This window comes from Salvelinus namaycush, chromosome 15 (assembly GCF_016432855.1).
Source record: "Salvelinus namaycush isolate Seneca chromosome 15, SaNama_1.0, whole genome shotgun sequence".
Taxonomy (NCBI): Eukaryota; Metazoa; Chordata; class Actinopteri; order Salmoniformes; family Salmonidae; genus Salvelinus; species Salvelinus namaycush.
Genome location: NC_052321.1, coordinates 7,373,347 through 7,440,846, shown reverse-complemented (window position 1 = coordinate 7,440,846; position 67,500 = coordinate 7,373,347). Strand labels below are relative to the sequence as shown.

General features: G+C 45.2%; 4 protein-coding genes across 6 annotated transcripts in view; 2 read left to right on the top strand and 2 right to left on the bottom strand.

The window, feature by feature from the left end:
• gckr (glucokinase (hexokinase 4) regulator) overlaps nucleotides 1-457 on the bottom strand; it is a 28,297-nt gene extending 27,840 nt beyond the window's left edge. The window contains exon 1 of the transcript XR_005478196.1: nucleotides 292-457. The gene's annotated coding sequence lies outside the window, so the exon portion shown is untranslated. The remainder of the gene's footprint in view (nucleotides 1-291) is intronic.
• Nucleotides 458-15,491: 15,034 nt separating this feature from the next.
• Nucleotides 15,492-47,492, top strand: susd6 (sushi domain containing 6). 2 transcript variants are annotated; one of them, XR_005478195.1, is made up of 7 exons: nucleotides 15,492-15,646; nucleotides 37,055-37,249; nucleotides 41,433-41,627; nucleotides 42,661-42,799; nucleotides 43,955-44,421; nucleotides 44,555-46,080; nucleotides 46,165-47,492. XR_005478195.1 is itself a non-coding variant. In XM_039009278.1 (6 exons), exons 1-6 carry the CDS (start codon nucleotides 15,526-15,528, stop codon nucleotides 44,578-44,580), a joined length of 1,143 nt encoding a protein of 380 aa, XP_038865206.1. In that variant the 5' UTR covers nucleotides 15,492-15,525; the 3' UTR covers nucleotides 44,581-47,492. The 2 variants fall into 2 exon arrangements, 1 of the variants encoding a protein (XP_038865206.1); XM_039009278.1 differs by having other exon boundaries at nucleotides 44,555-47,492.
• Nucleotides 47,493-49,635: 2,143 nt separating this feature from the next.
• LOC120060157 (serine/arginine-rich splicing factor 5-like) lies at nucleotides 49,636-55,726 on the top strand. 2 transcript variants are annotated; one of them, XM_039009276.1, is made up of 9 exons: nucleotides 49,636-49,748; nucleotides 50,248-50,389; nucleotides 50,650-50,720; nucleotides 50,861-50,989; nucleotides 51,347-51,376; nucleotides 51,877-51,949; nucleotides 53,777-53,850; nucleotides 53,987-54,094; nucleotides 54,230-55,726. In XM_039009276.1, the coding sequence occupies exons 2-9, from the start codon at nucleotides 50,264-50,266 to the stop codon at nucleotides 54,594-54,596; spliced, it is 978 nt and encodes a 325-aa protein (XP_038865204.1). In that variant the 5' UTR covers nucleotides 49,636-49,748; nucleotides 50,248-50,263; the 3' UTR covers nucleotides 54,597-55,726. The 2 variants fall into 2 exon arrangements, with proteins under 2 accessions (XP_038865204.1, XP_038865205.1); XM_039009277.1 differs by lacking the exon at nucleotides 51,347-51,376.
• A 2,675-nt stretch (nucleotides 55,727-58,401) lies between these two features.
• LOC120059746 (sodium/bile acid cotransporter-like) lies at nucleotides 58,402-66,740 on the bottom strand. The gene is made up of 7 exons (XM_039008801.1): nucleotides 66,561-66,740; nucleotides 66,294-66,380; nucleotides 65,088-65,200; nucleotides 62,776-62,980; nucleotides 62,259-62,443; nucleotides 61,750-61,952; nucleotides 58,402-58,466 (listed from the first exon to the last, which is right to left on the bottom strand). Exons 1-7 carry the CDS (start codon nucleotides 66,738-66,740, stop codon nucleotides 58,402-58,404), a joined length of 1,038 nt encoding a protein of 345 aa, XP_038864729.1.
• Between the last annotated feature and the right edge of the window lie 760 nt (nucleotides 66,741-67,500).

Below are 67,500 nucleotides of genomic sequence, written 5' to 3'. Positions count from 1 at the left end.
ACACACACACACACACACACACACACACACACACACACACACACACACACACACACACACACACACACACACACACACACACAATCACACACGTCGATGATTGGTATATTATATTTTTCTCATGTGATCTGAGAAAATAGGCCATCCCAAAACCATACAGATATATTTATATATGGCTCTGGGTCCATCATCCACACGCCTGCTCACTCTCTGCAGAGCAATCAGGTCTGATTTATGAGAGAAAGTGAGAGAGAGAGAGATTTACCGTTGTGTATGCAAGATTTAACAAACCGGGCAGTAGATGAAAGAAATATTCGCGTGCCAGCGTGTCTCCTGGGACTCGCGGAAGAACACGCTTGTCAGTAGGATGCCCCGGATCCTCTCGTGCTATGCAGGCTGAACGGTAAACTGCCAAACCCTGGAGACAGACGACAAGATATCTCCTCCTCCTCCTCCTCCTCCTCCTCCTCCTCCCTTCCTCTTCTTTATCCCTTTACCTCTCCCCTCCTTTCTGTCTGTGAACTGGTGAAAGTGTACGGCTAGTGGGCGCCGACCGTGGTTCTGAAACGCCCAACGGGAGCAACAGCTGTCTCCTCCTCTCTCTCTTCTTCCCACTCTCCTCCTTTCCTTCCGTTTACATTCTCTCAAAAATACACAACAGCTGTTTCAACCCGGCTTAGAAGCAACATCACGGATGTTAACATCATTCACCGTCGGATATCGAGCTGTGCTGTTGTCCATAGCGGACCACTGACCGGAATCGATTCATAACCGTGAGTCCTTCAAGTGCGGGTGGACCGACATTCCCGTAACAGCAACGTTTTTCCCCCTCCAGGAAAACCAATCACACTAACGCTATTTCTTTTTTCTTTTTTCTTTCAAAAAGATCAACAGCTGTGGGTGAGGGAATTGTTTGCAATGTGATCTAGTGGCGAAGGAGGAGGAGAGAGAGAGAGACAGAGGGGGGGGGGAAACATGCCTGCTGATGGTGCTGTCTCATTGAGCCTCGTTACCCTCCTGCTGACCAGCTGGAACATGGTGGCAGCGAGTAAGTATCCTCGTTATAGTTAAACAACCCCTAGTGTTGGTAACTGACTTGTCTGGGTACTTTCACCTTTCTCAAGGTCTTCACTCTTTGTGTCATGCTGGTGCTGTGTGTGTGTGTGTGTGTGTGTGTGTTTGTGTGTGTGTGTGTGTGTGTGTGTGTGTGTGTGTGTGTGTGTGTGTGTGTGTGTGTGTGTGTGTGTGTGTGTGTGTGTGTGTGTGTGTGTGTGTGTGTGTGTGTGTGTGTGTGTGTGTGTGTGGGGCAGTATTTACAAGGTTTGATAAATTACTTTCTAAATGTAATCTGATTATTCAAACTCAGGTAATCGGTTTACTTTTACTTTTTGATTACTTTCCCCTTAAGAGGGATTAGAAGAAGACACAAAGGATCCATCAAAGTATTTGGTGTGCCATCATAGTGGTCTCTGATTGGTGGTCATCATTTGGTGTGTCATCCTAGTGGTCTCTGATTGGTGGTCATCATTTGTTGTGTCATCCTAGTGTTCTCTGATTGGTGGTCATCATTTGGTGTGTCATCCTAGTGGTCTGTGATTGGTGGTCATCATTTGGTGTGTCATCATAGAGGTCTCTGATTGGTGGTCATAATTTGGTGTGTCATCAGAGTAGTCTCTGATTGGTGGTCATAATTTGGTGTGGTCTCTGATTGGTGGTCATCATTTGGTGTGGTCTCTGATTGGTGGTCATCATTTGGTGTGTCATCAGAGTGGTCTCTGATTGGTGGTCAGACTCAGGTAGAACAAACTTAAACTCGCACCTTTTTTCAAAGCTGAATTGAATGTCATAGAGAAAACAGAATGGTGTCAAAATGAGAGAGAGAACGAGAGAGAGAGAGAGAGAGAGAGAGAGAGAGAGAGAGAGAGAGAGAGAGAGAGAGAGAGAGAGAGAGAGAGTGAGACTTTAAAACTCTATAAACGTACACTCAGAACCAAAAAAGCACAGTACAACAGCAAGCAGCTGACACTAACTGAGGAGTCCATAAACACACACAACTTCTGGCAAAATTGGAAAAAACTAAAAAAATCTAAACAAGAGGAATTAGCGATACAAAATGGTGACATATGGACAACCCATTTTAAAACACTCTACAACACCGTTCAAATTGACACAAACGCAGAACAGTGCCAAATGCATGAGAAGTTGAATGGATTAGAAAAAGCTATAAAGGACAATCAAAATCCACTGGACTCCCCAATTACTGACCAGGAGCTCTATAAGAAACTTCAGGCTCTCAAATTTAAAAAGGCATGCGGACCTGATGGCATCCTAAATGAGATGCTCAAACTCACTAGTGCAAAATTTCAATTGGCTATATTAAAACTGTTTAATTTGATCCTGAGTGTAGGTTATTTCCCTGACATCTGGAATCAAGGACTCATAACGCCAATCTTTAAGAACGGCGAGAAAGTTGACCCTAACAATTACAGAGGCATTTGTGTGAACAGTAACCTGGGGAAGGTTTTCTGTAGTATTTTCAATGTAAGAGTTCTAAACTTCCTTAATAAGCATGATGTCTTGAGTAAAAGCCAAATTGGATTTATACCAAAACATCGCACAACTGATCATATTTACACCCTACACACCCTGATAGATAAACATGTCCACCAAAATAATACAAAAATATACGCTTGCTTTATCGACTTCCAAAAAGCATTTGATTCTATTTGGCATACAGGACTGTTCTACAAAGTTATTGAAAGTGGTGTAGGGGGTAAAACATATGACATAATTAAATAAATGTATACTGGCAATACGTGCAGCATTAAAAATGGTAAGAAAATAACAGAATTCTTTAACCAGGGGCGGGGCCTTCGCCAGGGTTGCAATCTGAGCCCTGCACTCTTCAATATTTACATTAATTGGCCACTATTCTAGAAAAATCCTCAGCCCCTGGTGTTAGTCTCCACAATGCAGAAGTTAAATGCCTACTCTTCGCAGATGACCTATGCCTGCTGTCACCCACAGCACATGGCCTACAGCAGAGCCTGGACCTGCTAGAGCAGTACTGCCAGACCTGGGCCCTGGCAGTAAAACCCAAAAAGACTAAAATAATGATTTTCCAGAGAAGATCCAGATCTCAGGGAATTAGACCAAAGTTCTCAATTGGTACAAAATATATAGAGTACTTTACACACTACAATTACTTAGGTTTAAAAATAAGCTCAACTGGACACCTTAATGAGGCAGTGAATGAACTGAGAGAGAAAGCACGCAGGGCATTCTACGCCATTAAAAAGCAAATCCAAATTGAAATACCTATTAAAATTTGGCTAAAACTAATTGAATATGTCATTGAACCAATTGCACTTTATGGCAGCGAGGTGTGGGGTCCACTTGCAAAACAAGATTTCATCAAATGGGAAAAACACCCCATTGAAACCCTACATGCAGAGTTCTGTAAGATTCTCCTACATGTCCAGAGGAAAACTACAAACAATGCATGCAGGGCAGAATTAGGCCAATATCCACTAATAATAAAAACTCAAAAAAGAGCAATTAAGTTTTGGAAACATCTAAAATACAGTGACCCCCTCTCATATTACTACCAAGCCCTGCAATGCCAAGAGCTGAGCAAAGAAAAGAGTCCCCTCATCCAGCTGGTCCTGGGGCTGAGTTCACAAACCTGTTCTACTAACACACTGAAGCCTCAGTCCCCTCATCCAGCTGGTCCTGGGGCTGAGTTCACAAACCTGTTCTACTAACACACTGAAGCCTCAGTCCCCTCATCCAGCTGGTCCTGGGGCTGAGTTCACAAACCTGTTCTACTAACACACTGAAGCCTCAGGACCAGAACATCCAATCAATCAGAATAAACAAAATTACAACACAGTCAAAACAAAACTACATTGCTTATTGGGAAACACAAGCACAAACACAAAGCAAAATGCAGTGCTGTCTGGCCCTAAATCGACAGTACACCGTGGCTAAATATTTGACCACGGTTACTGATCAAAACCTTAGAAAAACGTTGACAAAGTACAGGCTCAGTGAGCACAGTCTTGCCATTGAGAAGGGTAGACACAGGAAAACCTGGCTCCTTGTAGAGAAAAGGCTGTGCAACCACTGCACAACAGCAGAACCTGAGACGGAGCTGCATTTCCTGACAAAATGTCAAAAATATAAAACAATTAGAGAGTGTCATTTCCCCAAATTTGAAACCCTTATTCAAGGTTTCAAAGACCTCTCTGATGAGGATAGGCTACCCGTCCTGTTAGGGGAGGACGCAGAGAGCTGTGGGTTGGCAGCGCACTACATTGCTGCCTGCCATAAGTTGAGGGACAGTGTCTGACAGACCAATCAACCTGCACATGTACTCTACTGTATGCTTATTGTTATTGTTGAATGTATGGTTATTTTGACACTTGGTTATTGTTGTTACTGTTGTCCCATTGACAATTTGGATTCTCATTTGTATTTATTTTTATATTGTAAATATCAAAAATAAGCTTTGGCAATATGTACATTGTTACGTCATGCCAATAAAGCGAATTGAATTGAAAATTGAAAATTGAGAGAGAGAGAGAGAGAGAGAGAGAGAGAATTTTAAATGTAATCCAAGAAGTAATCATCTAGTTTTTCCAAAAGTATCTGTAATCTGATTAAAATATTTTAGCTGGTAATGTGACTGATTACAGGTACAGTTATTATGTAGTAGGATACCCTGACTCCTGAGTATTTAACATTTACATAGTATGTTAGAACCTACATGGACACACACACACAGGGCACCCTTCACAGTGACCAGTGGATGCATTAGGTAGATTAGTCTGTCTGTCAACAACATCACCCCCGTCAAGACGCACCTGCTCACACTCACCAGCATCACTCTCCGCCACAAGGCCTCAAACTGCACCATTTTGTTTCTCTCCGTCGCCCACACACTTTCAATTCTTAGATAATAAAGCATCTGACCTTCCCATTGTGTTAACGATGGAGGATTGGTGGATTTCCAGTTCTTAAGTAAATGTTTTTTTCAAGATTAACGAAGGGAGGGGAGAATAGAGGAGAGGAGGAGGAGAGGAGAGGAGGAGAGGGGGAGGGGAGAAGGGGAGAGTAGAGGAGAAGAGGAGGAGAGGAGAGGGGGGAGGAGGAAAGGAGAGAACAGTGTGAGTCATATTTATTGATCAGTGATGTGACCAATGTTATTGATTAGATGGATCTCTTCTGTTAATTAATAACTTACAGGAATCATTGGATCATCCCCCAACAGAGGAAATTAGTATCGTATATGAGTGTGTGTGTGGGTGTGTGTGTGTGTGTGTGTGTGTGTGTGTGTGTGTGTGTGTGTGTGTGTGTGTGTGAGCATGAACAGTTACCACGGAGATCATACAGCCATATAGATAGCATCAGAGTTATCCTCAGTTACCACGGAGATCATACTGACCCTTAGGCATAGTCTTGTGCCATTTGACTTTCTTTTTAAAATATTTCTCAAGGTCTTCACTCTTTGTGTCATGCTGGTGCTGTGTGTGTGTGTGTGTGTGTGTGTGTGTGTGTGTGTGTGTGTGTGTGTGTGTGTGTGTGTGTGTGTGTGTGTGTGTGTGTGTGTGTGTGTGTGTGTGTGTGTGTGTGTGTGTGTGTGTGTGTGTGTGTGTGAGCATGCTTACGTGTTCATGGATAATGCTTCTGTTAACAGGACAGTGATATATTCTGACACATGCAATCAATTCAATTCAATTCAATTCAATTTGCTTTATTGGCATGACGTAACAATGTACATATTGCCAAAGCTTGTTTACAATGTAAAAATGAGAATCAAAATTGTCAACGGGACAACAGTAACAACAATAACCAAGGGTCAAAATAACCATACATTCAACAATAACAATAAATATACAGTAAAGGACATGTGCAGGTTGATTGGTCTGTCAGACACTGTCCCTCAACTTATGGCAGGCAGCAATGTAGTGCGCTGCCAACCCACAGCTCTCTGCGTCCTCCCCCAACAGGACGGGTAGCCTATCCTCATCAGAGAGGTCTTTGAAACCTTGAATAAGAGTTTCAAATTTGGGGAAATGACACTCTCTAATTGTTTTATATTTTTGACATTTTGTCAGGAAATGCAGCTCCGTCTCAGGTTCTGCTATTGTGCAGTGGTTGCACAGCCTTTCCTCTACAGGGAGCCAGGTTTTCCTGTGTCTACCCTTCTCAATGGCAAGGCTGTGCTCACTGAGCCTGTACTTTGTCAAGGTTTTTCTAAAGTTTTGATCAGTAACCATGGTCAAATATTTAGCCACGGTGTACTGTCGATTTAGGGCCAGATAGCACTGCATTTTGCTCTGTGCTTGTGCTTGTGTTTCCCAATAAGCAATATAGTTTTGTTTTGACTGTGTTGTAATTTGGTTTATCCTGATTGATTGGATGTTCTGGTCCTGAGGCTTCAGTGTGTTAGTAGAACAGGTTTGTGAACTCAGCCCCAGGACCAGCTGGATGAGGGGACTCTTTTCTTTGTTCAGCTCTTGGTATTGCAGGGATTGGTAATGATATGAGAGGGGGTCACTGTATTTTAGATGTTTCCAAAACTTAATTGCTCTTTTTTGAGTTTTTATTATTAGTGGATATTTGCCTAATTCTGCCCTGCATGCATTGTTTGTAGTTTTCCTCTGGACATGTAGGAGAATCTTACAGAACTCTGCATGCAGGGTTTCAATGGGATGTTTGTCCCATTTGATGAAATCTTGTTTTGCAAGTGGACCCCACACCTCGCTGCCATAAAGTGCAATTGGTTCAATGACATATTCAATTAGTTTTAGCCAAATTTTAATAGGTATTTCAATTTGAATTTGCTTTTTAATTGCGTAGAATGCCCTGCGTGCTTTCTCTCTCAGTTCATTCACTGCTTCATTAAGGTGTCCAGTTGAGCTTATTTTTAAACCTAAGTAATTGTAGTGTGTGCAGTGCTCTATATATTTTGTACCAATTGAGAACTTTGGTCTAATTCCCTGAGATCTGGATCTTCTCTGGAAAATCATTATTTTAGTCTTTTTGGGGTTTACTGCCAGGGCCCAGGTCTGGCAGTACTGCTCTAGCAGGTCCAGGCTCTGCTGTAGGCCATGTGCTGTGGGTGACAGCAGGCATAGGTCATCGGCGAAGAGTAGGCATTTAACCTCTGAATTATGGAGACTAACACCAGGGGCTGAGGATTTTTCTAGAATAGTGGCCAATTCGTTGATGTAAATATTGAAGAGTGCTGGGCTCAGATTACAACCCTGACGAAGGCCCCGCCCCTGGTTAAAGAATTCTGTTCTTTTCTTGCCAATTTTAATGCTGCACGTATTGCCAGTATACATTGATTTAATTATGTCATATGTTTTACCCCCTACACCACTTTCAATAACTTTGTAGAACAGTCCTGTGTGCCAAATAGAATCAAATGCTTTTTGGAAGTCGATAAAGCAAGCGTATATTTTGGTATTATTTTGGTGGACATGTTTATCTATCAGGGTGTGTAGGGTGTAAATATGATCGGTCGTGCGATGTTTTGGTATAAATCCAATTTGGCTTTTACTCAAGACATTGTGCTTATTAAGGAAGTTTAGAACTCTTACATTTATAATACTACAGAAAACCTTCCCCAGGTTACTGTTCACACAAATGCCTCTGTAATTGTTAGGGTCAAATTTGTCTCCGTTTTTAAAGATTGGGGTTATGAGTCCTTGATTCCAGATGTCAGGGAAATAACCTACACTCAGGATCAAATTAAACAGTTTTAATATAGCCAATTGAAATTTTGCACTAGTGAGTTTGAGCATCTCATTTAGGATGCCATCAGGTCCGCATGCCTTTTTAAATTTGAGAGCCTGAAGTTTCTTATAGAGCTCCTGGTCAGTAATTGGGGAGTCCAGTGGATTTTCATTGTCCTTTATAGCTTTTTCTAATCCGTTCAACTTCTCATGAATTTGGCGTTGTTCTGCGTTTGTGTCAATTTGAACGGTGTTGTAGAGCGTTTTAAAATGGGTTGTCCAAATGTCACCATTTTGTATCGCTAATTCCTCTTGTTTAGATTTTTTAATTTTTTTCCAATTTTGCCAGAAGTTGTTTGTGTTTATGGACTCCTCAATTAGTGTCAGCTGCTTGCTGTTGTACTGTGCTTTTTTGGTTCTGAGTGTACGTTTATAGAGTTTTAAAGTCTCACAGTAATGAAGGCGTAATTCACCATTATTTGGGTCTCTGTGCTTTTGGTTGGATAGTGTTCTAAGTTTTTTCCTTATAATTTTACAATCTGCATCAAACCAGTTGTCATCTGTGATCTTTTTTGTTTTGTTTTTTATCAATTTCAATTGTGCTTCTTTTGCCGTTTGCCTGAATATATAGTTGATGTTTTGTACTGCTAGATTGATGCCTTCTTTACTGTGAGTGAATGTGGTATCCAGAAAGTTATCTAAGAGTGTTTGGATATTTTGGTTCCAGGTTGCTTTCTGGTATTCTTCTGTGCTGTTTTGGGCCCATCTGTATGAATGTCTGATGTTGTACAGCTTACTGGGCTGTGAATGTGTGGTTGTTTCCATGTCTGTTCTTTTGAGGAACAATGTAATTTGGCTGTGATCAGACAGAGGTGTTAGTGGCTTGACAGTGAATGAGCTGAGAGAGAAAGGGGTCAATGTCTGTGATCATATAGTCTACTGTACTGTGGCCAAGAGGTGAGCAGTAGGTGAATCTCCCCAAAGAGTCCCCCCGTAACCTACCATTGACAAAGTACAGACCCAAGCTTCTACAGAGCTGCAACAGATCCCTTCCGTTTTTGTTGACGGTGCTGTCACTGTTGTTTCTATTGGGGAGATTAAGACAGTTAGAAACATTATGGCCTGTAATAAAGCTGTCCCCTCGTGTGCTCGTTAGATCAGGTAGTGTTCCTGTGCGCGCATTTGTGTCCCCACAGATGAGCACATTTCCCTGGGCCTGGAAATGGCACGTCTCTTCCTCAAGGGTGGGGAAGATCTCCTCTGAGTAATATGGGGATTCTGAGGGGGGGATATAAATTGCGCAAAGGAACACATCTTTTTCTGTCAGTACAAGTTCTTTTTTCAGTTTTAACCAAATGTGATATTTGCCAATTTTGAGGGGATCAATTAGATGTTGTAGGTCGGATTTGTACCAAATGATCAGTCCTCCAGAGTCTCTGCCTCTATTGACAGAGGCTGTGTTTCTGTGACGGCACAATTACCTCTCTGTAACCTGTGGGACAGTGAGTGACAATGTCAGCCTTACACCATGTCTCCTGCAGAATGATGACGTCAACATCTTTAAGATTTTTGTTGAACTCCAGTGCTAAACTCTTCAGTCCAAAGGTTGATGAGTTTAGGCCCTGAATGTTCCACATGCTAACTGATAGCGATTTCATGTTACAAAAGAAAGAATAGCAGTCAGAAATACAGTGACTACTAACTAATAAGTTGTTAAGAGTGAGATAAACAGGATAACAGCTAACATTCTTTCTGTTATATATATAAACATTCCTATTCATTGAACAAGTACATTTGAGTACAATAGGTGTGTGTGTGTGTGTGTGTGTGTGTGTGTGTGTGTGTGTGTGTGTGTGTGTGTGTGTGTGTATGTGTGTATGTGTGTATGTGTGTGTGTGTGTGTGTGTATGTGTGTGTGTGTGTGTGTGTGTATGTGTATGTGTGTGTGTGTGTGTGTGTGTGTGTGTGTGTGCATGCGTCCGTGTGTGTTTAGTGCAGTTTAGTGCAGATGTATTGGAGGAGCTGTTTAATCTCACTTAATCCTACAGGGTTCTCCTGTCCTCTGACGACCTCTGCGTAGCTGCGCTGGTCCTGCTGTTGGGCCCTGTGGAGTGGAGGGGGGCCAGGTCTGGGCCGTGTGGCTTCCTCTCTGGTCTGGTAGGGGTGGTGGTCTGGTGCGGGGTAGTAGGCTGGGCCCGGTCCGGTCTGGCTAAGCCGATGGAAGTGGTGATGGTCTGGTGGTGGGTGGGGCCTGTGGGGTGCGCTGGGTCTGGTGTGGCGTTGAAGGGGCCTGGGGCTCCTTGTTGGTGCAGTGGTCTGGTAGGGGTCTCTGGGTGGTCCTCTGTCCAAGTACGGCATGGGGTGTTTGTCTACCAAGTGCCACGTCCTTTAGAGACTTGGCAAACATCCCTACTGTATGCTTCCTCAGATGGGAGTAGGTCGTGCAGATGCTCTGGGGTGATTGTTGGGTGGTGAGCAACGTGTACGTTCGGGAGTAGGCCACACCCTCTGGTGATGTCAGCGTTGACTTTCTGAATGGTACGGGGATGAAAGTCTTTGCGGGGCAGCAGAGTAGAGATGGTGATGTGGGAGTTGGGGAACCACTCAGAGGCTCTCTCTGCTACTCTTTTGACCAGGCTGCCTACTCTCTCCTGCTCCTCTCGCAGGTTGTTGGTGCCGGTGTGAATAATAATGTGGCCTGGTGTGCCAAAGTCAGGCTGGGACAGGATGTGGAGTGCATCCTGTGTTTTTGGGCACCATATTTTGCACACCTTGTGTTGTGGGAAGAGTTTATCTTCTTGGAGGAATTTCCCATTTGAGTCAATGAGGATGGCCACCTCAGCGGGTTTTACCAGATTAGTGCGTTTAGGGTCTGGGGCTGGAGTACACAGGGCCTGTGTACATGGAGGGGCGTGTGGGGGTGTGTCAGGGGGGGCCAGAGAGCTTCTCTCTGTAGTAGGTGTTTCCATGTGAGCCTCCTTGTTGACTGGGGGTGTGGGTAAAGTGTTGTCGGTATGGGGGGGGGTTGTGGGTAAAGGTGGGTCAGTGGGGGTGTTAGGGGTGGTGGGGGGCTGCAGCTTCTCTCTAGGAGTCTCTACAGTCTGCTCTCTGTGCTGCAGCACCCTCTTGATGCCAGACAACTCCTTTGCCATCTCCTCCTTTACCTGCACCAGCTCTCTCCTCATGGTGGCCTTTACCTCCTCAAGCGCTGTGGTAAGGCTCTCTCTCAGCTCCTGGACAGAGTTCTTCAGCTGGGTCCTGCACTGGTTGATCTGGTCCTGTAGAAGCTCTGTGTCTGGGCTGGTGGTGGTGTAGCTGGGGGGCTGCTCCTTCAGCTCAGTAACCCATACCTCTATCACAGCCAGCCTGTCTCTCAACAGGCTGATGGTAGTGTGGTCTTGGCTCTGGTGGTTGTAGGCAGGCAGGGGGGAGGATGGTCCTGCTGTTGGGGTGCCTGAGGTGAGGGGAGATGTCGGGGTGCTGTCCTTTTCTTTGTTGCTTTCCGCTGTCTTCGTTAGGGTGGGGAAGTCCTGCACAACAGAGCTGAGTGCAGCCTCACTGCCCTGGACCATGACAGTACCGTTCTGATACATATTTACCGTCAGAAACCTGCTTTCCTGGTCCTTATCGCTGTCCTCAAAAATGTGGATTTGCCTTCCCTTGCAGATGCCTTTCTTCGTGGTATAGCTGAAATGCCTGGTTACAGCTGCATGCCAGGCAGTAGTGTGGTCTGTGTAAAATAACAGGTTTGTAACAGTCCTGTTTTGTGAGCAGTCGGCAAACAAAGTTTCTGGGTTCTCCCTCAGAATTCTGTGTTTAAAATTGATTCTTCCTTTCTCTGATTTGATTTCTGCTGGGTATTCAAAAAAAAGTGGGGAAAGTCTCTCAGTTTCTGTCGCTGCTAACGCTGCTAGCGCTGCCTCAGTGGCCATGTTGCTATGGTTACCACCAGTAAACAGTTAGAGCTAGACGGTAAGCTAGCTGACCGATTTGAATTTGGCTAGCTACCACGATGAAGATTGGTCTTTTAACTCACTCTCTGTCAATCTTTTCCTCCTGTGTTGATCTTCAGTTGTACAATTTGATTACCTATACATTTTTTGCTAATTGAATCGTGTCAATCTCGCTCTTAACAACCAAAAGTTATAACAAGTCAGGAGCTGTTCTTCTGCATGACTTTCTCTCTCTCTCTCTCTCCCGCTGTGTGTCTCTCTCTCTCTGTCCCGCTGTGTGTCTCTTTCTCTCTGTCCCGCTGTGTCTCTCTCTTTCTCTGTCCCGCTGTCTCTCTCTCTCGCTGTCTCTCTCTCTCTCTCTCGCTGTCTCTCTCTCTCGCTGTCCCGCTGTGTGTCTCTCTCTCTCTGTCCCGCTGTGTCTCTCTCTTTCTCTGTCCCGCTGTGTCTCTCTCTTTCTCTGTCCCGCTGTGTCTCTCTTTCTCTCTGTCCCGCTGTGTGTCTCTTTCTCTCTGTCCCGCTGTGTCTCTCTCTTTCTCTGTCCCGCTGTGTCTCTCTCTTTCTCTGTCCCGCTGTGTCTCTCTCTCTCTCTCTCTCTCTCTCTCTCTCTCTCTCTCTCTCTGTCCTGCTGTCTCTCTCTCACTCTGTCCCGCTGTCTCTCTCTCTCGCTGTCTCTCTCTCGCTGTCCCGCTGTGTGTCTCTCTCTCTTTGTCCCGCTGTGTCTCTCTCTTTCTCTGTCCCGCTGTGTCTCTCTCTTTCTCTGTCCCGCTGTGTCTCTCTTTCTCTGTCCCGCTGTGTCTCTCTCTCTCTCTCTGTCCTGCTCTCTCTCTCTCTCTCTCTCTCTCTCTCTCTCTGTCCGGGGGTGTCTCTCTCTCTCTCTCTGTCCCGCTGTCTCTCTCTGTCTTCCCCCCCTGTGACCTCAGCTCCAATGTCTGTGTTATTGTTTTACTGTCGATTCTCTCACTCTCTTTTCCCCTCTTTTTTTTCTTTCTTCTTGACATATTTCTCGTCCATCCCAGTAGATTAGCTAGCATATTAATATAGCTGGCATATTATATTTCCCGGTGTAGTCCTCCACAGTTCAGAATGTCTGTTTTGTTTTTAGTGTGACAATAGCAGTGTGAGCAGACCACAGCAGAGATCAGAGGAAGTTTTCAAGCTGATGGTGATGAAACTGATGTGTTCTGTAATGGGAGAGCTAATGTAACGATACGTAGGCCTCTGTCTGAACCCTCTGTCTGTCTCTGATACTGTCAGAGTGTAAACAGTACTATCTCTCTCTGTCTGTCTCTGATACTGTCAGAGTGTAAACAGGACAATCTCTCGCTCTCTCTGACTCTCTCAATTCAGTTGACTTTATTGACATTGACAATGGAAGTGTTTTACTTTCAAAGTAAACATATAAGAACGATGGTCAAAGACAGGAATATACCAGACTGTTTGTAATGAAGCAATAACAGTGATAACGGTACTCCTATTAACAGCAATTACAACACAGAATATGCTAATATGAATAATCACACTTTCACCAACTATGTATCTTAAAGTTTATTATCATTTAGGCTTTATAATTCTTTAATGTTTTCATTTTGAGGAGCATTTTCTGTCAAATACATCTCTTCCTGGGGGCATAATGACCACAGGGTTGCCTGTAAAGACCAGTCTCTATAGCCAGACTGTGCTCAGGGAGTCTGTACATAGAAAACCACTATCGGTCATAGTGGTCAGATAGTCTAGCTCCTTGTACACTCTGTTTAGAGCCAAATAGCATGTCTTTTTATTTGTCATGGTTTCATTCTAATAGGTGATATATTTTAGATTTTTTGCTTTGTGATAATTTGTTTGGGCCAGATTTTTTTTCTGAGTTGTCCTGAGGCTTTGGTCGTGTCTACACTTGACACTCACATGTGGTTTCTGCTATCAGAATACGGAGATTGCATTGAAAAGAAGGGTGTAGACACACAAACCAGCCCATCAAATTGTCAGAGACTCCAGTCACCCAAGTCATAGACTGTTTTCTCTGCTACCACACGGCAAGCGGTACCGGAGCACCAAGTCTTGGACCAAAAGGCTCCTTAACAGCTTCTACCCCCAAGTTATAAGACTACTGAACAATTCATCAAAATGGCCACCGGACTATTTACATTGACCCCCCCCATTTGTTTTGTACACTGCTGCTACTCTCTGTTTATTATCTATGCGTAGTCACTTCACCCCTACCTACACGTACACATTACCTCAACTAACCTGTACCCCCGCACACTGACTTGGTACCGGTACCCCCTGTATAAAGCCTCGTTATTCTTATTGTGTTACTTTTTATTTCATTTTATTTGGTAAATATTTTCTTAACTCTTCTTGAACTGCACTGTTGGTTAAGGGCTTGTAAGTAAGCATTTCCCGCTAAGGTCTACACTTGTATTTGGCGAGTGTGACAAATAAAGTTAGATTTGAATTTGACAAGTGGTTTCGTGGTGTGATTTGTGTTCAGATGCGTTGTGTTTTCCTCCGTCTGGGCGCTTTCTGGCTACCGGAAGCACAGCGGGCGACGTCATCAGCACTCCTCCCACAAGTCTCCAGAAAATGTGTGTTTTGGGACTGAGAGACACCTTTTTCATTATAACGGTAGAGGAAATACATTCCTAGCATGGGTGGAACGTGTTTGCTGGCCTCAAATTCTAGCCAGCAAGTTAATATTTCGAATAATATTTTTTTTGGGGGGGGAATAGTTATGCAATCCCTTTAGCGTCGTTTGCTGGCTAGTTTCGTTACAGTAGTTAGCTACTGCCATCAGTTGTTGTGTTATCATATTTAGCCTATTGGACCGTCTTAGAATGCATACTGGCATTTGAATATAGTGCTGGAAAAGGGATTCTGGACACTGTAGACACGGTAGGCCACTCAGGGCCTCCTGTATGTTGCAGCGGTCTTAGGCACTGCATTTTAGTGCTTGAGGCGTCACTACAGAAACCCTGGTTCGAATCCAGGCTGTATCACAACCGGCCGTGATTGGGAGTCCCATAGGGCGGCGCACAATTGGCCCAGCGTCATCCAGGTTTGGCCGGGGTAGGCCGTCATTGTAAATAAGAATTTGTTCTTAACTGACTTACCTAGATAAATAAAATCTATTTTTACATGTAGGTGTAGATACATGACGCGTTCGGAGCCCTATGTCCGGAGCCCTATGTCCGGAGCCCTATGTCCGGAGCCCTATGTCCGGAGCCCTATGTCCGGAGCCCTATGTCCGGAGCCCTATGTCCGGAGCCCTATGTCCGGAGCCCTATGTCCGGAGCCCTATGTCCGGAGCCCTATGTCCGGAGCCCTATGTCCGGAGCCCTATGTCCGGAGCCCTACGTCCGGAGCCCTACGTCCGGAGCCCTACGTCCGGAGCCCTACGTCCGGAGCCCTACGTCCGGAGCCCTATGTCCGGAGCCCTATGTCCAGACTACTAAAGCTGCATGAACTGTCAAATCTAGACACAGCCTTGGTTGGGCGGTAGAAGTTAGTGAATTGAGCCTCGGGACCAGCTGGCTGAGGGGACTCGTCTCTATGGTCACCTCTTGGCATCTCTCTCTCTCTCTCCTCCTGAGCAGATCCGCGCGCTACACACACTGTCAATCTGCCATCCACTTGATTAGTAATCTAACTGAAATGTGCTGCGGAGAGTTCAGACTGCAGAGTAAACCCTCTGCCTCTCTCACGTTCTCTCTCTGTTATGTAATCATTGCTGTATGTAGATACTGTACTAATCTGCCCCCCCCCCCCCCCCCCCCCCCTGCGCCACCCTGCAGGTTAAGCCTTAGAGGACTGTAGAGTTTCCAGGGGAAAAGATGAGTGATGGAATGGTATTGTGTGAGACGAGAGCCCTGGCCTCCTCTTCCTCTCCAGTCCACAGGCTGGCTGCAATCCTCTTCCTCCTCCTCTCCCTGCTCCACCACGGGCACGCATCAGGTAAGAGACAGCGCCATCCAAAGAAATACCCACACTGACGCAGCACAGACACACTGACGCAGCACTGACGCAGCACAGACACACTGGCGCAGCACTGACGCAGCACTGACGCAGCACTGACGCAGCACTGACGCAGCACTGACGCAGCACTGACACGCTGCCGCAGCACTGACACGCTGCCGCAGCACAGACACGCTGACGATGCACAGACACGCTGCCGCAGCACTGACACGCTGACGCAGCACAGACACGCTGACGCAGCACTGACACGCTGACGCAGCACTGACACGCTGACGCAGCACAGACACGCTGACGCAGCACAGACACGCTGACGCAGCACAGACACGCTGCCGCAGCACAGACACGCTGCCGCAGCACAGACACGCTGCCGCAGCACAGACACGCTGCCGCAGCACAGACACGCTGCCGCAGCACAGACACGCTGCCGCAGCACAGACACGCTGCCGCAGCACAGACACGCTGACGATGCACAGACACGCTGACGCAGCACAGACACGCTGACGCAGCACAGACACGCTGCCGCAGCACAGACACGCTGCCGCAGCACAGACACGCTGCCGCAGCACAGACACGCTGCCGCAGCACAGACACGCTGCCGCAGCACAGACACGCTGCCGCAGCACAGACACGCTGCCGCAGCACAGACACGCTGACGATGCACAGACACGCTGACGATGCACAGACACGCTGATGCAGCACAGACACGCTGATGCAGCACAGACACGCTGCCGCAGCACAGACACGCTGCCGCAGCACAGACACGCTGACGATGCACAGACACGCTGACGATGCACAGACACACTGACGCAGCACTGACGCAGCACAGACACGCTGACGCAGCACAGACACGCTGACGATGCACAGACACACTGACGCAGCACTGACGCAGCACAGACACGCTGACGATGCACAGACACGCTGACGATGCACAGACACACTGACGCAGCACTGGCGCAGCACAGACACGCTGACGCAGCACAGACACGCTGACGCAGCACAGACACGCTGACGCAGCACAGACACGCTGACGATGCACACACACTGACGCAGCACTGGCGCAGCACAGACACGCTGACGCAGCACTGACACGCTGACGCAGCACTGACACGCTGCCGCAGCACAGACACGCTGACGATGCACAGACACACTGACGCAGCACTGACGCAGCACAGACACGCTGACGCAGCACTGACACGCTGACGCAGCACTGACACGCTGCCGCAGCACAGACACGCCGACGCAGCACAGACACGCCGACGCAGCACAGACACGCTGACGCAGCACAGACACACTGACGCAGCACAGACACGCTGACGCAGCACAGACACACTGACGCAGCATACCCATTAATGTGTGGAGTCTTTGTTACCCCTCCCTCGGTTTTTCCTTTCTCTTCTCGTCTTCGTTGCTCCAGAAGGTCGTTGCTTCGTTGCTCCTCCCCCTGCATCCCCCACACAAAAACACACTCCACACAGATTGCTTGAGAGCCTTGCTATATTTCATTACCGACTCAGGCAGATGTCTGTGTGTGGTGGGGTGTGGTGGGATGCAGTGGCCCCAGGGACGCTTTTTTTCAGAGCTCTAATTGATTTCCCTTTTTAATGTGGCATCTGAAAATAGTTCCTCTCCTACCTACCCCTCTGTACCTCACTCTGTCCTCCTCTCTGTGGTGTGTGTGTGTGTGTGTGTTAAGGCTGACACAATTATAACCATGTTACAGACGGTTATGGATGAAGACCGTCATGATAAATTCTTAACAACGTGATGAAACTTTGTTGCTCTTTGCTGAAACAAGCAAGGTGTTGTAGCAACCAGAGTCTTCGGTGGGGGATAGTAGTCATGTTGCTGTTGGTTACTTGTCTTGTTGTCTAGTGATGTTGTTGTTGGTTACTTGTCTTGTTGTCTAGTCATGTTGCTGTTGGTTACTTGTCTTGTTGTCTAGTGATGTTGTTGTTGGTTACTCGTCTTGTTGTCTAGTCATGTTGCTGTTGGTTACTTGTCTTGTTGTCTAGTCATGTTGCTGTTGGTTACTTGTCTTGTTGTCTAGTCATGTTGCTGTTGGTTACTTGTCTTGTTGTCTAGTCATGTTGCTGTTGGTTACTTGTCTTGTTGTCTAGTCATGTTGCTGTTGGTTACTTGTCTTGTTGTCTAGTCATGTTGCTGTTGGTTACTTGTCTTGTTGTCTAGTCATGTTGCTGTTGGTTACTTGTCTTGTTGTCTAGTGATGTTGTTGTTGGTTACTTGTCTTGTTGGCTAGTCATGTTGCTGTTGGTTACTTGTCTTGTTGTCTAGTCATGTTGCTGTTGGTTACTTGTCTTGTTGTCTAGTGATGTTGCTGTTGGTTACTTGTCTTGTTGTCTAGTCATGTTGCTGTTGGTTACTTGTCTTGTTGTCTAGTGATGTTGTTGTTGGTTACTTGTCTTGTTGTCTAGTCATGTTGTTGTTGGTTACTTGTCTTGTTGTCTAGTCATGTTGTTGTTGGTTACTTGTCTTGTTGGCTAGTCATGTTGCTGTCGGTTACTTGTCTAGTTGGCTAGTGATGTTGCTGTCGGTTACTCGTCTTGTTGGCTAGTGATGTTGTTGTTGGTTACTTGTCTTGTTGTCTAGTGATGTTGTTGTTGGTTACTTGTCTTGTTGTCTAGTCATGTTGTTGTTGGTTACTTGTCTTGTTGTCTAGTCATGTTGTTGTTGGTTACTTGTCTTGTTGTCTAGTCATGTTGTTGTTGGTTACTTGTCTTGTTGTCTAGTGATGTTGCTGTTGGTTACTCGTCTTGTTGGCTAGTGATGTTGCTGTTGGTTACTCGTCTTGTTGGCTAGTGATGTTGCTGTTGGTTACTTGTCTTGTTGTCTAGTGATGTTGTTGTTGGTTACTTGTCTGGTTGTCTAGTGATGTTGTTGTTGGTTACTTGTCTTGTTGTCTAGTGATGTTGTTGTTGGTTACTCGTCTTGTTGTCTAGTCATGTTGTTGTTGGTTACTTGTCTTGTTGTCTAGTCATGTTGTTGTTGGTTACTTGTCTTGTTGTCTAGTGATGTTGCTGTTGGTTACTTGTCTAGTTGGCTAGTGATGTTGCTGTTGGTTACTCGTCTTGTTGGCTGGAGATTTAGCGGTCGGTTACTCGTCTTGTTGGCTAGTGATGTTGCTGTTGGTTACTCGTCTTGTTGGCTAGTGATGTTGCTGTTGGTTACTCGTCTTGTTGGCTAGTGATGTTGGTTACTCGTCTTGTTGGCTAGTGATGTTGCTGTTGGTTACTCGTCTTGTTGGCTAGTGATGTTGCTGTTGGTTACTCGTCTTGTTGGCTGGTGATGTTGCTGTTGGTTACTCGTCTTGTTGGCTAGTGATGTTGCTGTTGGTTACTCGTCTTGTTGGCTGGAGATTTAGCGGTCGGTTACTCGTCTTGTTGTCTAGTGATGTTGTTGTCGGTTACTCGTCTTGTTGTCTAGTGATGTTGTTGTCGGTTACTCGTCTTGTTGTCTAGTGATGTTGCTGTTGGTTACTCGTCTTGTTGTCTAGTGATGTTGTTGTTGGTTACTCGTCTTGTTGTCTAGTCATGTTGTTGTTGGTTACTTGTCTTGTTGTCTAGTCATGTTGTTGTTGGTTACTTGTCTTGTTGTCTAGTCATGTTGTTGTTGGTTACTTGTCTTGTTGTCTAGTCATGTTGTTGTTGGTTACTCGTCTTGTTGGCTAGTGATGTTGCTGTTGGTTACTCGTCTTGTTGGCTAGTGATGTTGCTGTTGGTTACTCGTCTTGTTGGCTAGTGATGTTGCTGTTGGTTACTCGTCTTGTTGGCTAGTGATGTTGCTGTTGGTTACTCGTCTTGTTGGCTGGTGATTTAGCGGTCGGTTACTCGTCTTGTTGGCTGGAGATTTAGCGGTCGGTTACTCGTCTTGTTGGCTGGTGATTTAGCGGTCGGTTACTCGTCTTGTTGGCTGGTGATTTAGCGGTCGGTTACTCGTCTTGTTGGCTGGAGATTTAGCGGTCGGTTACTCGTCTTGTTGGCTGGAGATTTAGCGGTCGGTTACTTGTCTTGTTGTCTAGTGATGTTGCTGTTGGTTACTCGTCTTGTTGGCTGGCGATTTAGCGGTTGATTACTTGTCTTGTTGTCTAGTGATGTTGCTGTTGGTTACTCGTCTTGTTGTCTAGTGATGTTGCGGTCGGTTACTCGTCTTGTTGGCTGGAGATTTAGCGGTCGGTTACTCGTCTTGTTGGCTGGAGATTTAGCGGTCGGTTACTCGTCTTGTTGGCTGGAGATTTAGCGGTCGGTTACTCGTCTTGTTGGCTGGAGATTTAGCGGTCGGTTACTCGTCTTGTTGGCTGGTGATTTAGCGGTCGGTTACTCGTCTTGTTGGCTGGAGATTTAGCGGTCGGTTACTCGTCTTGTTGGCTGGAGATTTAGCGGTCGGTTACTCGTCTTGTTGGCTGGTGATTTAGCGGTTGGTTACTCGTCTTGTTGGCTGGTGATTTAGCTGTTGGTTACTCGTCTTGTTGGCTGGAGATTTAGCGGTTGGTTACTCGTCTTGTTGGCTGGTGATTTAGCGGTTGGTTACTCGTCTTGTTGGCTGGTGATTTAGCGGTTGGTTACTCGTCTTGTTGGCTGGAGATTTAGCGGTTGGTTACTCGTCTTGTTGGCTGATGAAAAGTAAATGTTGGACAGTTGTTCTAACGTCTTCAAATGACACATTGGAATTCAGTAAGAAGGGGACCTCACATCATTCCATCCTCGACTTGCATGTTCTGTTAAGATGAATTACCATAATGTGATTTCTGTCATTCTGAACATCGTGGCTGGACGCCCTAATCAGGTTAGGAACCCAATGCATATGTGCCCGGTAAATGTCCGGTAAATTTAAAATGCTGCTGGTCAAATGTCTGTGACCGCATTCTCCTAACTGTGTGTGTGCCTCTGCCAATGTCGCGGCCCATATATTCCCAACAGATCACAGAGATGGCATACCTGGCAGAAACATATTATTATTATCAGCTGTACAGGCCCATGTTTATTTGATATCTCTCTCATCCTCTGGTCTAGGGCTGGATTGGTCTCCTTTACCCTTTTAGTCTCTGACTTTGTCTGAATTTTTTTCCTCTGTCCTTGTTTCCCATTTAATTCCTCTCAAAGCTCATTGGAGGAGGAGGTCAGAGGTAGGTACCTTAGATCATTCCTCCTCCCAATGAGCTTTGGGAGGAACTGAGGAAACCAGTACGGAGGTAGCAAGGATTTTGATGTTTTGAAACATCCCAGGCCTTCATTTCCTCCCCTCTAGCCATCTCACCGTGTACCCCATCATAACACATTATTCCCACAGGACACATCACATACAGGAGCCCAGAGGATTCATCTGGTGTAGGGTTTCATGAATATCAAATTCCATTACTCTTGACAGGCTTATTCCAGCCACAGAAAAAACAAAGTCACGGCAGGGGAATAGAGATGAATACTGAGCAGACATGTAGAACTATTTGTCGGGCATATTAAGACTTGTTGTGTCGAACAGGCTTCAAAGAATGTTGCCGAACAGGCTTCACAGGAACATCGGAGGCACAGGCTTCACAGGAACATTGGAGGCACAGGATGTGAAAACGGATGTATAGAGAGGTTGTACACGCATGCCTCTACGTTACAGTATGTTATTCTGTAACACACACACACACCTGTCATAAACTCACAACAAGGGGAAGCGGCTGTCTCTAGATGGCTGTGTAGTTCCAGAGAATGTGATCACAGAGAGATGGTCAGTAGGGGGAATAAAGAGGACAGAGGATAGGAAGTAAAGTGCAGTTCCCACTATTTTTTTTATAAGTTGTTAATTCATTGTAGTCAGTTACAATAAGCTCTCTCTCTCTCCCTCTGAGACCTAGGTCTGAGGAGACCTCTACATCTCTGCTCTGATTCAGTCTCTTGACTTTTCTAGTAGCATAGCATTTACCAGATGGTTAGGACTAAATCTATTACTGATTCCGAGGAAAGGCTGGGCAGGAAGTGAACAGTGGGGGTTAAAAGTCACTCTCTCACACAGACCAGGTCCCGGTTTCCCAGAAGAAACATACGGCTAAGTTAATCACTAGACCCATAGGATCCTATTGTTCCAAGAGGATCTTCGCATGATGCTTTTAGGAAACCGGGCCCTGGTCTCTGTGTGTGTGTGTGTGTGTGTGCGTGTGCGCGAGAGAGATACTCCCCTCTGGTCCAGAACAAACTAAAGAGAGGAGTGGAGGACAGTGGAAATGAAGCTAGGGTTAGGGATGAACTGGGATATGGAGGAGGACAGTGGACATGAAGCTAGGGTTAGGGATGAACTGGGATATGGAGGAGGACAGTGGACATGAAGCTAGGGTTAGGGATGAACTGGAATATGGAGGAGGACAGTGGACATGAAGCTAGGGTTAGGGATGAACTGGAATATGGAGGAGGACAGTGGACATGAAGCTAGGGTTAGGGATGAACTGGGATATGGAGGAGGACAGTGGACATGAAGCTAGGGTTAGGGATGAACTGGGATATGGAGGAGGACAGTGGACATGAAGCTAGGGTTAGGGATGAACTGGAATATGGAGGAGGACAGTGGACATGAAGCTAGGGTTAGGGATGAACTGGGATATGGAGGAGGACAGTGGACATGAAGCTAGGGTTAGGGATGAACTGGAATATGGAGGAGGACAGTGGACATGAAGCTAGGGTTAGGGATGAACTGGGATTTGTCTACCACTGATGAGCTCTCACGTCTGCTGCTGAGGGTTATCTCAGACTGAACAGGCTGCAGCCGTTGGTTTTGGAAACACTTTGGTTTCTCTTTGTGTGAATAACTCTTGTATAAGACGTTTTGTCTTTTAGTTAAGTTGTGAAATGATTCTTGTGAAAAAGAGAAGAGAAGTTGGGGCTAGTCTAGGAACATTGTGATAATTAGAGCGTATGCTAGGCTATACGTCATCATGGCTGCCTGGCTCTGACCACACGGCAGAGGAAAATGTCAAGACCAGCCATGCCTTAGATATCTGGGAGTGTGTGTCAGCGTATTGGTGCGGAGTGTAGAGCGAGTTTCCTAAAGGCTGGAGCCACGACCTCCTCGCCCGCTCCAATTTCTCTCCAGCATGCATTTTTAGTCTACTTGTGTGCTGCTTTAGCCCCTTGCTTTAGCTACTGTCATGTAGTTCGCTAAATATTTTCGTAGAGAAACTGATAAAACACACACAGGTGCTAAATCAAGGTGACTTACAAAGATGAGAAGGACCAAGAGCAAGAGAGGGAGTGTGGTGATGTAGTGTCCACAACTGAAGAATCATTGTGGAATCTGACAAAACACGTATCCCATAAGCAGTGGTGGAAAAAGTACCCAATTGTCATACTTGAGTAAAAGTGTAGATACCTTTTTTAATAGGAAGTTACTCAAGTTAAAGTGTAAGTAACCCAGTAAAATACGGCTTGAGTAAAAGTATTTGGTTCTAAATAATACTTAAGTATCAAAAGTAAAAGTATAAATCTTTACAAATTCCTTATATTAAGCAAAGCAGACTGCACCATTTACGGATAGCCAGGGGCTACACTCCAACACCCCAGCACCCCAACACCCCAGCACCCCAACACCCCAACACCCCAACACCCCAGCACCCCAGCACCCCAACACTCCAACACTCCAACACTCCAACACTCCAACACTCCAACACTCCAACACCCCAACACTCCAACACTCCAACACTCCAACACTCCAACACCCCAACACCCCAACACCCCAACACCCCAACACTCCAGCACCCCAACACCCCTACACTCCAACACCCCTACACTCCAACACCCCTACACTCCAACACCCCTACACTCCAACACCCCTACACCCCAACACTCCTACACTCCAACACCCCAGCACTCCAACACTCCTACACTCCAACACTCATTTACAAACGATATATTTGTGTTTGCACGTGCCTTAGCCTTCAGAAATCTGCATTTTCAAAAGGCAGACATCAACAAATCAGCATTTTTCTTTTTTTTCTTTCAACTGTGTGTTATTTTGAAAGTCGAACGTGATAAAAAAAAAAAATTGCCTTCAATCGAGTAATCAAGGGCGAGAAACTATAGTTTTTCTCCACACAAAATACATTTGTGCAACACCATCGGCAGAAAAGTAAATTTAGCTTAGCTGCATATGAAAAAGCGAGGTATTTTTTTGCAGAAACTATGCATGGCCATCATATTTCTACTGTTTATCGTAGAAAGAATTCAGCCAGCTCCATTTTACTACTGTTTTGAAGTTAATCTGGAGGAAAAACAACATGGGAGAAAAGTTTCTGAATGGTGGAATTTAATTGGTCAAGATGAGAGCAAAGGTTATTTTATCTGAGTGGAGAAGGGCAACTGAAGCACAAAATGTGCCCTTTAAAAAAATATATATATAATAATTTTTATTCCCAATATTTAGCGTGAAACCTGACTGAAGCTGAGCAGAATTTACAATAAGACTCATTATACATCTGCAAGTAGATATTTTTGTCTTTCCTTTTCTGCGTGAAAAACAGAATCCTGCGTTTAACATGACATTTGGTGTGTGTGTGCGTGTGTGCGTGTGTGCGTGTGTGCGTGTGTGTGTGTGTGTGTGTGTGTGTGTGTGTGTGTGTGTGTGTGTGTGTGTGTGTGTGTTTGTGTGTGTGTGGACCCCATATGTGTTCTTCTAAACGTTGTCGTTCTCACGATAACTACAGAGGCAGGCAGGCGGGGTCATATATATTTTATATATAAAAACCACAGTGCTGTTCTGGCTCAGTCTGCTCAGTTTTCTGTTCTCTTTCTCAGCCTCATACAGGAAGTCGTCTAACCCTAAACCACTAGCCTATCTAGTAAACAAAGCCTGCCAGAAACAATGGCCTTTGTCTTCTGTTCTGTAAACCAGGTGGTGTTTTGCATGTTCCTTCCAAGGCATCCCCCTAAAGAGCTGTTAGTCAGCCCCTCCAGGCACAGCCCCTCCAGGCTCAGCCCCTCCAGGCACAGCCCCTCCGGGCTCAGCCCCTCCAGGCACAGCCCCTCCAGCCTGCCCTGCTCAGGGAGGAGAGAAGGAGTAAACCAGTATGCTGCTTCTGTTGAAATGTGAGGACAAAGAAGTGTTTGAGCAGGGTGTTGGAGTTGGACGGAGCCCACATTCAGCTAGATCACTGGAAAGTCATTAGTGAGAGTGGAGTGTGTGTGTGTGTGTGTGTGTGTGTGTGTGTGTGTGTGTGTGTGTGTGTGTGTGTGTGTGTGTGTGTGTGTGTGTGTGTGTGTGTGTGTGTGTGTGTGTGTGTGTGTGTGTGTGTGTGTGTGTGTGTGTGTGGCTGTGTGTGTGTGGCTGTGTGTGTGTGGCTCTGTGTGTGTGTGGCTCTGTGTGTGTGGCTGTGTGTGTGTGGCTCTGTGTGTGTTTGGCTCTGTGTGTGTTTGGCTCTGTGTGTGTTTGGCTCTGAAATGTGTTTTAGCACTTGCTTAGTTTCTTTGTGTGTGTGTGTGTGTGTGTGTGTTCAGTTTCTGTTTCGTGCTGTTTGTGGGGGATTACGGCTCTTCTTGTGTTTGACTTCTCTTTTCTCAGCTCAGGTGTGTGTGGCTCTCTGTGTGTGTGTGTGTGTGTTTTCTCCTTACAACCCCGGAGTGTGTTTACCTTCTCTCTCTTCACTTCCTGCAGCTAGACAAGAGGAAGGTCTAAGATCCACTGTTACAACCACACTGAAGAAGTGTAGTTAGTTAACATGTCACTGACCTTAGTCAATGGGCGGTGAATGACGAGCCAGCTCTCTGTAGTGAAGCTTAGTGAATGTCAGAGCAGGGGGTGAGACGAGGTGTGGCCACTTTACCAACGTGACCAGGCTATCTCCCAACATGGCTGCCTGACTACGAGGGTGTAGGTGGAGGAGGACGTTGCCCTCGAGCACTAACTGAAAGCCAGACTGGTGTTCATCGGGACACATCGTAGGCTAACGCCACACTAATGCAGAGTTGACCCAGCCGATGATGCCATGGACCGTTCATCACCATCTTGTATGTATGATGCACACTGTAACATTTAGCTAGACAAATGGACAGCATCCGACCACTGCATGTCCATTTCTATCATTTTTGGTTTCAACATTATAGATGTTGTTGACGTTCCATATTTATGCTAAACTCACCTCTACTGTCTTTCTTGGCATGGGGAAAAATATGTTTACTTTGCCAAAGCAACTAAAAAAAAATCATTAAACAAAAGTCTCTCTCATATTTATGTATATATTTATATATATATTGTTGTCCAGCATGGTAGAGAAGAGCACTTTGTGTCCATTTAGATAACAGGCTGACATTACTGTGTTTAACTGTCCTAAACAAATTACTCCATTTCATCTTTCTCAATTAAATTCTATTTAAAGGGCTTTATTGGCATGGGGGGAAAATGTTTACATTGCCAAAGGAAGTGGAAAAAAAGTGAAGCGGAGTCTGACATCATGGTTAGGTCCATATTTAGTCACAGAGAAAGGTCAGGTGGGGTCAGAGTCTGGATGACAGTTACACTGGAGGATACATCAACGCCCACACACACAGAAACACACACCAACTGTTGCAGTGTGAGGCCAGCTTGTAGATAGCAGATCGTGTGTCACTGTCAACTCCTTTTGAGCTCCCCAGGGACATTCTCCCCTATGGCCCCCCCAGGCAGATACTGCCAGTAAACGGCCCTACACAGAGACGGCAGACCCTACTCTGCCCCCCCAGGCAGATACTGCCACTAAACAGCCATACACAGACTCATATGCTGTTCAAAATAACACCTGAATCAATGATTAAGCTTCGCTTAGCTGACCTATCCATCTTGCACGTGATATGTAGAACTGTTGAACTGTGCAGCCGCCTGGTAACTCATGGACAGCCGCCTGGTAACTCGTGAACAGCTGCCTGGTAACTCGTGGACAGCCGCCTGGTAACTCATGGACAGCCGCCTGGTAACTCGTGAACAGCCGCCTGGTAACTCGTGGACAGCCGCCTGGTAACTCGTGAACAGCTGCCTGGTAACTCGTGGACAGCCGCCTGGTAACTCGTGGACAGCCGCCTGGTAACTCGTGAACAGCTGCCTGGTAACTCGTGGACAGCCGCCTGGTAACTCATGGACAGCCGCCTGGTAACTCGTGAACAGCCGCCTGGTAACTCGTGAACAGCCGCCTGGTAACTCGTGAACAGGCAGTTGGGAGATGAACATCAGAGTTGTGGCAGTTGGTGTTTTGAACAGAACACATGCAGTGTAAATGGAATGCAGTGTTTTGAACAAACCAGAGATGAAACTCAACAGCAGAGGTGTAATTTATGAAGTGGTCTGTCACTCTCTGGTCTCTGTGTTTTGGGGGGGGGTCTGGTCTGACAGAGGCTGCTCTATTTGTTTGGAGCTGAGAGTAAGAATGTCTGCCTTCCAGCTGGCCGGGGGTGGGTGGGGGGCTTTCCCCTGTTCTCTCTGTTCCCCACTGCCCAAACGTACTATGCCCATCTGCTCCTAGGAAGTGTGTGTGCGTCCCTGTGTGTTTTTAGTTAGCGGGTCAGCCCGACTATAGCCCTTGACCTCTCATCCATAATCGACCTCGGTAGATAGGAGAGTTCAGTCGTCTCTCCTATTCAGCGTCAGCCTGCTCAATGATCTTCTGTAGTGAAAGGAGACAATAGGCCGCAGTACAGACAGGTGGCTGGCCTCCTAGTTAAAACACTTTAATTTCAGCGTTATAGAGGAAGGGCCTGTGAGATCTAGTATTTGTGTGGTCTCAATGAAACCGAGTAGGCAGCCTATGCATGGGCGGAGAATCACGTGGCAGTTCTTTTTCCCCAATTTTTTAAATAAATTGATTATTCATTTTATTTGTCTCTGTCCTCAAATCGTTTTCCTAAAAGGTAGGACACAGCTGTGTGATATCTGCTGATATAGCCCAGTAATACCGATAGCCTAATATAATGGGCCACGGTGAGATTCTCTGGTAATTTAACCTAGTTCTTAGGTTATTTTTGTGCATATTGCCTATAGGGTGTAAAATTGCTAGGCCCATGGCTGGCAGGTGAGCTGTGTCACATATATACCTGAAATAACATGGCAGGACTGTGGTTGGGTCGGGACCAGTTCTTGTGGTAACGGGTGACAGCCAGTGGTATGAAAGGCGGCAGCAGGATGAATAAATCAGCCCCGCTTAGACCTCTAGTGTGTGTGTGTGTGTGTGTGTGTGATGGAAGGGCCGGAGAGAGCTGACAGTGGAAATTAGAATTCTCTGGAACATGTTCTAACTTCCGTAGAACAATCGCCGAATCCTACAGCTCCATGACTTTATATAGCCTAGTTTCCTTTTCAACTGTGGTTCTGACAAACAGCTGTTGTTGGAAGATCAAACAATGACTAGACTAACACGGGAAGGAAGATTGGGTGTCTGTGTATGTGGGGGGGGGGGGGGGGGGGGGGTTAAGGGGTGTGAATGTTTCAACAAAATTGGGATCCTTAACTGTAAGAAAAATCCCTAACCGAAAAACGATATTTTCCCACACAATTTTAAATCGCAATGCAGTTATCACAAAACATTATGTTCTGCGTTAAAGCCGAACTAGACGATATGCTATAAAGGCCTGGGGAAAGTTGTCATTTAAATAAAACCAGAGAGGAAGGCTTTACTTTAGGCTATTTTGGGGTAATTTGCGAGGCATGCAAACATTTTTTTTTTACGGTTAAGGATCCTAATTTCTTTTAAACGTTTTAACGTTTAAACCCCTAATGTCCACGTACACACAGATTACCAAGACATATGCGCGCGGTTCCTTCTGCCTGCGCCCTCCTCTCTCTCCCTCACGCTAGCTCGCTTGCTCTTTCTCTTCACTAATGATGCAAGTGTGTGTTCAGTCTGTTGCGTGTAGAATATCCGAGCCCAGCCTTTCTTTAAAGTATGTGTCGCGACTTGTTAGATTAAATGTATCATTATTTCATGAATTACAGGAATTGGTTTGGCCAAGTGCAACAGTGCTCTCTGCTTGGCAGCGGTGTCAGTTTGGCAGCTGTGGGAGTGGGAGGGAGATGCCCGTGTGCTTCGCGGTTTACCACATCTGTTTCTGCAGTTTTCTTGAAGATCACTCCTCGACCCCGACGCTGCAGCTCTGTCGTTCAGCAGCAGATGATGCGCTGTCAGCCAATGACTTGTCATTCTCACTCGCCGCTGTCTAAATAAAGGGAGCACTATCTCTTATAGTAGTAAATGTGTTTTCACTTTCTAACAATCCCCTAATAGCTAGCTAGGTAAAGTTAGCCAAAGCTAGCTACTGTTAGTGCAACCCTAAGTAACAGTACAGATGAAGATGAAAAATGATCAGGCCTACTGTACATTTTACTGTAGAAATGATCAGGCCTACTGTAGAAATGATCAGGCCTACTATACATCTTACTGTAGAAATGATCAGGCCTACTGTACATCTTACTGTAGAAATGATCAGGCCTACTGTACATCTTACTGTAGAAATGATCAGGCCTACTGTACAGCTTACTGTAGAAATGATCAGGCCTACTGTACATCTTACTGTAGAAATGATCAGGCCTACGGTACATCTTACTGTAGAAATGATCAGGCCTACTGTACATCTTACTGTAGAAATGATCAGGCCTACTGTACATCTTACTGTAGAAATGATCAGGCCTACTGTACATCTTACTGTAGAAATGATCAGGCCTACGGTACATCTTACTGTAGAAATGATCAGGCCTACTGTACATCTTACTGTAGAAATGATCAGGCCTACTGTAGAAATGATCAGGCCTACTGTACATCTTACTGTAGAAATGATCAGGCCTACTGTACATCTTACTGTAGAAATGATCAGGCCTACGGTACATCTTACTGTAGAAATGATCAGGCCTACTGTACATCTTACTGTAGAAATGATTAGGCCTACGGTACATCTTACTGTAGAAATGATCAGGCCTACGGTACATCTTACTGTAGAAATGATCAGGCCTACTGTACATCTTACTGTAGAAATGATCAGGCCTACTGTACATCTTTCTGTATAAATTATTGTTGAAAACAAGTCTTGGTTGGAGCTATTGCTGTTAAAATACAATTAAAACAATGTATTCTGAACTGGAATAAACTGATTGAAACAAAATGTTTTTGGAGAAAAACACACTCACACAGTTCTGGGTTGCTCATCTACAGCAGGAAGTGGTCTCCTGCCTGACTGAGAACCGGTTCTGGGTTGCTCATCTACAGCAGGAAGTGGTCTTCTGCCTGACGGAGGAAGCAGTAGATGTTCTGATCCAGTTTGGCACCACATACCTATGAGTCAGGGTTCACAACTCTGGCATACTTAAATCAAGTACAGGGTTACACTGTCAAACTGAGCCCAGAATAGACATGCTTGTTGAAACTTCAACCAGCCACAAACCTCTCATTAGAGCTTTGTTTGTTTTCTGGTTTACATCTGGGTGATGTGGTCAATCAGTTTATTCCAGTTCAGAATGAAAATCATTTATTATATTTTAACAGCAACAGTTCCAACCTAGACTGTGTTTTGAATTGGGAAAAAGCAACATGAATAGCTACCTCCTTCAGAATCTAGCCAGCAAATTAGCTACTAGCTATTTCGTCAATGTTAGCCACTGCTAGCAGTCTTAACCTTTAGCATAGACACCAACCGCTTTAGCCCGGATAATATCTGCCAGTCTGTACAGCGCAATATCAGCCCTGAGCATATCGGACCTCATCATAATGAGGACAACGTGATCGGTCTCTGTTCTGAAAATACTGACTCTTTAGGAGTCGATTCCTAGCTGAATCGAATCCTGACACTCACACAAACTGCAGGAGTCGACGTGCAAGGAGTCAGGTAATCAATTATTTTGGAGTTGACTCCCCCACCAATACGTACGTCATCGCCGTTAACGTTGGGTAAAAATGGCAGAGAAAGGCCAGCGACAGCAGCAAAGTCCTGTATGACAATACTTTGAGAAGGAAATGCAGACTTTGGGAGGTGAATTGAGAGACAGTAATGGTAGTAAAGGTACATCTGAAAGGGGACGCACGGTGAGACCCAAACCGTTTCTGGCAGCAGCACAGCTGCATTGTGAATTCATCTGGAATTTTTGTAATTTTTCTTACATTTGTTTTCCGTTAACTATATTGTTTTCCATAGTCAGATCCCTAGTGTACACACACACACACAGAGCTCAACCTAACACACACCGACTAGGTTTCACACACACACACACACACCACCCTTCGTTGTCTGGCATCCAGAGTGACTGGTCTGTAACAGTGTGCTCAGACGTGTTGCCTTCTCCCCCATGATCCTCCCTCACTGACTCCTCTCTCCCTACGGATACGTCAGCCTGTCTGTAAGGAGCATGACTTTCACCCCGCAGCATGTTCCCTTTTCAATTGCTCAATCTCTCGCTCTCTTTCTCCCTTCATACCTTTTTCTGCCTTTCTAGAGGACATTAAGCCACCAGCTCTCCTTCTCTCTGTCTGCTTCCCTCCTTGTCTGTCTCCCTCCCGCTCTGTCTGTCAACCCCCTCAGCCTTTCTACTGTCAATAGAGCCAAGCCCCTCAGCCTCTCTACTGTCAATAGAGCCAAGCCCCTCAGCCTCTCTACTGTCAATAGAGCCAACCCCCTCAGCCTCTCTACTGTCAATAGAGCCAACCTCCTCAGCCTCTCTACTGTCAATAGAGCCAACCTCCTCAGCCTCTCTACTGTCAATAGAGCCAACCTCCTCAGCCTCTCTACTGTCAATAGAGCCAACCCCCTCAGCCTCTCTACTGTCAATAGAGCCCAGCCTCTCTACTGTCAATAGAGCCAACCCCCTCAGCCTCTCTACTGTCAATAGAGCCAACCTCCTCAGCCTCTCTACTGTCAATAGAGCCAACCCCCTCAGCCTCTCTACTGTCAATAGAGCCAACCTCCTCAGCCTTTCTACTGTCAATAGAGCCAACCCCCTCAGCCTCTCTACTGTCAATAGAGCCAACCTCCTCAGCCTCTCTACTGTCAATAGAGCCAACCTCCTCAGCCTCTCTACTGTCAATAGAGCCAACCCCCTCAGCCTCTCTACTGTCAATAGAGCCAACCTCCTCAGCCTCTCTACTGTCAATAGAGCCAACCCCCTCAGCCTCTCTACTGTCAATAGAGCCAACCTCCTCAGCCTCTCTACTGTCAATAGAGCCAACCCCCTCAGCCTCTCTACTGTCAATAGAGCCAACCCCCTCAGCCTCTCTACTGTCAATAGAGCCAACCCCCTCAGCCTCTCTACTGTCAATAGAGCCAACCTCCTCAGCCTCTCTACTGTCAATAGAGCCAACCCCCTCAGCCTCTCTACTGTCAATAGAGCCAACCTCCTCAGCCTCTCTACTGTCAATAGAGCCAACCCCCTCAGCCTCTCTACTGTCAATAGAGCCAACCCCCTCAGCCTCTCTACTGTCAATAGAGCCAACCCCCTCAGCCTCTCTACTGTCAATAGAGCCAACCTCCTCAGCCTCTCTACTGTCAATAGAGCCAACCCCCTCAGCCTCTCTACTGTCAATAGAGCCAACCTCCTCAGCCTCTCTACTGTCAATAGAGCCAACCTCCTCAGCCTCTCTACTGTCAATAGAGCCAACCCCCTCAGCCTCTGTTCCTTTCCAGCAGTCTCATGTAATGAGTTTAACGCTCTGATAATGACGGCTTGACTCAAATCCCTGGATTAGAGAGAGATAAAGGGAGGCATGGGAACACAACACAACACCATCCATCCACCCACTCCAACCTAACAACAACAACAAAAGACTAACAAAGGAACCAAAACATATTTACCAACCCAGGGAGAGGGGTTATCCTCCTCCTCCCAGTCTTTAGTCTCTCTCTCTCTCTCTTTCTCTCTCTCCCCCCACCTCTCTCTCTCTCCCCCCACCTCTCTCTCTCTCTCTCTCTATTTCTCTCTCCCCCCACCTCTCTCTCACTCCCCACCTCTCTCTCACTCCCCATCTCTCTCTCTCACTCCCCATCTCTCTCTCACTCCCCATCTCTCTCTCACTCTCTCTCTCTCTCTCCCCCATCTCTCTCTCTGGGTGTCTATTGTCCTGCCGTAGCCTTTCAGCAGCTGCATTACTATAATAATGTGATCTGAGTTGGCCTCCAGCAGCTTGTAATGAAGGATAATTAGAATTTCAATTTACCGGAGCCGACTAAGACCCTCCCAGTCCCTTCCTCTCTCTCTCTCTTTCTCTTGTCTCTGTTTCTCTGCCTCTCTCTTTCCCTCTTTCTTTCTCTTTTCCAGCTCATTGTCATTGGTGACAGATGGGCGGAGAGAGGATTTTAACGCCCCCCCTCCCCCGCCTCTCTTTCTCTCCCCATAGGACCCGTTGGAACCCACTAAATGCCCTTTTATTTTGAAGTCCCATCAGACACCAGGGTATTAGACTCTCACAATGAACCAAGTGATTCTTAAAGGGGCAATCAGCGGTTGAAACAATAACAAAGTGTACCCTGTTTCAGTAAAAAAGCTGAGGTATGGGGCTCGAGAAATCGAACCACTCTCAAATTCGTATACAGACAGAGCTATGGATGCAAGGACTGACCATCCATTATATTAAACAAGTATAGTTTTAACCATGATTTCAGACTATTTAGTGTGTGTTTTTACATTTACATTGTTTACAAACATTGGAGTAAAACAAGCTTATATTTCGGGTTCTGACAGTTGAACTGAGCTCATGGGGCATTTATAAGTTATATTCTTTAAGAATCAATGGATATATACACTGCTCAAAAAAATAAAGGGAACACTTAAACAACACAATGTAACTCCAAGTCAATCACACTTCTGTGAAATCAAACTGTCCACTTAGGAAGCAACACTGATTGACAATAAATTGCACATGCTGTTGTGCAAATGGAATAGACAAAAGGTGGAAATTATAGGCAATTAGTAAGACACCCCCAATAAAGGAGTGGTTCTGCAGGTGGTGACCACAGACCACTTCTCAGTTCCTATGCTTCCTGGCTGATGTTTTGGTCACTTTTGAATGCTGGCGGTGCTTTCACTCTAGTGGTAGCATGAGACGGAGTCTACAACCCACACAAGTGGCTCAGGTAGTGCAGTTCATCCAGGATGGCACATCAATGCGAGCTGTGGCAAAAAGGTTTTCTGTGTCTGTCAGCGTAGTGTCCAGAGCATGGAGGCGCTACCAGGAGACAGGCCAGTACATCAGGAGACGTGGAGGAGGCCGTAGGAGGGCAACAACCCAGCAGCAGGACCGCTACCTCCGCCTTTGTGCAAGGAGGTGCACTGCCAGAGCCCTGCAAAATGACCTCCAGCAGGCCACAAATGTGCATGTGTCAGCATATGGTCTCACAAGGGGTCTGGGGATCTCATCTCGGTACCTAATGGCAGTCAGGCTACCTCTGGCGAGCACATGGAGGGCTGTGCGGCCCCACAAAGAAATGCCACCCCACACCATGACTGACCCACCGCCAAACCGGTCATGCTGGAGGATGTTGCAGGCAGCAGAACGTTCTCCACGGCGTCTCCAGACTCTGTCACGTCTGTCACATGTGCTCATGTGCTCAGTGTGAACCTGCTTTCATCTGTGAAGAGCACAGGGCGCCAGTGGCGAATTTGCCAATCTTGGTGTTCTCTGGCAAATGCCAAACGTCCTGCACGGTGTTGGGCTGTAAGCACAACCCCCACCTGTGGACGTCGGGCCCTCATACCACCCTCATGGAGTCTGTTTCTGACCGTTTGAGCAGACACATGCACATTTGTGGCCTGCTGGAGGTCATTTTGCAGGGCTCTGGCAGTGCGCCTCCTGCTCCTCCTTGCACAGAGGGATGGAGGTGGGAAGAGTGGGAAGCGGAGGGATGGATGAGGGGAGAGAGGCGGGGTGCTCTCTCACATCTCTCCCCTCTTTCACGTCTCTCCTCACTCTCTGCTCTCTCTCTCTCTATTCAGAATGATTAGGCTATCTAAATGTGCTTGTACTAGAGACTTAATGAATTCTAGCCAGCCAGTGGTGATAATGTACTAGAGACGCTAGACTTAATGAATTCTAGCCAGCCAGTGGTGATAATGTACTAGAGACTTAATGAATTCTAGCCAGCCAGTGGTGATAATGTACTAGAGACTTAATGAATTCTAGCCAGCCAGTGGTGATAATGTACTAGAGACTTAATGAATTCTAGCCAGCCAGTGGTGATAATGTACTAGAGACTTAATGAATTCTAGCCAGCCAGTGGTGATAATGTACTAGAGACTTAATGAATTCTAGCCAGCCAGTGGTGATAATGTACTAGAGACGCTAGACTTAATGAATTCTAGCCAGCCAGTGGTGATAATGTACTAGAGACTTAATGAATTCTAGCCAGCCAGTGGTGATAATGTACTAGAGACTTAATGAATTCTAGCCAGCCAGTGGTGATAATGTACTAGAGACTTAATGAATTCTAGCCAGCCAGTGGTGATAATGTACTAGAGACTTAATGAATTCTAGCCAGCCAGTGGTGATAATGTACTAGAGACGCTAGACTTAATGAATTCTAGCCAGCCAGTGGTGATAATGTACTAGAGACGCTAGACTTAATGAATTCTAGCCAGCCAGTGGTGATAATGTACTAGTTTCATACTCATGATGTTATAGCGGAGGTCGATTAGGTCTAGTGCAGTGCTTTCAACAACGAGGACAAGAGTCGTTTTGTACTGAGATAATACTACTTCTAGTGCCATGCTTCTCCAAAAAATCATCTGACTTCTCAAGGTTGTTTGTTTACTGTAGTAAAATCCTCATTCCGTTTGGCAGACTAGAAATTGTTATTCGTTACAGTCAGTCCCCTTTGGCAACACGTCAAGTTTTGGCAAGAAAATAATTTGATGGTGTGAGGTTATGTGGTAAAGCTGTAGCTACCAAGTTTAAGTAGTAGTAGGCCTCTTCAACTAATATGGGATTTATTGCTGCAGCTTCTTGTTGTGCTGGTTGTCTTCTGTTGACCTCTCACACGCAATCGAGCGCCGACACGCAGTCCTCTGCTTAGCTCGTCCCGAGGCGGTTTGTGTCCCGCTGGCCTGCAGCGTTTGGTCATCAGCTAATCATCCACCAGACCACATTATGAAGACTCTTAAAGATCGGACGATTAATCAGTCAATTGTCATAAGAGGAGGGAGACAGGCGGCACGTAGCCTAGCGTTTTAAGAGCGTTGGGCCAGTAACCGGTTCGAATCCCCGAGCCGACTAGGTGAAGTCTGTGCCCTTGAGCGAGGCACTTAGCTTGAATTGCTCCTGTAAGTGGCTCTGGATCAGAGCGTCTGCTAAATGACTCAAATAAAAATGATATAGCCTATAAAGTGGGTGTGCCTAATCTTCTGGTGGCAGCTACATTTCCCCCTGGAGATAAGAGAGTAAGATGGAACATGGAGGAGCAACACACACACACACACACACACACACCGTCTATTTGTGCCAGCCAGGGCAGAAAGATACCTAAACAGCTCGGCCTGTGATTACAACAGAGAAACTCAGACAGAATGGGAACAAAAGTCTCTCTCTCGCTCTCTCCGACTGAAGATAGTCATTCTGGAAGGAATATTGTTTAGACTCCTATTTTATATTGACTTCAAAGAGGTGCCTGCGGCTGTTCTTGACACAATGTCCGTCTCCCTGGTTTAAACTGTGTAAATGTCAGCTTGTCCTGCCACATATAACCCGTCAAATCACTGAGACCAAGTCCAAGCTGTTGTTAGTCCTGAAAATTTACACCGTCAATGTCTGGGATGCTAGTTTACCGTTGGAATGGTTTTCATTAGTGTAGGTGGTAGAATATCACTTTTCTCACCGTGTTTTAGTGAGGCAGGTGTGTGTGGTCGGCGCAGTGGGAAGGTACTGGCACACATTCAGAGAAGTAATGTTCCCTTCCTTTTACTGTGCTGGGAAGCGGGAACACACACTCTCACTCTCTGTCTCTCTGTCTCACTCACACGCCAAACACACACACAGTACAGTACGGCAGCACCACAGATGAAGTATTGGAGAGTGGATCAGTGAACTGCTAGGCTCTGGGGTTCATTCTCAACCTGTCTGAGTGGCTTATAGTGCTGTAACTCTGTTCACAGTCCCCCTTCCTCTCTTCTTCAGTTAGCCACCAGTCCTTTCTGTTATGACCAAGACTATAGAGATATTAAACAGGAGAGGAGTCCTCCTCTGAGACATTTCAGGTGACAGCAGACATTCAGACTAACCTAATCCCTGTTTCTAGTGTGAATGCTGCAGTCTCAACATATTTCCGTTGAGACTGTGAAAAAGCACAGAAATACAAATCCTTCCGTTCCATGAGATCTCTCGTTACCGGTGGTCTTCCATCCGCAGAGACGCATATCCTGTCTCCTATCAAATCTAAACTGCTAATATGAAACGAACACCTCTGTGTCCTCCAGGATGCCCGCAGCCGCTGGCTGTACAGCATGGGGAGCTGGTGAACCAGACTCAGGGGAACCGAGGCTCCTCCCCCCCTGGTACCCTGCTGTCCTATGGCTGTGAGCCGGGCTACACCCCCGATGGACCCACCACCATCACCTGTACCACCGCTGGAACATGGTCCCACCTGCCTCCACGCTGCATACACGCTGATGGTTAGTAGTTGTACACACACACCGCATACGCACCAACGATTGGTAGTAAGTACACACACACCGCATACGCACCAACGATTGGTAGTAAGTACACACACACTCACCAGTACTTGTTCTGAAGCATCTTACTGGCTTTCTGCATCGATTAGAATAGTTATCTGACTTCTCTCTCTCTTTACCTCTCTCTCTCTCTCTCTTTACCTCTCTCTCTCTCTCTTTACCTCTCTCTCTCTCTCTTTACCTCTCTCTCTCTCTCTTTACCTCTCTCTCTCTCTCTTTACCTCTCTCTCTCTCTCTTTACCTCTCTCTCTCTCTTTACCTCTCTCTCTCTCTTTACCTCTCTCTCTCTCTTTACCTCTCTCTCTCTCTTTACCTCTCTCGCTCTCTTACCTCTCTCTCTTTACCTCTCTCTCTTTACCTCTCTCTTTACATCTCTCTCGCTACCTCTCTCTCTCTCTCTACCTCTCGCTCTCTCTCTCGCTCTCTCTCTCGCTCTCTACCTCGCGCGCGCTCTCTCTCTCTCTACCTCGTGCGCGCTCTCTCTCTCTCTACCTCGCGCGCGCTCTCTCTCTCTCTACCTCGTGCACTCTCTCTCTCTCTCTCTACCTCACGCTCTCTCTCTCTCTCTCTACCTCGCGCTCTCTCTGCCACTCCCTCTCTCTCTACCGCAGACGCTGCACTTGACACATTTATGAAACTACTTATCCCAGTTACTAATAAGCACGTCCCCATTAAGAAAATTACTGTAAAAACGGTTGAATCCCCTTGGATTGATGAGGAATTGAACATTTGTTGGGATGAGGCAAAAGGTATGGCAATTAAGTCTGGCAGCCCAACTGATTGGCAAACATGCTGCAAATTAAGAAATCATGTGACTAAACTAAATAAAAAATAAACTACACTATGAAACAAAGAAATTATATGAAGAAAAACAGTAAAAAGCTTTGGGGCACCTTAAATTACATTTTGGGTAAAAAAGCTAACTTTTATAACTTTCATTCATTTAATCAGATGGCTCATTCATCACAAAGCCCACTGACATTGCCAACTACTTTAATGACTTTTTCATTGGCAAGATAAGCAAACTTAGGGATGACATGCCAGCAACAAACGCTGACACTACACATCCAAGTATATTGGATCAAATTATGAAAGACAAGAATTGTACTTTGGAATTTCATAAAGTCATTGTGGAGGAGTTTTTTTTTTTTGTCTATCAGCAATGACAAGCCACTGGGGTCTGACAATCTGGATGGAAAATTACTGAGGATAACAGCAGATGATATTGCCACTCCTATTTGCCACATCTTAAATTTAAGACTACTACAGAGCGTGTGGCCTAAGGCCTGGAGGGAAGCTAAAGTCATTCCGCTACCCAAGAATAGTAAGGCCCCTTTACTGGCTCAAATAGCCGACCAATCAGCCTGTTACATCTTAGTAAAGTTTGACCAGATACAATGTTATTTTACAGTAAACAAATTGACAACAGACTTTCAGCACGCCTATAGGGAAGGACACTCAACAAGCACAGCACTTACACAAATGACTGATGATTGGCTGAGAGAAATTGATGATAAAATGATTGTTGGGGCTGTCTTGTTAGACTTCAGTGTGGCTTTTGACATTATCGATCATAGTCTGCTGCTGGAAAAAACATATGTGTTATGGCTTTACACCCCCTGATATAATGTGGATAAAGAGTTACTTGTCAAACAGAACACAGAGGATGTTCTTTATTGGAAGCCTCTCCAACATAATCCAAGTAGGAGCAGGAATTCCCCAGGGTAGCTGTTTAGGCCCCTTGCTGTCTATGTATGCGGATGACTCAACACTATACACGTCAGCTACTACAGCGACTGAAATGACTGCAACACTTAACACAGAGCTGCAGTTAGTTATGGAGTGGGTAGCAAGGAATAAGTTAGCCCTAAATATTTCTAAAACTAAAAGCATTGTATTTGGAATGAAACACTCACCTCAACTGAAACCTCAACTAAATCTTGTAATAAATAATGTGGATATTGAGCAAGTTGAGATGACTAAACTGCTTGGAGTAAACCTGGATTGTAAACTGTCATGGTCAAAACATATTGATGCAGTAGTAGCTAAGATGGGGAGAAGTCTGTCCATAATAAAGCGATGCTCTGCCTTCTTAACAACACTATCAACAAGGCAGGTCCTACAGGCCCTAGTTTTGTCACACCTGGACTACTGTTCAGTCGTGTGGTCAAGTGCCACAAAAAAGGACTTAGGAAAATTGCAATTGGCTCAGAACTGGGCAGCACGGCTGGCCCTTGGATGTAGACAGAGAGCTAATATTAATAATATGCATGTCAACCTCTCCTGGCTGAAAGTGGAGGAGAGATTGACTTCATCACTACTTTTATTTATGAGAGGAATTGACATGTTGAATGCACCGAGCTGTCTGTCTTAACTACTGGCACTCTTGCTGCTGGTGAGTCTGATCCACCTCTACGCAGACGACACCATTCTGTGTACTTCTGGCCCTTCTTTGGACACTGTGTTAACAACCCTCCAAACGAGCTTCTATGCCATACAACTCTCCTTCCGTGGCCTCCAACTGCTCTTAAATACAACTAAAACTAAATGCATGCTCCTCAACCAATCGCTGCCTGCACCCACCCACCCGTCTAGCATCACTACTCTGGACGGTTCTGACTTAGAATATGTGGACAACTACAAATACCTAGGTGTCTGGCTAGACTGTAAACTCTCCTTCCAGACTCGCATCAAACATCTCCAATCCAAAGTTAAATCTAAAATTGGCTTCCTATTTCGCAACAAAGCATCCTTCACTCATGCTGCCAAACATACCCTCGTAAAATTAACCATCCTACCGATCCTCGACTTCGGCGATGTCATTTATAAAATACAACACTCTACTCAATAAATTGGATGCAATCTATCACAGTGCCATCCGTTTTGTCACCAAAGCCCCATATACCACCCACCACTGCGACCTGTACGCTCTCGTTGGCTGGCCCTCGCTTCATACTCGTCGCCAAACCCACTGGCTCCAGGTCATCTACAAGACCCTGCTAGGTAAAGTCCCCCCTTATCTCAGCTCGCTGGTCACCATAGCAGCACTCACCTGTAGCACGCGCTCCAGCAGGTATATCTCTCTGGTCACCCCCAAAACCAATTCCTCCTTTGGCCGCCTCTCCTTCCAGTTCTCTGCTGCCAATGACTGGAACGAACTACAAAAATCTCTGAAACTGGAAACGCTTATCTCCCTCACTAGCTTTAAGCACCAGCTGTCAGAGCAGCTCATAGATTACTGCACCTGTACATAGCCCATCTATAATTTAGCCCAAACAACTACCTCTTCCCCTACTGTATTTATTTATTTTGCTCCTTTGCACACCATTATTTCTATCTCTACTTTGCACATTCTTCCACTGCAAATCTACCATTCCAGTGTTTTACTTGCTATATTGTATTTACTTCGCCACCATGGCCTTTTTTGGCCTTTACCTCCCTTCTCACCTCATTTGCTCACATTGTATATATATGTTTTTCTACTGTATTATTGACTGTATGTTTGTTTTACTCCATGTGTAACTCTGTGTTGTTGTATGTGTCGAACTGCTTTGCTTTATCTTGGCCAGGTCGCAATTGTAAATGAGAACTTGTTCTCAACTAGCCTACCTGGTTAAATAAAGGTGAAATAAAAATTTTAAACACAGCTCTGACACCCATGCATACCCCACAAGACATGCCACCAGAGGTCTCTTCACAATCCCCAAGTCCAGAACAGACTATGGGAGGGACACAGTACTACATAGAGCCATGACTACATGGAACTCTATTCAACATCAGGTAACTGATGCAAGCAGTAAAATAGATTTTTAAAAACAGATTAAAATACACCTTATGGAACAGCGGGGACTGAAGCAACACAAACATTGGCGCACACATACACACACATGGATTTAGTACTGTAGATATGTGGTAGTGGTGGATTAGGGGCCTGAGGGAACACAGTGTTGTGAAATCTGTGAATCATTGTAATGTTTCAAAATTGTATAAACTGCCTTAATTTTGCTAGACCCTGGTAAGAGTAGCTGCTGCTTTGGCAGCAGCTATCTCTACCGCTTTCTCTCTCTACTGCTGTCTCTCTACCTCTCTCTGTCTCCATCTTTACCTCTCCTCTCTCCCACAGTGTGCCCCCCTCCCACGGAGCCAGAGAACGGAGGGTACAGGTGCCACCCGTCCCCCTGCCACCGCCTCACCCAGAAGACCGTGATAGAGTACTTCTGTGACGAGGGCTACGCTCTGAAGGGGGACTACAAGTTCCTCACCTGTCAGAATGGGGAGTGGGACGCACCCATGCAGATCACCTGCCGCCTCAGCCAAGGTAAGATCATCTCTCCTCTCACCCCTCACCTCATACCCCCCTCACCTCATACCCCTCACCTCATACCTCATACCCCTCACCTCATACCCCTCACCTCATACCCCTCACACCTCATACCCCTCACACCTCATACCCCTCACACCTCATACCCCTCACCTCATACCCCTCACACCTCATACCCCTCACACCTCATACCCCTCACCTCATACCCCTCACCTCATACCCCTCACCTCATACCTCTCACATCATACCCCTCACCTCATACCCCTCATACCCCTCACCTCATACACCTCATACCTCTCACCTCATACCTCTCACCTCATACCCCTCACTCCACCCCTCACCACTCATACACCTCACCTCATACCCCTCATACCCCCCACACCCCTCCTACCCCACACCCCTCATACGCCACATCCCCCCCCCCCACACCCTACTGTATGTGGTGTAGTAGGCCAGCATCCATATCTAGTTGTCTGAGTAGAACATCCCCCTCACATCCTACTGTATGTAGTGTAGTAGGCCAGCATCCATATCTAGTTGTCTGAGTAGAACATCCCCCTCACATCCTACTGTATGTAGTGTAGTAGGCCAGCATCCATATCTAGTTGTCTGAGTAGAACATCCCCCTTACATCCTACTGTATGTAGTGTAGTAGGCCAGCATCCATATCTAGTTGTCTGAGTCAGACTAAGAGCTCCTGTCTCAGTAGAACGTTGAGGAACCCTTCAGTTGATTCTGTCCAAATGCTCAGAAAATATCACTCAATTTAAAAAAAAAAAAAAAAAAAAATTTAAGTATCGTCCAGTGTTTGCTGTCTCCCGACTGTCTCCCGACTGTCTCCTGTCTCCCTCTCTTAATTAAATTCAATTTCACAATGCTCTATTGCATAACAGAAGTAGATATTTGTTCTGCCAAAGCAACAATCCTAAACCTCTCCCCATCCATCTTTCTCTCTCTCTCTCTCTCTCTCTCTCTCTCTCTCTCTCTCTCTCTCGGTCTCTCGGTCTCTGTCTCTCTGTCTGTGTCTCAGATAAGGAGCTGCGGTCTCCGTTGGCGATGCCAGCGCTGTCCATCGTAGCGTCCACAGCCTCCTCTGTGGCCCTCCTGCTGCTGCTGGTGGTGCTGTTTGTTCTGCTGCAGCCCAAACTCAAGTCCTTCCACCACAGCAGGTACACACACACACACACACACACACACACACACACACACACACACACACACACACACACACACACACACACACACACACACACACCTTTACCTCTGCATGTGTATTTTGCTCACATTTTGAGCCAGTCAGATCCAGTTTGGTGAAGTCAAAATGTAACTGGTTTTACAAGTTAACAGGCCAAGCAGATGAAGAAACTGTTAAAGTGAAAGCTGCAGTAGAAATAGTTCAACAGTTAACTAACAGCCATACTCAAATCAAATCAAACTTTATTTGTCACACGCGCCGAATACAACAAGTGTAGACTTTACTGTGAATTGCTGATTTACAAGCCCTTAACCAACAGTGCTGTTCAAGAAGAGTTAAGAAAATATTTACCAAATAAAATAAAAAAAGTAACACAATAAGAATAACAATAACAAGGCTATATACAGCGGGTACCGGTACCGAGTCAGTGTGCGGGGGTACAAGTTAGAGGTCATGTGTACATGTAGGTAGGGGTGAAGTGACTATGCATAGATAATAAACAGAGAGTAGCAGCAGTGTACAAAACAAATGGGGGGGGTCAATGTAACTAGTCCGGTGGCCATTTTGATTAATTGTTCAGTAGTCTTATAACTTGGGGGTAGAAGCTGTTAAGGAGCCTTTTGGTCCAAGACTTGGTGCTCCGGTACCGCTTGCCGTGTGGTAGCAGAGAAAACAGTCTATGACTGGAGTCTCTGACAATTTGATGTGCTTTCCTCTGACACCGCATAGTATAGAGGTCCTGAATGGCAGGAAGCTTGGCCCCAGTGATGTACTGGGCCGTAAGCACTACCCTCTGTATCGCCTTACAGCCGGATGCTGAGCAGTTGTCTCTGGTTCTGTGATTTTAACAGTCAGCACTCATTAGATCTAATGTTAGTAGGCAGCTCTGTTGATTGTGTTGTCAGGTCTGGGGGGCTGTCAGGCCTGGGGGGCCGTCAAGCCTGGCGCCATCTATGATCAGTTCCACAACCTCCTCTAGTCTACACAGGGCTTTGTTAGGACAGGAACATCACACAGCCCCACACCACTAGAAATACTGGGCGGCATGCAATAACCTAGTTCTCTCTCCTCCCTCTCTCATACACTGATTCTTTCACATTTTATTTTCTCTCCCCCCCTCTCTCTCCAGGCGTGAGCAGGGTGTATCAGGCCAGCCAGCCTCCATGGTGGTGGAGGGGCTCCAGGTGGCCCTCCCCTCCTATGAGGAGGCAGTTTACGGTAGCGGAGGTGCCTCCCTCCCACCGCCTCCAGAGTCCCGGGTCCAGATCGTCCTGTCTGAGGGGCCCCAGGGGGCTGAGGGTGGAGCCGAGGGGCCCAGCAGTAGGTCTCAGTCCCACCGTCACAGAGATACAGAGATGTGCCTCCCCTCCACGTCCTCCTCTTCTTCCTCCTTCCCTTCATCCTCCCGTCGCGCAGAGACCGTACTAGTCCACCAGGCCCCCTCCTCCTCCTCTTCGTCATCGTGGGTTACGGAGCACGGAGGAGGTGCGTGTGGTGGAGTCGCACCCCTGGTCACGCTGGCCAGACGTAGAGACTCCGAGAGCAGCGACCAGCACAGCCTGCTTTCTGTCACCTCCGTAGACGACTTCTCTGATGGTAGGTGGTGTCCTCAACTGTCGAAGGCTTAGCATTGGCCGTTTAACATTGTGACTGGACTCTCATCCCATCTTCACTTCTACCTGCGTTTATACATACTGTAGCCTGATGTTATGATCTCTTATCTCTCCAGATATCCCCCTGTTAAAGGAAGCCTGATGCCCCTGCAGCAGCACCACTCCACCCTACAGCTGACCAGGAAACACTGAGGCTTCTGCTGGGGCCTTCTACCTGAACTATACCACCCTACCCTACAGCTGACCAGGAAACACTGAGGCTTCTGCTGGGGCCTTCTACCTGAACTATACCACTCCACCCTACAGCTGACCAGGAAACACTGAGGCTTCTGCAGGGGCCTTCTACCTGAACTATACCACCCTACCCTACAGCTGACCAGGAAACACTGAGGCTTCTGCTGGGGCCTTCTACCTGAACTATACCACTCCACCCTACAGCTCTGAACCACAGAACTACAAAATTACCCAGCGTACCAAAAACAGGAATCATGTCAAAGAAACTCAACCTCCCTCCACGTCTGCAACTTCTCACACGGCTCAAAGACAAGAGCAGAGTCCAACTTCACCCCCAACTATTACCAACCGTGCACAGAAATTAGACAAACCATTTCCACCACCAGTATCCTCTCCTCGTGTCCTGGCTACCCCTTCTGCAATGATCTCTAAACTACCACCCATGTGCAGAAAACTGCTCCCTTTCTCTCTTACTGGGAACTAACGAGCCCTTAATACCTACGGCCCCCTCAGCTTCAGAATGGACCTCAACACAGACAGGCAGACAGGCAGACAGGCAGACAGGCAGACATGCATCAAGTGGTTTCAGCTGAATATAGATACATATGTATAAAAGCATACATACTCAGAGTCCAGGTTTGGTACTGTATGTCTGTGTCTCTATGGACACAGCAGAGTCCAGGTTTGGTACTGTCTGTGTCTCTATGTACACAGCAGAGTCCAGGTTTGGTACTGTCTGTGTCACTATGTACACAGCAGAGTCCAGGTTTGGTACTGTATGTCTGTGTCACTATGTACACAGCAGAGTCCAGGTTTGGTACTGTATGTCTGTGTCACTATGTACACAGCAGAGTCCAGGTTTGGTACTGTCTGTGTCTCTATGTACACAGCAGAGTCCAGGTTTGGTACTGTCTATGTCTCTATGGACACAGCAGAGTCCAGGTTTGGTACTGTCTATGTCTCTATGGACACAGCAGAGTCCAGGTTTGGTACTGTCTGTGTCACTATGTACACAGCAGAATCCAGGTTTGGTACTGTCTGTGTCTCTATGGACACAGCAGAGTCCAGGTTTGGTACTGTCTGTGTCACTATGTATACAGCAGAGTCCAGGTTTGGTACTGTCTGTGTCTCTATGTACACAGCAGAGTCCAGGTTTGGTACTGTCTGTGTCACTATGTATACAGCAGAGTCCAGGTTTGGTACTGTCTGTGTCACTATGTATACAGCAGAGTCCAGGTTTGGTACTGTCTGTGTCACTATGTACACAGCAGAGTCCAGGTTTGGTACTGTATGTCTGTGTCTCTATGGACACAGCAGAGTCCAGGTTTGGTACTGTCTGTGTCTCTATGTACACAGCAGAGTCCAGGTTTGGTACTGTCTGTGTCACTATGTACACAGCAGAGTCCAGGTTTGGTACTGTCTGTGTCTCTATGGACACAGCAGAGTCCAGGTTTGGTACTGTCTGTGTCTCTATGGACACAGCAGAGTCCAGGTTTGGTACTGTATGTCTGTGTCACTATGTACACAGCAGAGTCCAGGTTTGGTACTGTCTGTGTCTCTATGGACACAACAGAGTCATTTATGTATAGCTCTGTTACACAGAACACACGTCTGTCTAGGCCTGCACCTAATCAACCACACTCCCAAAGGCTTTATCTCCAACTGCAAGGTTAGTGGCAAACATAATGATGTTTTTATCACTGATGGTGATGATGACTGTGGATACAGACTTGAACTTGTGCATCTCCTTACTCTAATGGGGATAAAGAGAGTCTCTCTCTCTTCAGTGAGGACTGTCTTGGTTTGGGCCTGGGCTGGCGTATGCTGCATGTTCTCTCTCTCTACGATGACGTCCTGCGGCCCACACGGTAACCCTGTCTGTCTACTCTGCATGAAGTCCCTCTGCAACTCTGCTGCCACTCTGGCATCTCCCAAGTAGGGCATTGTCTTGGGTCAGACAGCGCCACTTTTGTCTCGTGTTTCGTCGGAGTGAGGCCACCTGTCAGAAGATGGATTGAGCACGTCACCAGAGCCAGCAACAGGGTTATAAACACACAGGCTTGCCCAGACACTACTGTATCATGATAAAAGAAGATTACCGACACGCTTGCCTTTTTTTCTGTTCATCACAACAACCGATATGTGTTCTGCTCCCTTGTTGATGTGGCTATCTGGGGTGTTGTTCCGTTGTAGTGGCTACAGTATCTTCTAGACACCTGGCTGTGTGTGTATTTGACCGTGGAACTGAACAACACGTCATGACTGTTTCATGAATGAAGAGTGTTCCGCTATAATGTTAAATTAAGCAAGGCCTTGTTCTGTTGTTTTGTTCAAAGCAGGGGAGTTTATTTTTTCATGATGAAAACATGTTGATTTTTGTGTTTGGTGACTGCACATTGGGTAATATATATTTGTTTTTCCAATCTATTTATTATGTGTGTGTGGTGTGTGTGTGTGTGTGTGTGTGTGTGTGTGTGTGTGTGTGTGTGTGTGTGTGTGGCCAGGTTGGGTTCACAAGGATGGAATATCGTCCAGAGTTGCTTCAAAACGGTTAGTAACCCTGTGCATCTGCATCTTTAAAAAGCTGAAAATCCTTGCTCAAAACCAGCGCATTGTAAACAACTATTTTTCTTTTGTTTTAAATGTTCAGTTCAAAGTTGAATGAGCACAGCTTTAATTTATCTCTGGTATGTGATGAAAGCAGTTCATATGCGTTTGGGACTTGAGGTCATCACCTTAGCCCGTTAGTTTCAGACGGGGTCTGAGTTGAGTGGTTGTTTGAATTACTTTTTCCACATTAAATTTTTATTTGTGACTGTCTGTCCACCTGTCATTGTCAATTACTTCATAAACACAAGCAGAGAGTGTTGCCTTTCATTAGATTTTGTTTGTAATTGCATCGCAAGTTTCCTCCATCTTTACCTGCGTTACGATGTTGAAACGTCTTCAGTGTTTCCCCAGTGGCCTTACTTTTGACTTTACTAGTCATACAACTGTCTTGTGTATTTTTCAATGGGTTTTATTTTTGTTTTTGGATGTGATTTTAGAGAAAGTCCATCCTCTTCTCTCTGTCCTCCCCAAAAGGCTTCTTCAGCAACTGTGATATTCAAAAGCCTAAGCACCTAAAACAAATACTTTTTTTTCTGTCTGTAAGAAATTGTAACTGTTGCATTGAAGTGTAAAAAAAAAAGAAGACATTTTGAACCATTTTTCTGGCGTCCAGACCACTGATCTACAGTGTTTCCTAGAAAATGACAAAAGAAAATCATGTCCATCTCTTGATTCTGCATTTCAATGATTTCATGTTTTGGTTTTCCTCTGTACATTGCAATGGGCGTGAAGATAGTATTTTAATATTTGTATAAAGTTTAATTTAATTCTACCATGTGTATATAACTATTTCTAATTAAAGCTTTCTTTTGAAATGTGTGAGACCTGATATTGTTTTTTGTTTTTTTTACATTGAAGATCATATTGGGTGTGTGTCCAAAATGGCACCCTATTCCCTATATAGTGCACTACTTTTGACCAGAGCCCTATGGCACCCTATTCCCTATATAGTGCACTACTTTTGACCAGAGCCCTATTGATCCTGGTCAAAAGTAGTGCATTATAGGGAATATAGAGCAATTGGAGCAATATTGACATTTCTATACTGGAAAAGAATGCAGGCCAGGGGTATTCCACTACAAATTAAAATTCAGCTGAACATGGTTTCCGCTTACACTGCATGGCCAAAAAAAGTAACTTGTTATTTGTGTTCAATTCATCCAGGCAAACATTGCATTTCGTTACTCAAAAAGGTTGTATAACATAAAATAGATTAACGTTGTGGCCTTTTTATTGATTTGGCAAAACTGAACGTTTGGACCTCTACTTTATAAGAGGTCATCTCCTTACCTCTACTTTATAAGAGGTCATCTCCTTACCTCTACTTTATAAGAGGTCATCTCCTTACCTCTACTTTATAAGAGGTCATCTCCTTACCTCTACTTTATAAGAGGTCATCTCCTTACCTCTACTTTATAAGAGGTCATCTCCTTACCTCTACTTTATAAGAGGTCATCTCCTTACCTCTACTTTATAAGAGGTCATCTCCTTACCTCTACTTTATAAGAGGTCATCTCCTTACCTCTACTTTATAAGAGGTCATCTCCTTACCTCTACTTTATAAGAGGTCATCTCCTTACCTCTACTTTATAAGAGGTCATCTCCTTACCTCTACTTTATAAGAGGTCATCTCCTTACCTCTACTTTATAAGAGGTCATCTCCTTACCTCTACTTTATAAGAGGATTCTGACCTTCTGTAGCCTCCATGTTTTTTTAAATTATTTAACCAGGCAAGTCAGTTCAGAACAAATGATTATTCTCAATGATGGCCTAGGAACAGTGGGTTAACTGCCTTGTTCAGGGGCAGAACGACATATTTTTACCTTGTCAGCTCGGGGATTCGAGCCAGCAACCTTTTCAGTTACTGGCCCAATGCTCTAACCACTAGGCTACCTGCCGCCCGACTTCGTAAGGAAGTAGAGAAGAATACACTGTTTAAGATCAGCTGAATTGATGCCTAAAATAGGTCAAATCTGTGTTAAAAGGGTTTTTATTCCGCGGCCCAAAGACTGACATAATAGTAATGTAGTAATAAGTAAGCAGGATAAAATATTGATATACTCATGTGTAGTAAACTTATGAGTGAAAGGCCTGTCGAGAACAGATGCTTGAAGGCCTACCCACTGTTACCTCAAGGACACTCCAGGATAACCACACCTGATTGTACAGGATGAATGTGTGTCTAACGTCAGTCATATTATCATGATACTAATTAGCTAGTTGCGTATCTTACGAACAGTAAAGCGCCATGCCATTTTCACCCTGTACTGTGACGACCAACACCAACCATTGTTTTATGTAGATTGTGAACCTTGTGACTGGGTGACATCTAGCGGCTGCTAGATAGTACTGCAACGTGTCATTGAAAAGCCGAGAGAATACGGACTCCATTTTGTGTCCTTCTCGCTGTTTTTAAGAGGCAGTAAGCAGCAAGACAATCCCTCCGAAGAAAAAACCCCACAAAGGTATATTAACATTAACGTTTGTACAATTTAAATGGACGTAACTAATGTTAATGCATTATTGCACTAGTATTGCCAGTGGGAAACGTTAACAAGCTAGTTAGCGTTAGCTTTGTTTATCTTGCGTTTGCAAATGCAATCACAAGGCCCCAAAAAATGCACAATGACTGTGTCGCAGCTAACGTTAAGGTCACGATAAACGTTCGGTTTTGAAACCTCTTCGGGATGAGTATACAGGACTACGCGGTTTATAACGTAATTTGTTTATTTCTCTAAAAATGTGTATACCTTTTTTTTTTTTTAAATACTCCAATTTGTTTACTATAGAATTCTAGTTAGCTAAAATTGCTAATGATGTGGGTGTAAAATATTTATGGCGTCTTGAGTTAACTGCCACGACGTTCTAACAACATTCCTTTCACATAGTGTTTTTTTAGTTTAAAAATGTGTCATCTTAGGGATTTTAAAAATTATATATATTTACTGTTTCGCTTTCGGATAGACATCCTACAGCCAGAATGAGTGGCTGCCGCATATTTGTCGGCCGGTTAAACCCGTCCGCCAGAGAGAAGGACGTGGAGAGATTCTTCAAAGGATACGGCCGCATCCGAGACATCGACCTCAAGAGAGGCTTTGGTTTTGTGGTAAGTACACACACCTACACAATGTATTTTCACTGCATTGTTCTTAGCCCCAGGCTAAGGAGGCAGTTAGGTCTTGGCTAAGTGCAGTGTGGACGCGCATACGGGTTTTGGGGTCAGTATACACACCATGACGCACATATCTGAACCCTACGAACTCTACTACTTACTAGCTAATTGAAACCGTAGCTAGCTACATGGTTTAGAAAACCTTGTAGAGAGGTCTAGAATTGATCGTCTGAATGTTATAATCTGTTCTCCAGGAGTTTGATGACCCTAGGGATGCTGAGGATGCAGTTTATGAGTTGGATGGCAAGGAGCTCTGCAATGAGAGGTAAAGCAGCATCTCTGTTCATGATGGACATTTACACATCACCACGTTGGCTCACATATCAATAAATAGTCCTGGGTTATTATAACAGCCTTCCATAACCTGTTTATGTGTCTCAAGGCCTCATTTTCTCTCTCTCTCAGGGTGACCATTGAGCATGCTCGTGTGCGCCTGCGTGGTGGGCGGGGACGTGGTGGTGACAGAGGAGGAGGAGGAGGAGGAGGAGGCCGCTTCCCAGATCGCTATGGCCGTGGCTCCCAGGATAGTCGGAGGTACATGGACTTAAATATTATCAGCTAGCCTCTCTTACAATTCCCAGTGTGGACTTTCCACACTAGTCGCTAAACAAATAGATTCCAGAAGACTGTACAGTCCCTTTACAAGTGGAAATTTTAGACAAAATATCCCCAAGGAAAAAAATATTATTAAACCAACTTCAAAACTCTGCTTTCTGTGTTTGGCTTTCATGGTTTGTTTATCCCCTGAGGCACGCATACACAATGTAAATGCATACATACGGTGCATGCATATGCCAGGTGATAGAAATATCGACGGCAGTACCAGCATTTTTTAAAAAGTATGTTTTAATAATACTTTCCTGTGGATATTTTGTCTCAAATTTCCATAAGGACCAACCAACCAAGTGGACAACCGGCAGAGTAAGTTCAAATGACAGTTTATTCAACATTCTGTCTATACAAGGCACCTTTCGGAAATGTGCAATGGATATAAATCCAACCTAATCTAGGAAGTTAGCAAACTATCAGCTCAGTGGGAGGGGCAACACTGCTCTTTATGTCATTGATTATAATCCCGGTTGTACTATTTGATAGCTCTGTTATTTCTAGTCAGAATCATGGGTCTGTATACATATAAAATCTGAATAGGCGTGTCGATCTAGGGTCTGTTAAGGATGTTAAACTATAATGAATGGACAAGGGGAAACTGATCCTAGATCAGCACTTGAGGTGCTCGTGTTCTCTCTCTCCCACTACAGCAAAAGGTAATAGGCTACTAGTCAGGATCAAATCCAAGCTTTCAGCTAGAAGGAAGGAACTAGCTGTGGATGACTCGCCAATGGGTTTTAGCCCGCTGTTTTGGAACCGCGGTTCTAGATTATCTGCAAGGTTTTCATGCTTTTCTCTCTCTCCCACCACAGTAGGAACCCCCCGCCGATGCGTACGGAGAACCGTCTCATCGTGGAGAACCTGTCATCTCGTGTCAGCTGGCAGGTGAGTTCCTTACCTGGGCGTGTCTGCTCATCTACTGTACCCGCCTGTTAGTAACAACACCAGGTGCTGAGTAATCCGAGGGAGAGAGTGACAATGCTCAGCTTTTATACCTTCACTAGTAATGATCTCAAGGCAACTGCCTGGTTCACTCCAGGTAAAGAAATTCGGTCATGTTTTTTTTTTTTTTTTACGTTTAATTGGAGCAAATGTAGTAATATTTAATGGGCTGAGAGCACATGCATATGAAAATCAGCAGCACTAGCCAAATGTGTTGTTGGTCTCATTTCTCCTTACACATTATTGAACTATAAAGGGCTCTCAATACATAGCCTATCTAGCTCTCTCCTGAGAGCTTCCAGTCAAAATAACCAGCCATAGATATTTACTGCATCTAAAGAATACAGTTTGATTAGATACAAAAGAAAGAAAAAACAAAACTAATTTGTCTGTTTTTTTATTTATTTTATTTTAACCAATTCTTCACCCCTTTATTTGCCAGCCTGACTGTTGTGTCGTATGGACGAGAGCGCTTCTTATGGTGGAGTTAACCCAATCAGGGTCCCTCTCTCTGGGTTGAGCCATGTCGTGCCAGCCAGTGTGCCTGTCGGCCTACTCCTAGTTGGTATCCTCCTGCTGGTCGTATGAGTGCTCCCTCGCTTGGTTGGGGGGTGAGGTCCCACCCCTCCCGGGTCCCACTACCCACTCTGTTCTAGAAGCACTGGCGTGGCCGGCGACCACTTCGCTTGCACTCGCTGCACGGCGGGAGCGCTGTGCTGACAGAGAGGGAGAAATCGCAAACAGAGAGGCAGATGGGCAGAAAGAGAGGAGAGGAAAGAGAGTCGATGATGGTGTTGATGGTGGCTGGCGTGTTGGTCTGATCGATGGTGGTTCGTAAATTTGAGAGGCTTCAATCGATCCATACACCCCCCCTCATTACCCCCCCCTCCCCTTCGTGTGCTGTGATTCCGTCCGCACATCGTGAGAGGTGCCCAGAGGTGGATAAAATCTGCTGAGCGAGGTCACGAGAGGTCAAGGTTGGATGACGAGGTGCGATCAAGGTGGTTATGGTATGGTGGACTAGGAGAGCCTGCTGCGGCCCGCTCCAAGGGGGGTCTCAGGTATTGGTTTCCTCTCTTCCTCTGTACTGAGACTGAGGGGGGGTGCCGAGCCCTAGACAGGGTACCCGTCCCAGGCGTTAGGGGGCAGGGAGCCCTGTGCCCTCGGCTCCTAGCTAGCAAGAGACAACTTTATTCAATATGCTGCTCAACACAGCTCCTCTACTGCTCATTCAGTATGTTCTATTTGGACTGTTCTGTGTAGTTGTTTAAAGTGAGTGGGGTCCAAGAATATACATTTAATGCAAAATCCAAAGATTTTTTTTTTTTGCTCAACCTGACATCTTGTCTTTTTTAGCTTCCTCCATTTTACAGATCCAATTTAGAGAGTACGTTTTTATGTACTTCTGGGAGGGCTTTATTTACATTTCCTTTTGCCAAGCTCTTTTCGCCTTGCTGCAAAGGAGTTTCTTAAGGAAGTGTGTGACATTTCCAAACAGTTTCTGTCCATTTGGCTTGTCCCATATATCAACATGCACACAGACACCTAACTGGTAATTGGAACAACTACTTTAACACAATGACTTTGTTGCTGGACCAGGCAGCCAGGAATTCTGCTGTGATCTCTGAGGTTCTTGGACCCCTCTCGTCATCCCTGTTAGTCTCTGTAGTTCCTCCTATGATATCTAACCTTTTTCTCTCGTTGGTGAATATGATACATTATGATGACTGTTGTCCTGTTCCAGTCCTAACTTAGCCTGTTGTTGTGTAGGACCTGAAGGATTTCATGAGACAGGCTGGGGAAGTCACGTTTGCAGACGCCCACCGCCCCAAGCTCAACGAAGGGTAAGAATAATAAAATACTGTTCTTTCTATATGTGTACACTTGCCAACATCCACACACTCCTAAAACGTTTTTACATTCAACCCACCGTGTCAGTTGTATTCTTCTTCTGACCTCTTTTGTTTTGTCGGTCTTCAGAGTGGTTGAGTTCGCTTCTTACAGTGATCTGAAAAACGCCCTTGAGAAGCTGTCTGGCAAGGAGATCAATGGAAGGAAAATCAAGCTGATTGAGGCAGCAAAGAAGAGGTGAGTGGTCTGGAGAATAAGCCCTTCTAGATGTTTCTACTAGTGTTTCCTCTAAGGAACTGAGGACGGCAGGATGCATTATCAGTAAAGTGATGAGACGGTTGGTTTCACCTTTTCCTCTTTCTCCTTCTCCAGGGGTTCCAGGAGTCGTTCCCGCTCTGAGAGCTCTTCTCGTTCACGCTCCCGTTCTCGTAACCGTTCCCCGTCCCGCTCCAGGACCCCCCGTCGTTCCAGGTCCCACTCCCCCAAATCCCGCTCCCCCAAGAGGGACTACAACCGCTCTCGTTCTCGTTCCCACAGCGGCTCCCCAGCCCCCCGTGCTGCTGCCCCTGGCTCCCCACCTCCCAGGGCCAAAGAGACCTCTTCCTCCTCCTCTAAACGGCCCTCCAAGCCCAGCAAGTCTGCCTCCCCCCACTCCCCTCCCCCTGCACAGCGTGCACCTTCCAGGTCTCCTTCCAGGTCTCGTGGCTCTCGCTCTCCGTCTACGGACAGCCGCCACTGAGTATTGAGAACACCTAACGCAGGAGTATACACATTTTTAAATGAACACACACCTAGTACATAAATACTCACATTCAGACAAATGTGAACACACACTAACCCCACTGTTATAGTAAGACGACAGGGCAGGAACTGTTTTACCCAGCGGTTCTTGCCTGGTGTCCCTGTATTTTCCCTCAATGTTTCCTCCCTCCAACCCCCTCTTCTCTTCTGACATAGCTGACCTTTGACCTACTTTTGTATGGTGGGTGTTCTCAGTAGAAGCAAGTCTCTTGCTGTGAACACAATGAGGGCTTTGTTTTCAATTTGAGCATCAAGTTTAAAACCTTCTGGGGTTTTGTTTTGGTTAGTATTTTTATTTGTAATAATGGATGTAATTCTTGGTAAGGTATTACATTATTTTTTTTATCATTCAAGGCTCGTGTGGTGACTCCCCCTCTACCGGCTTTTGGTTGTCAGCTCTGATATCATGAGCTGTTGAGAATTAAAATCCCGTTCCATGATGGCTATGAATGTGATTGGCTTAGGTTTTGGGTCGAACCATTCTCATCTCCAATGTAGGGTTCGTGTAAAGTAACCTTTTTGGGATTTGATTAGTTTTATGCTGTGATTATTTTATTGAATGCCATTTTTTCTTTTTTGGGGGTGTATCAGATTGTGATCTGTTTTTTTTTTGTGGCGGCAGTAAAGGTGTTTTATCCTCAGTTAAGACGCCTGGTGAAAACATTGTGGCAGGCTGTGTTATTATTTAACCCGTTTTGTATTGAAGGTTAAACAGTTGGTTAGGGTTAGATGCACACCGCCATTAACCCATTTTATATTGAATGTTTAAACGGAGTGGTTGTCTGTATCTGTACTCTTTGTTTCTATAAAGCATACACGTTTCCTTTCACAATGTATTGTAATGAAGCGTCGACACAACCTAGAGAATCGTTTGGAAAAGAACTATTTTTCATGCTAAATTAAGTGTTTGTTTTTCTCTCTCTCTCCGTGTTCAATATAAGGGTTGTATTTGTACTTAATTGAAAAAGAACAAGACACAGCAAACGACAAATGAGAACAGTTTTAAATAAAGCGTCCAAGACATTTTGTATGTCAGAACTTGAGAATAAAGTTAAACTTCCACAAAGAGTTGTGCCACTGTTTGTAAGATGTTCTTAGTAATGGATCTAGATTATATATTTTTTTATTTTATTTCACCTTTATTTAACCAGGTAGGCAAATTGAGAACACGTTCTCATTTACAATTGCGACCTGGCCAAGATAAAGCAAAGCAGTTCGACACATACAACAACACATAGTTACACATGGAGTAAAACAAACATACAGTCAATAATACAGTGAAAAATAAGTCTATATATATTTTTTGTTGAAACGTTCAGTATTAAAGCGTCACTTATTACAGTGTTTTCTATAGCTTGTACACACAGACATACTGCACTAGCTTGCCTTGATCATAAATACACATGTAGTACAGACGGTACCTAGTTTTAATTACTAATTTCATTCCAGAAATTTGTCATGCGGTAATCAATTGGTGCAATCACTCCACCTTTTCAAAATGGCCGTGCCTCACCGTCAATGCAGACTCCGATTGTAAATGCAGTTACTGAGTGTTTTCAAGTCGACTGTACATCAGACTGATGTGATTGTTTCTGGATGCTCAGAGAGAAATACTGATCATTCAGAGTGTAAATTCCGGAACATTCTGTGACTGTTAGGGATCCCTGTTAGTACATGCCAATGCAGCAGCTACTCTGCCTGGGGTACAAAAACATTAAGGCACTTACATGATAAAACAGTACATCATAGTTACATTCTGCATCGTACATATGTGGTGTATAATACCACCATACAACAGTATTACAATGTTTGTGTGCATATGCTTGTGTCTGTACCTTTGTGTGTGTCCACAGTCCACGCTGTTCTATAAGGTGTATTTTTACCTGTTTTTAAATCTGATTTTACTGCTGCATCAGTTACCTGATGTGGAATAGACTTCCATGTAGTCATGGCTCTATGTAGTACTGTGCGCCTCCCATAGTCTGTTCTGGACTTGGACTGTGAAGAGACCTCTTGTGGCCTGTCTTGTGGGGTATGTATTCGTGTCAGAGCTGTGTGCCAGTAGTTTAGACAGACAACTTCTAGCCTTGATTTTCATTCTGATACCATATCTACAGTCTTTCACCTTTTAATGTGTATAGTGTTACTTACTAGGTGTTGTCCAATGAATTTCTGTAACCATTCCCTCTTCAAATCAGGGTTGATTGGAAAAAGCTGTTCAAAAGAGGATAATGCATATCTTTGTACTCCCCGACGAAGGCCATGCAGCCGAATTGTGTTAAGTTTTTAATCTTTGTTTCCACTGAACATGCCATTCAAATAAAGGCATTTTAATTCATCATATGAATATTACCTTGGATCTCCTTTTTGAAGACGGCTCAGTGCATTCAGCTTGTCAACACTTCTTACAAAAACAAGTAGTGATGAAGTCTGCTCCACTTTGAATCATGAGAGATTGACATGCATATTATTAATGTTATCTCTCCATGTACATATAAGGGCCAGCCGTGCTGCCCTGTTCTGAGAAGAATTACAATGGTCTAAGTCCCTTATGTGGCACTTGACCACACGACTGAACAGTAGTCCAGGTGTGACAAAACTAGGGCCTGTAGGACCTGCCTTGTTGATAGTGTTGTTAAGAAGGCAGAGCATCGCTTTATTATAGACAGACTTCTCCCCATTTTAGCTACTACTGCATCAATATGTTTTGACCATGACAGTTTACAATCCAGGTTTACTCCAAGCAGTTTAGTCACCTCAACTTGCTCAATTTCCACATTATTTATTAGAAGATTTAGTTGAGGTTTAGGGTTTAGTGAAGGATTTCTCCCAAATACAATGCTTTTAGTTAAGGAAATATTTATGACTGACTTATTCCTTGCCACCCACTTCGAAACTAACTGCAGCTCTTTGTTAACTGTTAGTCATTTCAGTCGCTGTAGTAGCTGACGTGTATAGTGTTGAGTCATCTGCATACATAAACACACTGGCTTTACTCAAAGCTAGTGGCATGTCGTTAGTAAAGATTTTAAAAAGTAAGGAGTCTAGAATTCCTGCTCCTACTTGGATTGTGTTGGAGAGGCTTCCATTAAAGAACACCCTCTGTGTTCTGTTAGACAGGTAACTCTTTATCCACATTATAGCAGGGGGTGTAAAGCCATAAGACAAGTTTTTCCAGTAGCAGACTATGATCGATAATGTCAAAAGCCACACTGAAGTCTAACAAGACAGCCCCAACAATCATTTTATCATCAATTTCTCTCAGCCAATCATCAGTCATTTGTGTAAGTGCTGTGCTTGTTAAGTGTCCTTCCCTATAGTCGTGCTGAAAGTCTGTTGTCAATTTGTTTACTGTAAAATAACATTGTATCTGGTCAAACTTTACTAAGGGTTGGTAACAGGCTGATTGGTCAGCTATTTGAGCCAGTAAAGGGGGCTTTACTATTGTTGGGTAGCGGAATGACTTTTACTTCCCTCCAGGGCTGAGGGCACATACTTTCTAGTTGGCTTAAATTGAAGATATGGCAAATAGGAGTGGCAATATCGTCTGCTATTATCCTCAGTAATTTTCAATCCAAGTTGTCAGACCCCGGTGGCTTGTCATTGTTGATAGACAACAATAATTTGTTCACCTCTTCCACACTCACTTTACGGAATTCAAAATTACAATTCTTGTCTTTTTCATCATTTGGTCACTTATACATGGATGTGTAGTGTCAACGTTTGCTCTGAATTTGATCTGATCAAACGGCCACATCGCTGGGCTGACTGGCTTCCTCTGACTCTACTGCCTCGTGCACCTGCTTCTCTGTGGGAGAGAGAGAGAGAAAGGAGGAGAGTTAGAGCTAGGGAGGAGCAGTGTACCTGCTTCTCTGTGGGAGAGAGAGAGAGATGCATGCAGAGCAGAATTAGGCCGATACCCACTAATTATCAAAATCCAGAAAAGAGCCGTTAAATTCTACAACCACCTAAAAGGAAGCGATTCCCAAACCTTCCATAACAAAGCCATCACCTACAGAGAGATGAACCTGGAGAAGAGTCCCCTAAGCAAGCTGGTCCTAGGGCTCTGTTCACAAGCACAAACACACCCCACAGAGCCCCAGGACAACAGCACAATTAGACCCAACCAAATCATGAGAAAACAAAAAGATAATTACTTGACACATTGGAAAGAATTAACAAAAAAACAGAGCAAACTAGAATGCTATTTGGCCCTAAACAGAGAGTACACAGTGGCAGAATACCTGACCACTGTGACTGACCCAAACTTAAGGAAAGCTTTGACTATGTACAGACTCAGTGAGCATAGCCTTGCTATTGAGAAAGGCCGCCGTAGGCAGACATGGCTCTCAAGAGAAGACAGGCTATGTGCTCACTGCTCACAAAATGAGGTGGAAACTGAGCTGCACTTCCTAACCTCCTGCCAAATGTATGACCATATTAGAGAGACATATTTCCCTCAGATCACACAGATCCACAAAGAATTCGAAAACAAATCCAATTTTGATAAACTCCCATATCTACTGGGTGAAATTCCACAGTGTGCCATCACAGCAGCAAGATTTGTGACCTGTTGCCACAAGAAAAGGGCAACCAGTGAAGAACAAACACCATTGTAAATACAACCCATATTTATGCTTATTTATTTTCCCTTGTGTACTTTAACCATTTGTACATTGTTACAACACTGTATATATACAATATGACATTTGTGATGTCTTTATTGTTTTGAAACTTCTGTATGTGTAATGTTTACTGTTAATTTTTATTGTTCATTTAACTTTTGTATATTATCTACCTCACTTGCTTTGGCAATGTTAACACATGTTTCCCATGCCAATAAAGCCCCTTGAATTGAATTGAATTGAATTGAGAGAAAGGAGGAGAGTTAGAGCTAGGGAGGAGCAGTGCACCTGCTTCTCTGTGGGAGAGAGAGAGAGAAAGGAGCAGAGTTAGAGCTAGGGAGGAGCAGTGCACCTGCTTCTCTGTGGGAGAGAGAGAGAGAGAAAGGAGCAGAGTTAGAGCTAGGGAGGAGCAGTGCACCTGCTTCTCTGTGGGAGAGAGAGGGAGAAAGGAGCAGAGTTAGAGCTAGGGAGGAGCAGTGCACCTGCTTCTCTGTGGGAGAGAGAGGGAGAAAGGAGCAGAGTTAGAGCTAGGGAGGAGCAGTGCACCTGCTTCTCTGTGGGAGAGAGAGGGAGAAAGGAGCAGAGTTAGAGCTAGGGAGGAGCAGTGCACCTGCTTCTCTGTGGGAGAGAGAGGGAGAAAGGAGGAGAGTTAGAGCTAGGGAGGAGCAGTGCACCTGCTTCTCTGTGGGAGAGAGAGGGAGAAAGGAGCAGAGTTAGAGCTAGGGAGGAGCAGTGCACCTGCTTCTCTGTGGGAGAGAGAGAGAGAAAGGAGGAGAGTTAGAGCTAGGGAGGAGCAGTGCACCTGCTTCTCTGTGGGAGAGAGAGGGAGAAAGGAGCAGAGTTAGAGCTAGGGAGGAGCAGTGCACCTGCTTCTCTGTGGGAGAGAGAGAGAGAAAGGAGGAGAGTTAGAGCTAGGGAGGAGCAGTGCACCTGCTTCTCTGTGGGAGAGAGAGAGAGAAAGGAGCAGAGTTAGAGCTAGGGAGGAGCAGTGCACCTGCTTCTCTGTGGGAGAGAGAGAGAGAAAGGAGCAGAGTTAGAGCTAGGGAGGAGCAGTGGTGTGAAGTACTAAAGTAAAAATACTTTGAAGTACTACTTAAGTAGTTTTTTTGGGGTATCTATACTTTAGTATTTATATTTTGTAAAACTTTTACTTTTACTACTTTCCTAAATAAAATAATGTACTTTCTACTCCATACATTTTCCCTGACACCCAAAAGTACTCGTTACATTTTGAATGATTAGCAGGACAGGAAAATGGTTCAATTCACACATTTATCAAGAGAACACGTGGTCAGGCCTCCCGGGTGGCGCAGTGGTCTAAGGCACTGCATCGCAGTGCTAGCTGTGCCACCAGAGATTATGGGTTCGAGCCCAGGCTCTGTCGCAGCCGTCCGTGACCGGGAGGTCCATGGGGCGACGCACAATTGGCCCAGCGTCATCCGGGTTAGGGAGGATTTTGCCGGCAGGGATATCCTTGTCTCATCGCGCACTAGCGACTCCTGTGGCGGGCCGGGCGCAGTGCACGCTGACCAGGTCGCCAGGTGTACGGTGTTTCCTCCGACACATTGGTGCGGCTGGCTTCCGGGTTGGATGTGCGTTGTGTCAAGAAGCAGTGCGGCTTGGTTGTTTCGGAGGACGCATGGCTCTCGACCTTCGCCTCTCCCGAGTCCGTACGGGAGTTGCAGCGATGAGACAAGACTGTAACTATTACCAATTGGATACCACGAAATTGGGGAGAAAAAAAGAGGTAAAATAAAAATGTTAAAAAAAGAGAACACGTGGTCAACCATACTGCTTCTGATCTGGTGGACTCACTAAACACACATGCATCTTTTGTAAATGATGTCTGAGTGTGGGAGTGCGCCCCTGACTATCCATGCATTTTAAAAACAAGACAATGGTGCCATCTACTTTGCTTAAAAGAAGGAATTTGAAATGATTTTACTTTTTAATATTTAAGTATATTTTAGCAATTACATTTACTTTTGATAAATACGTATATTTAAAACCAAATACTTTTAGACTTTTACTCAAGTAGTATTTTACTGGGTTACTTTTACTTGAGTCATTTTCTATTAAGGTATCTATCATTTTACTCAAGTATGACAATTGGGTTATTTTCCCACCACTGGGGGAGGAGAGAGGCTATCGCCTGACTAAATGACAGCAACTTGGACAGCTAAGATTGAACTGACATAACTAATGTCATTTTTCACCTCAACTAGGAGACTGGGCCCCGTATACATAAAACGTCTCAGTGTAAAAGTGTTGATCTTGGATCAGTTTTGCCTTTTAACAAAATAAAGAATAAGACAAGGGATACCTGATCTTAGATCAGTACTCCTCCTCTGAGACAGTTTATGATTACATCAGTTTCGTCATCACAAGGGACCTGATGCCCAGGTCTCAGACTAGATGCTTTTTGTAACTGTATATCATTCAAGGACAAGGGTCAGTCAAGCCTACCTTTCTCTGTTGTTTTAAAGAACCTCTGGTGAACCCAGAAGAGGACGATGAGCAGTAAGGCCTCTCCCACCTGGAACACTATGTAGACTATAGGGAAGAGGTAGAGCGGACCAATCACATCGGGAGGGAACGCCACCTTCAAAATGGCGGAACACAGCTGGATGTTCTGACATCCCGTCTCCATGGCAATGGTCCTCTGCCCCCTGAGGAAAGAAGGAAGGATGTCCAAATAAGAACTGATTGATTGACATTGAATTCTAGCTGAAGTATATGAGTTTCTTTCCTCCGAGCATTTAGCATTAGAAATGTACTGAGCTGGAATATACTTTTACTAGAGGAATAGGAAGATACGCTGTTTGTGTTTACTATAGAAAAACTTCACATGCAATCTATCAACATAATTATAATCTTGATCTTCACCATCATTGTAATCCTCATCCTAATCTTCATCAATATCATATTTTACCTTCAATATCATCCTCAACATCATCCTCATCACCATGACTTACGATCTGTTGAGTCTGAACAGGTATGAAAGGACGTATCCGAAAGTGTAGCCAATGAGGGGCATGAGGGCAGCAGTGGCCATTAGTTGAGGGGACAGGACGGTCAGCATCATATTCATTCTTCCTCGTGTCACGCTGGCCAATAGGCCGATCACTACCATGGATATCAACAGGAGGGACAGACCGATCTGAAGAGCAGGAGGACATTCAGCCATGTACTGTATATTATTATCAATGTATGCTGGGCTGTCTAAAACAACCTGTATGTTTTGAATGTTTTGAACTTTTACAATGAGGCCCTTTACCAGATTTGTGTTTTTCAACAAGATTGTAAATCTAACTGTAAACCTAACTGTACCCCAGTAGAAGATATTACTCAAAAGCTAGCCTCGAAGCCAATCAGGATTCCCTAGAACGGGAAGGGAGTTGCCCTAAAACTCCAAGGATGGCGTGACAACGACATAATTTTGGAGGTATGGCAACGCGAGACTACCCAAAAGCTGACCCTTATCGGTCATACCTTGGTAATGGTCTTGGAGTACTGTGGCCTGTAGTAGTTGATGAGGATGCCGATGCCGCAAGGGAACAGAGTCATGACCAGGGCCAATGTGATACCAGTGTAGGGAACAGCACTCTCCAGGTTGGAGAAGCCCTGGCAATACAGGTAGAGGAGCAGTGGCATCATACCCAGGGCTAGGAATGTAGAGCAGGTAGTCATCACAATACTGAGAAGGAAGAGAGGGAGAAAGAGAGAGAAGGAGGGATGGAGAGAGAGAGAGACAGAGTGGGGGGGATAGAAAGGAGGAGAGGGAAGGAGGGGGGATGGATGGAGAGAGAGAGTGAGGGGGGTAGAAAGAATGAGAGGGAGGGAGAGAGAGAGAAAGAGGGAGGGGTGGATGGAGAGAGGGGGAGATAGAGAAAGGGAAGGAGAGAGAGAAGGAGGGAAAGAGAGGGGGAGAGGGAGAGATAGGCATGTGTATAAACAGCAGGGTTAGTTACACATGTGTGTATTTCCATTCTTCCTAACCTGGCGAAATTGCTGTTATGGTATCAGAGCCACGCTCAATATTACACATTGACAGAACATGGAACAACACATAGCTGTGACCTTGAAATCCCAACTCTGACATTTCTCTATTGGGTCAATGCCAAGGGGCCAGTCATCTCAATAGAAGGATCAGAAGTCCATGTGTTGTGATTCTGGATGGCCGGTGACCTAGCAACAACGACGTTTCAGCTCCTTGTATCTTGATACCATGTCTCGTTTTGAGGTGTTTTGAATAATGGCATGTCTAATCCTAATACGGTAATACATTCGCTAGTTAGCTAACCAACAACTGTAACAATGTATTTTTTGAGACTTATCGTGCAAATGTAGTTATGTTTTCAATAAACATTTGGAGACTAACTAAAGTCAGCAATCTAAGCCAAGCCCATCTGTTTTGTCCCGTACTTCTGTTTCGTTGCTAAACAACCAACCCGTCTATAGTGTCATTCCTGTTGTTCTGTTATCTAGTTTGTCTTTTTCTGTGGATAATGTTATGCTTAAAAAAATATACAGTAAGAAAAATATCTGAAATCTGAATCTATTTGACCTATAGCCTGACAGACAGCACTCGTGTATATGTCATCTCTGCACACATAAACAAGAGACTAGTGTGAGTAAAATATTTGGCAGTTGGCATTATTAATAATTAACAGTAGGCAAGTTCTTGAGACAGTCAGAGACAGTGTTCTTTCAGATGATACCTACGGGAGTAGTTAGAGGAGGAATGTCTCCTCTGTATCTCTAGGCATCATGTCCTAATGGAGATGTCCAGGTACATTGTGAAACTGAAGGGGTTAATGACCGACCAGGTGGTTAAAAGTAGCGTGAAAGGTGTGACGCGGTATCTGATGACGTTGATTAATATCTATGATAATTATGTTAAAGGTCTTGGACGGGTAGTGTCCAATAGAAGAGTTAGTGATCTGTCGGTTCAAACTAAAACATGGGATGGATGGGGTGTCTGATGGTGGAATTCATTCATATAATAGTTTTATGATCTGGGTCAGGGGTCATCAACTAGATTCAGCCACAGACTATTTTTTCTTAAGCGGATGGTCAGGAGGCCAGAATGTATAATAAGACACCAATAAGAAGAAGAGACTTGCTTGGGCCAAGAAACACAAGCAATGGACATTAGACCGGTGGAAATCTGTCCTCTGGTCTGATGAGTCCAAATTTGAGATTTTTGATTCCAACCGCTGTGTCTTTGTGAGACGCAGAGTAGGTGAACGGATGATCTCTGCATATGTGGTTCCCACCGTGAAGTAAGGAGGAGGAGGTGTGATGGTGTGGGGGTGCTTTGCTTGTGACACTGTCAGCATGGCTACCACTGCATTCTGCAGCGATATGCCTTCCCATCTGGTTTGCACTTAGTGGGACTGTCATTTGTTTTTCAACAGGACAATGACCCAACACACACCTCCAGGCTGTGTAAGGGCTATTTGACCAAGAAGGAGAGTGATGGAGTGCTGCATCAGATGACCTGGCCTCCACAATCACCCAAACTCAAAAATGTTGCTTTTCTTTCAAAAACAAGGACATTTCTAAGTGACCCCAAACTTTTGAATGGTAGTGTATGTAAAACGAGTTGTAGTTACCAGGAATATGTCAAATTTGGGGAACAGTCAGTGACTGATGAGACCAGTCTTTAGGGTGGAGACCCAGTCAGAAACAAGATGATTTTCTCCTGAACGTTAATGCCACACTGTGATAACGGGGACATTTGGAGGAGAATAGATCACAGTGTATAGAGGTTCATGTGAATAGTTAAGAATGTTGTCTACCTGAGGTTCACGTCTCCCTTCAGTGCCAGGGCCAGTATATTGGAGACGTTTCCCCCTGGACAGCATCCACAGATCAGCACCGCTACAGCCTCCATCGGCCCCAGCTGTAACACCTGAAGACACAGGACAGGACATACACCTGAGGCTACACTGAACAGCTTGGCATAGTCCTGTCCTGCCATTCCTGAAGGCCTGGGAACTAGACAGTAGAACGCCAAGACAGCTATGGAAACTACTAACCTGAGCCAATGAGAAATACTAGCCTGAGCCAATGAGAAATACTAACCTGAGCCAATGAGAAATACTAACCTTAGCCAATGAGAAATACTAGCCTGAGCCAATGAGAAATACTAACCTGAGCCAATGAGAAATACTAACCTGAGCCAATGAGAAATACTAACCTGAGCCAATGAGAAATACTAGCCTGAGCCAATGAGAAATACTAACCTGAGCCAATGAGAAATACTAACCTGAGCCAATGAGAAATACTAACCTGAGCCAATGAGAAATACTAGCCTGAGCCAATGAGAAATACTAGCCTGAGCCAATGAGAAATACTAGCCTGAGCCAATGAGAAATACTAGCCTGAGCCAATGAGAAATACTAACCTGAGCCAATGAGAAATACTAGCCTGAGCCAATGAGAAATACTAACCGTAGCCAATGAGAAATACTAACCTTAGCCAATGAGAAATACTAACCTGTTCCAATGAGAAATACTAACCTGAGCCAATGAGAAATACTAGCCTGAGCCAATGAGAAATACTAACCGTAGCCAATGAGAAATACTAACCTTAGCCAATGAGAAATACTAACCTGTTCCAATGAGAAATACTAACCTGAGCCAATGAGAAATACTAGCCTGAGCCAATGAGAAATACTAACCGTAGCCAATGAGAAATACTAACCTTAGCCAATGAGAAATACTAACCTGTTCCAATGAGAAATACTAACCTGAGCCAATGAGAAATACTAGCCTGAGCCAATGAGAAATACTAACCTGAGCCAATGAGAAATACTAACCTGAGCCAATGAGAAATACTAGCCTGAGCCAATGAGAAATACTAACCTGAGCCAATGAGAAATACTAAACTGAGCCAATGAGAAATACTAGCCTGAGCCAATGAGAAATACTAGCCTGAGCCAATGAGAAATACTAACCTGAGCCAATGAGAAATACTAACCTGAGCCAATGAGAAATACTAACCTTAGCCAATGAAAAGGCAGTGAGGGGCATTACTCCGAACTGGGCCACCGCTGCGATGGCTACTCCTTTAGGTTTCAGGATGTGGGTCTATAGAAATAGATGAATAACAATATTAAATGTTATGAATATAATATTTCATTTGTATACATTTCATGAACCTTAAAACTGATTTAATCACACAAAAAACATCAAAGAAAGAAAATGAAATTAACCCCAAAAAGTCTGAAACAACCAGAAACTAGATATGAACCCCATCATGAGAATCACCTTGATCTTGGACACCTCCATGGTACAGCCCAGTGAAACCATGGTGATGAAGAGGACCACTATAGTGGTGAAGCTGATGGACTGGTCTATTATGGGTGGCAGGGGGGGGAAGTGGGTTGGGATGATGTTGAATAGTAAACTGTCATTGGACGTCGGGTACTGATAAGAGAACACCCCCATGGCGGTGTCAATGGTATCTTCCATTTGTATCTTCTTCTCTGGTTGGAGCCTTTGATAGAGAGAGAAGGGGGGGGGGGGGTTCATTCTATTTGGCAAAAATCCTTCAAATTCAAGTCCTTTAGTCCTTAAAATACTATTGACTAAACCATTGCTTGCAGCATACTAGTCTAGCCTGTCTTGTAAATATAAAATGAAAGATTTACAGCAGTTAATACTCACATTCTGTATCTCACTATCTCCTAGTTAATGATCTCTTTTTGAATGCTGTTTGTTGCTTCTGCATGAGTTATGCAGTCAGGTTCATGTCTTCATCTTAATCTCTGTGACATTCAGAGACAGTACCGCCTTTTGCCTTTGCTTTCCCACCTCAAAGCATTACACCCCTTTGGCTTTGATGCCAAGCTGCTCACCTCATCCCTCCCCACTCTCTATATCTCAGTCACATCCTCCCTTCCACTGCTGTGAGTGATGTTTTTTTAGTATTGCTGCCTGTAGACTGTGTTCACATACTGTTTAAACACACAATAACTACATACCACAACTCTCCTACCTCTTACAAGTAGTCCACAAGAATGTTCATGTAGAATTGGTATTTGAATACTATGGAAAACTTTAGAAGGGAAGCATACACACACACAACATCTTGTGCAGGTGCGTTGAAGTGTCAAACATTATTCAACCTTTTACAAGGGAGCAGTCGGTAGGAGCTGTCTTCTTTTGAATGCATGGAAACTACCATATTGTAATCCCTTAATTAAAA

Bases quoted from the DNA above. Each gene is read 5' to 3' on its own strand.
- susd6 (XM_039009278.1), top strand. From the start codon at position 15,526: ATGAGTGATGGAATGGTATTGTGTGAGACGAGAGCCCTGGCCTCCTCT. The intron at 15,647-37,054 runs GTAAGAGACAGC...TGTGTCCTCCAG, and splicing joins CCACCACGGGCACGCATCAG to GATGCCCGCAGCCGCTGGCT. The intron at 42,800-43,954 runs GTACACACACAC...CTCTCTCTCCAG, and splicing joins AAGTCCTTCCACCACAGCAG to GCGTGAGCAGGGTGTATCAG.
- LOC120060157 (XM_039009276.1), top strand. From the start codon at position 50,264: ATGAGTGGCTGCCGCATATTTGTCGGCCGGTTAAACCCGTCCGCCAGA. The intron at 50,721-50,860 runs GTAAAGCAGCAT...TCTCTCTCTCAG, and splicing joins AAGGAGCTCTGCAATGAGAG to GGTGACCATTGAGCATGCTC. The intron at 51,377-51,876 runs GTAAGTTCAAAT...CTCCCACCACAG, and splicing joins CCAAGTGGACAACCGGCAGA to TAGGAACCCCCCGCCGATGC.
- LOC120059746 (XM_039008801.1), bottom strand. From the start codon at position 66,740: ATGGGGGTGTTCTCTTATCAGTACCCGACGTCCAATGACAGTTTACTA. The intron at 66,381-66,560 runs GTGATTCTCATG...CTATTTCTATAG, and splicing joins TGGAGGTGTCCAAGATCAAG to ACCCACATCCTGAAACCTAA. The intron at 62,981-65,087 runs GTAGACAACATT...CTTCCTTCTCAG, and splicing joins AAGGGAGACGTGAACCTCAG to TATTGTGATGACTACCTGCT.